Source organism: Mustelus asterias, chromosome 8 (assembly GCF_964213995.1).
Source record: "Mustelus asterias chromosome 8, sMusAst1.hap1.1, whole genome shotgun sequence".
Taxonomy (NCBI): Eukaryota; Metazoa; Chordata; class Chondrichthyes; order Carcharhiniformes; family Triakidae; genus Mustelus; species Mustelus asterias.
The window spans coordinates 63,307,764-63,368,711 of record NC_135808.1 but is presented as its reverse complement, the minus strand read 5'-3'; the positions used below and the strand labels follow the sequence as shown (position 1 = coordinate 63,368,711).

The 60,948-nt window shown below is 43.6% G+C and overlaps 1 protein-coding gene across 1 annotated transcript; it reads left to right on the top strand.

Annotated features, from left to right (window-relative positions):
* Positions 1 to 1,177: 1,177 nt before the first annotated feature.
* Positions 1,178 to 52,670, top strand: tsen15 (TSEN15 tRNA splicing endonuclease subunit). The gene is given in 5 exon segments (XM_078218064.1): positions 1,178 to 1,376; positions 1,378 to 1,393; positions 10,921 to 11,002; positions 18,625 to 18,760; positions 51,689 to 52,670. Coding segments are annotated over 5 exon segments (504 nt in total). The 5' UTR covers positions 1,178 to 1,296; the 3' UTR covers positions 51,879 to 52,670.
* The last annotated feature ends 8,278 nt before the right edge of the window (positions 52,671 to 60,948 follow it).

Sequence of the window (60,948 nt, the reverse complement as noted above, 5' to 3'; positions counted from 1 at the left end):
AACCTTATTGCCTGTGTGTGTGTGTGACATGCCTGGGCATGCCCCTGCCGGCCCTGCTTGAGACTCCTCCCCCCCCCGCCCGGTCCAGTTATAAAGGTGACTGCTCCCCACCCCCCTGCCTCAGTCTCTGGACCAGTTCATCAGCATGCATGTGCTCCAAATCTTTTGTGAATAAAAGCCTATTTGTTCTTGCATACAAACTAGTCTTTGCTTGATTGATAGTGCATCAAGATTCTCCCCAATGTCCTGCCAATTTAGATCAAACAAGATCAATGAAACAAGTTAAAACAGAATATGCTGGATAAACTCAACAGGTCTGGCAGCATCTGTGAAGAGAGCAATGCAGTTAATGCTTCAAGTCCTTATGACTTCTTCAAAATTGAAGTGGGGTAGAAATGTGATTGATTATGTAGTTGTAGAGAAGGGTGGAGCAGAATAGAAGGTCAGGTCAGGGCTAAGGAAAGATTGACAAAGATGTCATGGACACAAGACAAAGTGGGTGTTAATGGTGGCTCTGACCTATTTTGCTCCACCTTCTCCAACACCCCTCTCCCAACTATATAATCAATCACATTTCTACCCCTTGTCAGCTCTGAAGAACTCACAGATAGACTTGAAACATTGACTCTCTCTGCAGATGTTGCCAGACCTGCTGAGTTTCTCCAGCATTTTTTGTTTTTATTTCAGATTTCCAGCATTCGCAGTATTTTGCTTTTATTTCAATGAACGAATTGTCTGGTCATTCGTTTCATAATCTTGTTCTACATTGCAGTGAGCCAGCAAACTGCCGTGTTTCCTTCCTATTGCACCAACGTCTATACTTCCAAAGTACTTCAGAAGCTGCAGGATACTTTGGAATATCCTGAGATATATGCTCTAATTTACAGTCTCAGTTTGGGTGAAATAATTGAAGGTAATGTATCTCCTGATGAAAACCGCATAAGTTGTTGAAAGGGTTAATAATGTGACAATGTTCGGCTGTAACATTGAAACTCCATGTCCACACCTTGGTCTGGGGGAGTTTACAACTGAGATTAAGATTTAAGTGAATGTGAAAATTACCAGTGCCTTTCAGAATGGGAATAAAAGATAAATCTAACTCCAGATGTACCAGAGCTGCAGGAAGAAGCGACACTCAGCAGTGAGAGTGAGGAGAGTTCAGACACTGGAGGTGGATGTTTCACTCAGCAGCAACGGTGCTGAGCCCCCGGAACCAGAGCGAGGCGGCAGCAGCTTTCCTCGGCCGGCCGGGGTTTGATGTGACACCGGCGGAGTGAAGTCGGAGCTGCACCGGTGATGGAGGCGGTGGGAGAGCGCGGGGAATCGGCGGACTCGGAGGAGAGGGAGATCCGCGGGACAGCACCGGGAGGGGAGCGCGCTGCATCACCCCAAGGTAAGAGAAGGAGGGAGCAGGGGGCTCAGAGACCCGGGGGGGCGGGAAGAGGGGCTCAGAGACCCTTGGGGGGGGGGCGGGGAGAGGGGTTCAGAGACCCTTGGGGGGGGGGGGCGGGAGAGGGCTCAGAGACCCTTGGGGGGGGGGGCGGGGGAGGAGGGGTTCAGAGACCCTTGGGGGGGGCGGGGAGAGGGGCTCAGAGACCCTGGGGGGGGGGGGGGGGGGCGGGGAGAGGGGCTCAGAGACCCGGGGGGGGGGGGGCGGGGAGAGAGGGCTCAGAGACCCTGGGGGGGGGGGCGGGGAGAGGGGCTCAGAGACCCTGGGGGGGGGGCGGGGAGAGGGGCTCAGAGACCCTGGGGGGGGGGCGGGGGAGAGGGGCTCAGAGACCCTGGGGGGGGGCGGGGAGAGGGGCTCAGAGACCCTGGGGGGGGGCGGGGAGAGGGGCTCAGAGACCCTGGGGGGGGGGGGCGGGGAGAGGGGCTCAGAGACCCTGGGGGGGGGGGGGGGGGGCGGGAGAGGGGCTCAGAGACCCTGGGGGGGGGGGGGCGGGGGAAGGGCTCAGAGACCCTGGGGGGGGGGGGGGGCGGGGAGAGGGGCTCAGACCCTGGGGGGGGGGGCGGGGAGAGGGGCTCAGACCCTGGGGGGGGGGGGCGGGGAGAGGGGCTCAGAGACCCTGGGGGGGGGGCGGGGAGAGGGGCTCAGAGACCCTGGGGGGGGGGGGGGGGGCGGGGAGAGGGGCTCAGAGACCCTGGGGGGGGGGGGGGCGGGAGAGGGTCAGAGACCCTGGGGGGGGGGGGGGGCGGGGAGAGGGGTCAGAGACCCTGGGGGGGGGGGGGGCGGGGAGAGGGGTCAGAGACCCTGGGGGGGGGGGGGGCGGGGAGAGGGCTCAGAGACCCTGGGGGGGGGGGGCGGGAGAGGGGCTCAGAGACCTGGGGGGGGGGGCGGGGAGAGGGGCTCAGAGACCCTGGGGGGGGGGGGCGGGGAGAGGGGCTCAGAGACCCTGGGGGGGGGGGGCGGGGAGAGGGGCTCAGAGACCCTGGGGGGGGGGGCGGGGAGAGGGGCTCAGAGACCCTGGGGGGGGGGAGAGAGGGGCTCAGAGACCCTGGGGGGGGGGGGAGAGAGGGGGCTCAGAGACCCGGGGGGAGAGGGCTCAGAGACCCTGGGGGGGGGGGAGAGGGCTCAGAGACCCTGGGGGCGGGGGGGGGAGAGGGCTCAGAGACCCTGGGGGGGGAGGGGGGAGAGGGCTCAGAGACCCTGGGGGGAGGGGAGAGGGCTCAGAGACCCTGGGGGGGGGAGGGGGGAGAGGGCTCAGAGACCCTGGGAGGGGAGAGGGCTCAGAGACCCTGGGGGAGGGGAGAGGGCTCAGAGACCCTGGGGAGGGGAGAGGGCTCAGAGACCCTGGGGGGGGGGGGAAGGGGAGATGGCTCAGAGACCCTGGGGGGGAGGGGAGGAGGGCTCAGAGACCCTGGGGGGGGAGGGGGAGAGGGCTCAGAGACCCTGGGGGGGGAGGGGGAGAGGGCTCAGAGACCCTGGGGGGGAGGGGGAGAGGGCTCAGAGACCCTGGGGGAGGGGGAGAGGGCTCAGACCCTGGGGGGAGGGGGAGAGGGCTCAGAGACCCTGGGGAGGGGGAGAGGGCTCAGAGACCCTGGGGGGTGGGGGTGGGGGGGGGGGGGGGGGAAGGGCTCAGAGACCCTGGGGGGGGGGGGGCGGAGGGGCTCAGAGACCCTGGGGGGGGGGGGGAGGGGGCTCAGAGACCCTGGGGGAGGGAGAGAGGGCTCAGAGACCCTGGGGTGGGGGGGGGAAAGGGGGCTCAGAGACCCTGGGGGGGGGGGGGAGGGGGCTCAGAGACCCTGGGGGGGGGGGGGGAGGGGCTCAGAGACCCTGGGGGGGGGGGGGGGGGCAAGGGGGCTCAGAGACCCTGGGGGGGGGGGGGGAAGGGGGCTCAGAGACCCTGGGGGAGGGAGAGAGGGCTCAGAGACCCTGGGGGGGGGGGAGGGGGGCTCAGAGACCCTGGGGGGGGGAAGGGGGCTCAGAGACCCTGGGGGGGGGAAGGGGGCTCAGAGACCCTGGGGGGGGGGGGGGGAAGGGGGCTCAGAGACCCTGGGGGGGGGGGCAGGGGGGCTCAGAGACCCTGGGAGGGGGGGGCAGGGGGCTCAGGCCCCAGGGGAGAGGGGGCGGCAGGGGGCTCAGGCCCCCAGGGGAGAGGGAGCGGCGCTGGGCTCAGAGACCCTGGGGGGGGGGGGGCTCAGAGACCTGGGGGGGGGGGGGGGCTCAGAGACCTGGGGGGGAGGGGGCTCAGACCCTGGGGGGGGGGGGGGCAGGGGCTCAGGCCCCAGGGGAGAGGGGGTGGAGCTGGGGGCTCAGAGACCCCGGGGGAGTGGAGGAGGGAGGGGGGGGAAGTCAGGCGGCTCAGAGACCTGGGGGAGGGAGTGATTTTCATGACCCTTGGTCAAATGTGAGGACAAATTGTCGCAGGCAATGGTCTCACTTGGATCACCCGAACCTTTTCTGCGCTCCACTGAAAGCAAATATTTTGGAGAATTAACATTTAATGTTTCATTTTCAAATGTCTTACCCAACCCCGGCTGCCTGTGTTCACCCTTGACTTTTCTGACACTTCCTGCCGAATCAGTAACTGACCAAAATGTTGCTTGTGTTGCTCCTCATCTTGTGCAACCCAGTTCATGCTCTGTAAATTAATGGATAGTTTATTTATCATGGAAGAGCCGTTATTAAACAATGTATGCATTCTCCATGATATGTAGAAACCCCCAGGAGAAGGTAATATGACTCATTGTATCTTTGCTCACTGTTTTGAAGAGCTGTTAAGAGCTGGGCCAGCATTTTTTGCCCATTTCTAATTTCCCTTGAGAAAGTGCCATCTTAAAATAGTGCAGTCCATGTGGTGTAGGTACACCCGCACTGCAGTGCTGTTAGGAAGACCATCCAGGATTTTGATCCAGTGACAGTAAAGGAATGGTGATATATGTTGAGTGGCTTGGAGGGGAGAAGTTGCAGATGGTGGTGTTCCACTCATTTGCTGCCCTTTTTGGGTGAAGTCATGGCTTTGAAAGGCATTGCTAAAGGAGCCTTGATGCGTTACTACAGTAGATCTTGTAGAACTTACTATGCATCGATGGTGGAGGGAGTAGATGTTGGAGATGGTGGATGGCATACCAATCAAACAAGCTGTTTTTCTCCAGATGGTGTCAAGTTTCTCAAGTGTTGTTGAAGCTGCACTTATACAAGTGGAGAATATTCCATCACACTCCTGACTTGTACTTTGGAGGTGGTGGGCAGGTGAGGAGGTAAGGTACTCGCCACAGGATTCCTAGCCTTTGACCTGCTCTGGTAGCCACAGTATTTATATGGCTGGTATAATTCAGTTTCTGGTCAATGGTAACCCTCAAGATGTTAATCGTGGGGGATTCAGTGATGCCATACCACTCAATGTCAGGGGGAGATAGTTGAATTTTCTCTTGTTGGAGATAATCATTGCCTGGTACTTGTCTGGCACGAATGGTATTTACCACTTACCAGCTCAAGCCTGAATGTTGTCCAGGTCTTGCTGCATTTGGGGCCTGGACTTTTGAAGCGTCTGAGGAATTGTGCATGGTGCTGAACATGTACAATCATCAGCGAACAACCTCACTTCTGACCTTATGATGGAAGGAAGATCATTGATAAAGCAGCTGAAGGTGGTTGGATCTTAGACACGACCCTGAGGAACTCCTGCAGTGATGTCCTGGAGCTGTGATGATTGACTTCTAACAACCATCTTCCTTTGTGCCAGGTATAACTCCAACCAGTAGAGAAGCTGTAATCATTGAAGCCCTGCAATGCACAAGGAGACCATTCAGCCCATCAAGTCTGCACTGACTCTCCGACAGCATCTTACCTAGGCCTTCTTACACCAGATCTCCTCCCCCCAAATCCTCCACACCCTATCCTGTAGCCCCAGGCATTTTCCCCTCTAATCCCCCCGCAGTATGGAGCAATTTTAGAATGGCTAATCCACCCAACCTGCACATCATTGGTCTGTGGTAGAAAGCTGGAGCACCCGCAGGAAGCCCACGGAGGCATGGGGAGAACATGCAAACTCCACACAGCCACCCAAGACTGGAATTGAACTCGGGTCCCTGGCAATGAGGCAGCAGTGCTACCCACTGTGCCACCGTGCTGCCAAAAGGAGCTGAGTGGCCCTGGCAGAACCCAAACTCAGCATTAGTGAGTGGGTTATTGCTGAGTAAGTGGTGTTTGAGTGCAGTGTCGGTGATCCCTTTTGTCACTTTACTTATGATTAGGAGTAGACTGATCAGGCAGTAATTTGCTGAATTGAATTTGTCCTGCTTTTTGTGTGCAGGACATACCTGGGCAATTTTTACACATTGCTGGGTAGATGCCAGTGTACTAGCTGTACTGGAACAGCTTGGTTAAACACGCAGCTAGTTCAGGAGCACAAGTGGAATATTGTCAGAGCCCGTAGCCTTTGCAGTATCTTGTGTCTTCAGCCATTTCCTGATATTACCTGGAGCGAATCAAATTTGCTGAAGACTGGCATCTGTATTGCTGTGGAACTTGAGAGGAGGCTGAAATGGATCATCCACTCGTCCCTTTGAGTTGAAGGTTGTTGTAAATGCTTCAGTCTTATCTTTTGCACTGATGTGCTGGGCTTCCAATCATTGAGGATGGGGGTTTTTGTGGAGCCTCTTTTCCATTTGTTTCATTGTTCAACACCATTCACGTCTGGATGTGGCTGGACTGCTGATGTGTTGGTTGTGGGATTGCTTAGCTCTGCCGATTGCATGCTGCTTTCGAAGTTTGGAATGCAAGTAGTCCTGTGTTGTTTTACCAGGTTGACACTTAATGTTTACGTATGCCTGATGTTGTTCCTGACATGCTCTCCTGCACTCTTCATTGAACTTGGGTTGATCTCCCAGCTTGGTGGTAATGGTAGAATGGGGACATGCCAGGCCATGAGGTTACAGATTGTGATTGTATAAAATTCTGCTGCTGCCGATGGCCCACAACATCTCATGGACATTCAGTTTTGAGTTACTTGATCTGTTTGAAATCTATCCCATTTAGCACGGTGGCAATGCCAAACAACGCGATGAGAGTATCCTCAATGTGCAGACAGGACTTTGTCTCCACAGCCATTGTACAGTGCTCACTTCTAGCAATGCTGTTGTTGTGGGAAAAATCCACTAGTAGTCAGACTTCGAGATTCAGAAAATACAATTTATTAAACGGAGCTCCGTGGAGACAAGGCACATGTCTGTAGCAAACCTTCTCTCAATAGTATGTCGGGAGCGGTTCATTTTTATACCCTTTACACAATGGGTAAACCGGTGATTCGAACATTATCACATTGTTTAAGTGAGTACAAGTAGGTAACATTTTATGAATGGGTACATTTCCTCATGTTTACAAAAGTACAAACAGGTATAGACATTTAGCATTTTATGAATGGGTACATCTCCTTATGTCTGTATCTATCAATGGCTAGTTTCGTCTCGTTCAGGTGCTAATCGGTTCCCTCGCATTCATATTTCCCGCGTTCCTTTAACGTTAATCTAAGCTCTTTGTTGTGGGGTTTCCTTATCTTAAAAGATGTTTGACCCTTGGCTTTGGCTTCCTGAGGTGTTTGTTTGCTATGAGTCACTGTCTGTAATTTGGAAATGGCTTGTCTGTTAGGTTTTGACTTGACGTGATTTCTGAACAGCGGGAGCCTGTGTCTGCTTTTCTGGCTTCTTTCCCAGTTAACCCTTTATGTGCCAGGCAGCCATTTTAGAGTGTGCTTTCTTGTATTGCCATTTTAAAGTGTGCTCCCTTGTATTTTTCCCCTTACACTGTCATGAACGGAAGCATCTGCGGCAGGTAGATTGGTGAGGATGAGATCAACTGGGCTTTTCTCTCTTTCCTCACCCAAACCCAGGCTCGCAGCTATGTCCTTTAGGACTTGATTAGCAATGGTGCTACCAAGTCACTCTTGGTTATGGACACCACGCAGAGTACATTCTGCACCCCTGCCACCCTCACTGCTTCCTCCAAGTGGTGTTCAACATGGAGGAGTACTGACTGATTCATTAGCTGAGGAAGGGCGGTAGGTGGTATCAAAAGGTGGATTTATTGCCCATGTTTGACCTGATGCCGTGTGGCTTCATGGAGTCCAGAGTCATACTTAATATTTTACAGCACAGCAAGGGACCATTCTACTAAAGGGAAACATTTATTCATATCAACCCTTTCTAATTTTGTGCACCTCAGTCAGGACCTCTTCAGCTTTCTCTGTCTCTGCTTAAAGGTAAACAACCCCAGCCTGGCTGAGCCTCTCTTCATAGCTGAAATGCTCCAGCCCAGACGACATCCTGGTGAATCTCCTCTGCACCCCCTCCAGTGAAATCACATCCATCCTATAATGTGGCGACCAGAATTGCACACAGTACTCTGGCCATGGCTGAAAGAATATTTTATACAGCCCCATCATAACCCCCCGCTCTTGTGTTCTATGCCTTGGTTAATAAAGGCAAGTATCCCATATGCCTATTAAACCACTTTATTTACCTGTCCTGCTGCCTTCGGGGATCTTTGGGCTTGCACCCCAAGTTCCCTCTGGTCCTGTGTACTTCCTGGCGTCCTATTGTTCATTGTGAATTCCCTCCCAAAATGCATCACCATAGACTTTTCAGGGTTATTTGCCGCTGTTCTGCACATCCACCCACCTCTAATGCCCTGTAATTTTTCTCCCCTCTCCGCCAATTTTTGTCATCTGCAGATTTACTGATCATACCTCCCACATTGTTGTCCAGATCATTAATGTCCATGTTGAGCTCTGTCTTGACTGCATACCACTGTGCCGCCAACTTTGGTGGGTCTCTCCAAGGATGGTGATGGTGTCTGGGGCATTTTCTGTAAGGTATGACTATGTCAGGCTGTTACTGACTTGATGGCTTTCCAAATTCTGGCACAACCTCTAGATGTTAGTAAGGAGGACTTTGCAGGGTCAGCAGGGCTGGGTTTGCTATCTGATCCTTCTGGTTTCATTCCTTTTTGTAGACTTTGTAGTGGTTTTGATACAACTGAGTGACTTGTTAGGCCATTTAAAAGTCCACCACATTGCTGTGGGTCTCAAGTCATGAATAGGCCAGATCAGGTAAGTATAGCAGATTTCCTTCTCTAAAAGACATCAGATGAACTAGATGGATTTTTATGATAATTGACTAACTTTTCAACCCCAAATTTATTAACTGAATTTGAATTCCACCAGCTGTCGTGGTGGGATTCGAACCTGTGTCCTCAGAGCATTAGTCTGGGCCCCTCGATTTCTAGTCCAGTATTTATCCAATTTCCGTTAGAAAGTTACTATTAAACCTGCTTCCGCCATCCTTACAGGCAGTGCGTTCTGGATCATAACTCACTGCTTAATAACAAAAATAATTTTCCTCATCCCCCTTCGGGTTCCTTCCACCTATCACCTTTAAATCTGTCTTTTTGATGCATTGTACAGCTTTGAAAACTATCTAACTCCCTTTCTATGTGTGCTGTAGATGGACTGGCTAGACAGGGGTAGTCCCAAAAACTCCAGTCAGCCATCAAAAAGAGCAATAATCTGGCCCATGTTCACAGCCAATCTGATGTCTTCACCTCAGATAAAGTTGTCAATCAATGATTCATGATCTCGGGGTAGTTTGATACTTGGACATGTGCCAGCTGTTTTGAACACTATGTCAGAGCAAAAGAAAACATTCCCCCTCTGTTCCTTCACTCAGCTGTCATTCATAATCAGTTACAGAGGAAATCTGTCCCCAGTTTAAAAATAACTGTAATAATTGGAAAGCCAACAAAGATATACTAAAACAGGTGCAGCCCTGGGTCTCTGCACTTGATTAGTATTAGCATATTAAAACCATCTTTTATTTCAATAGGATCCAATCACAGATGTTAGAATGGGATCTCTTGTGAGAATTGTATATCCATGAAAGGAAACCTGTCTGGGTTGCATTAGACAGGCTGGCCATTTTTTGTCTGAATACAGTGTTATTCATCCCTCGTTCTGTAACTAGCAGTAAGGAATTTAAATGAATACTACAGGCACTAATGTCGGGATTGTAGAAGTGCCAATGGTGTACCATACATGCAAACTAGGACCAGGAGTAGGCCACTGCTCCGTCATTCAACAAGATCGTGACTGATCTAATTGTAACCTTCACTCCACAAACCCGCCTACCTTCGATAACCTTTCACCCACTGTTAATGAAGAATCTATCTCGCTATGTCTAAAAATATTTAAAGACTCTGCTTCCACTGCCTTTTGAGAGTTCCAGAGACTCTAAATCCTCTGAGAGGAAACAATTTCTCCTCTTAAGTGAAATCTAAGCATAGTATGTTCACTGGTTCCCCTTTATCCACAACACATGTGACTCCTTCAAAGAACTCTAATAAATTGGTTAAACATGATTTTCTTGACTTTTTTTCCATGTCAGCCTGGCTGAATTGGCAGCACACTTGTGGTTTTGTCAAATTGTGATGGGTTTGATCTAAAAATATGTAGGTTAACACTCCACTGCATCGTGGATGGAGTGTTGTGTTAGAGCTGGTGCTCTGTCCAGTTATATAGAGGTCCAATACAGGCTCAGCCAAGAACTGCCAAAATTGTCCCTGTTCTTTGGGCATCTAATTGTCAGGATAGGATGTTGGAACTACTTTTGTTACCGAAGTACAAACTTTGATGGGATATGATTGAGTTGTTTAAAACGAAGGAGAGTGAGTCTTTCCAGTTAGATGATTTATTTGAGATGAATAGGGATTGTTGGATTGTGACTTGGTGTCAAATTTTGTATAATTATTGAGGTTAGTTTTCGGGAGATATATCTTTTCACAGAGAACAGTCATTCCCCAGAACAGTTCGCCATGGTGCCTTTCAGCAGGGAGCTAGACAATTTCTTGAAGAAAATGCAAACTTCCAATTGTATTGGGTAGGATTTGAAGGATCCATGCGTTGCCTTGGAGATTTGCAGGAGTGCCTTCAGCAATTACGAAATGAATTTCAGGTTTTTCCAAGATCGACTGTAGGTTTTTCTACTTTATCTTTTTTCATGTTCCCCATTCCAGGAGATTATGTGACTTAAGGATGGATCCCTGGTGCATGTAGCTCAGGTCTGGTTAGGGCATGCTTGATGCATCTGAGCTTTGTGCTCCTTTTACATGTTTATGCTTCTGTTCTCTTTTTTTATCAATACTATAAAGAAAAGTGATGATGCTAGCTGGATTTGAATGCTATAATTTTCATTGTAAGAAGTCTCACAACACCAGGTTAAAGTCTAACAGGTTTAGTTGGAATCACAATCTTTTAGAGTGCTGCTCCTTCATCGGGGTTCACCTAACGAAGGAGCAGTGCTCCGAAAGCTCGTGATTCCAACTAAACCTGTTGGCTTTAAACTGGTGTTGTGAGACTTCTTACTGTGCCCACCCCAGTCCAACACTGGCTTCTCCATCTCATAATTCTCTCATATTTTTATTTTCAGTACACTGAGATGATGGCTTTGGACATTGCAGATAGTGCACAAGTATACACAGCATTTCTGGTATTCCTTGATCTTTTGGAAGGTAAGATAATGTATCTGGAATTTCTTGTCACTTTTCAGGTAGTTTTCAAGGTAATTAGTATGCGATTAATTATCTGTCTTTGCACTTATTTTCTCCCTTTCTTTTATCTTCCTCCTATCCTGAGAGCGCTGAATCTTCCTGACTTGCTCTTCAAGCATGGCTGGCTGCTGACAAGCCATTCTTGACATGAGGGTTGGCAGGGCGTATGGCTACGTCATTTGACCATGGGGAGCATAACGTTTTCAGAGCAACACTAACCACAAAGATAACAACGAAGTGGAGACTGGAGTTGAAGGACCAATTATCTGTTGGCTAACCAGCTTTTTTTACTGTATCCAGTCTGGGAATGTAGAAGTGATAAACTTTCTGTGGAGAGAGAACAGAGTTAACGTTTTGAGTCTGGATGACTCTTTGTCTGAGTTAATAGCTTACTCAATTACTCTGAGGTTCAGGATGAAACTTTCTGTCCTCCTGCTCTCAACAATGCATATAATCCTACCTTCGGAAGGGTATCTATCATTTTTATTTTCCTTTCACACATCAGCTACGAGTGTTATTCTTAATTACTCCCTAATTGTTGCCCAGTTCTATGCTGTTGACGTGTCATCATTGGGAAGATGGTGATATGGCCCACTCTCATTTCACTGGAAACCTTATATCTGAGAGACCGGGACCTTGTTCCATTGGTTTGGAGCTCCTGGTGATGAGGTATTATTCTGACTCTGAGCCACAAATAAATAGTTTGGGGAACAGGAAAACCCAGCAAGGTAGCTGACAGGCCGCCTCCTGCTTCTCCCATTGACACAACACTTCAAAAAATTCCACCTATGATCAGCCACACAGGAAATATTAGAAGGGGTGGCCAAAAGCTTGGTCAGTCAGGTGGAATTTAAGAAGGGTCTTGAAGGAAGCGAAGGAATAGCAATGTGAAGAATTTCAGAAAAGCATTCCAGAGCATTGGACCTAGATGGCTGCATGCACAGGGTGGGAGGACTGTATATAAAAATCCATAATTTTAAATTTGTAAATGTTGTGCTATGGAATAATATTTAATAACATTCTGCAAACCATCTGCTGATGGTTAGCAATCCATAATTGGAGAGGTTGGTAAGTCTCAGTGATGTTTTTTAAATTCCCTTTATGGGATGTGAACATTGCTGGCAAGGCCAGCATTTATTACCCATTTCTAATTTCCCTTGAGAGGAAGTGGTGAACTGCCTTCTTGAACTGTTGCAGTCCATGCGATGTAGATGTGTAGATCCACCCACAGTGCTGTTGGGTAGGGGGGCGGGGGGAGCAGTTCCAGGATTTTGACCCAATGAAGGAATGGTGATATATTTCCAAGTCAGGACGGTGCGTGGCTTGGAGGGGAACTTTTAGATAATGGTGTTCCCATGTGTCTACTGCCCTTGTTCACCTAGATGGTTGTCTTTGTGGGTTTGGAAGGTGCTGTCTAAGGAAACTTGGCAAGTTCCTGCAGTACGTTTTGTAGACGGTACACACTGCTGTCATTGTTTGATGGTGGTAGGATTGATTGGCACCCCTTCCACAAACAATCAAGTGGGCTGCTTTTTCCTCGATAGTGTTGAGCTTCTTGAATGTTGTTGGAGCTGCACTCATTCAAGCAAGTGGTGAGTATTCCATCACACTCCTGGCTTGTGTCTTGTAGATGGTGGACAGATTTTGGAGAGTCAGGAAGTGAATTACTTGCCACAAGATTCTTAGTCTCTGTCCTGCTATTATAGCCACAGTATTTAAATGGCTAGTCAAGTTCAGTTTCTGGTCAATGAAACCCTCAGGATGTTGTTAGTGGAGGATTCAGTGATGATAAAGTCACTGGGTGATGGTTAGGTTCTCTTGTTGGCGATGGCCTGGACCTTGTGTGTTGCAAATGATACTTGCTACATGCCAGCCCAAGCATGGATATTGTCTGTGTTTTGCTGCATTTGGAAACGGACTGCCTCAGTATCTAAGGAGTTATGAATGGTGCTGAATAATGTTGATGAAGCAATCAAAGCGGCTGGGCCGAGAACACTAACCTGAGGAACTCCTGCAGTGATGCCCTGGAACTGAGATGATGGACCTCCAATCATCAGAACCATTTTCCTTTGTGCCAGGTATGACTCCAACCAGTGGAGAATTTTCCCTCTGATTTCCACTGATTCCAGTTCTGTACCCACTCAAATGCTGCCTTGATGTCAAGGGCCTCCACTCTTGCCTCACTACTACAAATTCTAGCTAAACAGGATAGTTTTTCTGTTCACAAATTACTTTATAAAATGTTTTCAGATCTGTTTGAGTAACAGATTTGACAAAATGTGGCAGCTATCCATATTTGGCTCAACATCAGAGATGAACAAAATGCAAAGTTTTGCAAACCTGAAACAGTAGTAGGAAATGCTGGAAATATTCAACAGGTTAGTCAGCAGTAGCGATGAGAGGAATAGTGGATGTTTCAAATGTGCACACTTTATCACAACTGGACGAATTGCTAATAAATTGAACAAAGGAAGAAGAGAACATGCATCAATGTACACAGGAGAAAAAAATAGATCGGCCTGTAATATGCATGTCTGACAAAGGGATAATGATTAAATTACAGAAATTATATTAACTTGAGATAATAGGCACAATAAAATAAATCAAAGACATTTAGAGGGCAGAGAATGTGGGCAGATGAGGCAAGTGGTTTTGGAAGCAATAAAAATGGCAATTTGGGAAAAGCTTTATTGGGAGAAGGAAAGAAAAGCAAGCTGGCACCAAGGGCACTGACCAGCATTATATTCCAATGGAGGGTCCCTACCCAAAGCACCAACCCATCCTGCCAATCACCACCCTCCACCCCCGCCACTGCCACGCCTGCTTGAATTCAGAAACACTGACACATCCAACTGCTGAAGTGAAAGTGGTCGTCATTGTTGAGGTCTGAATATTAAGATTAGAGGGTTGCAAATTGAAAGATCAGGCATAGTTCCTTGATCTTGCAGCAGCTTCATTGAAGCAATTTAATGGTCATAGTGGGAGTGAGATGAGGAGTTGAAATGGTTAGTGACAGGGAGGGAGTTCCGGTTATTCAGGTCATTGCATGTGCGAGCTGTGAATTGGGTATGCTGACCTCCTATCCTGAATTCTCCATACACCTTCCTCTTGCATGAAGCTACACCCTTCAAATATGAAATTGTAACTATTTATGTTATTTCATACCTTGTCTACCACTACCCAGCCCCACCCCCCAATGCTCCAAATTCAAGACCGGGGATCTTGAGGCCAATTGTAACAGTCCTCCTGAGATTGGGCTAGATCATAGAACTAGAATGGAAATGAGGATTTGCTGGCCAGTTTAGTCTTATAACTAAATTGCCAGTAGCATGGAGATGAGATTGAGCAGCATTTTTCATTTATTGCGAGCATAATAGGGCATTACAAGAGTAAAATAATTTTCTAAAGGCTGGGAGGAGCTATGCGAGGATGCTGCATAGAACTCTTTGTTTTGTGATCGGTCTGCAAATGTTTTGAGGATAGAATGAAGTTATACAGGGCAGCAGCATTCTTGGAGCATGCTAGATATCCATACTTCAGCATTCATCCCGCTGAAAGTCAGATATGATCTTTGTCTTTGAACCTTTCCATGCTGAGTTTTGCATATCTAAACTGTTGAAATGCAAATGCTGGTCTGTATGAAAGATCTGTTGAGTGGAGATTGCCTTGTATGTCTAACTTTACTCTTTTGAAGCCATTTGCACTGAACCACGTCAGCGCATTTAACACGTATGCACAAAATGTGTAACGTACTTCTTAAATTCCGCGCAGAAGCTTTGCTGAAATGATCTGGTTGAAAGAGACCCAAAGCACTGATACACTTAAAGTACAATATAAAAATAAAAGTTTATTATATTTGCACCACTTAAAGTCGGCAGAAAATTAAACTACCTAGTGGAGTACAAGTGAGAGAACATCGCGGTCAGACTGCAGTGCTCTTGTCAGACATCGCGTTTATGGAGACATAAGAGCACTGAAGTGCAGAGATCAGCCACAAGGCCTTTTCTAACTTTCCAGCATTGACATTGTAAGCGGTACTGAGGTGGTGCTGCACTGTCAGTGGTGCTTAGTTTCGAATGAGGTGATAAACTAGGACACTGTCATCCCGCTCGGGTGGAAGTAAAGGATCTTATGACACTATTCAAAGAAAAACAAGGTGTCCCGACCAGTATTTATCCCTCAACCACTATCGTTGAAATAGGTGACCCAATCATTTCTTTCATTGTTGTTTTCCGAGCATGATTTCAAATTGGGTGTTTTGTTTCCTACACAACTAAAGTATTTCATTGGTTATGAAGTGCTTTGAGCTGTCCTACAGTTGTCAGGCATCCTAGTCATTTTCTTTTTTATGCGGCAGACTGGGCTTTTATCAGCCTGCACAGGAATTATTTGAGAGCTGATTTTATGGAGCTATATAATATTGTTCATCTGGAACTTTCTTCCACAATAAACCAGGGGAGAAAGCCAAGGATTCAAATTTTAGGAACCAGTATCATGAAGTTCTTGACAAGAAGAGTGATCAATACTTGGAATGGGCTTCTGTGCAGAGCGACAGACCTCTGGGATTATTTAACCAACGTGAATGAGGGAAAGGTGGGATGGTATTGGATGAATGAATTAAGATGGGCCGATGACCTTCCTCATCTGTAAGTCTGTTGTGATCTTTTTGCAGAAGCATCCAGCAAATATTTGTTGTGGTGTAACTATCCATCTCAGCGCCTTAGGTGGAAATGTCTGACAGTTTACCTCCCCATTCAACTGAAGGAGAAATCGCATCTGTTAACCCTTGTTAAGTTTACCTTAGGAGGTGGGAGCGGAGGCGATGTGACTTTATTCTATCTAATTGAATTCCGATGATTTCAACATAATTATGTATTGGCATTTTAAGTTGAGTGTTTGTCACCTGCAACACATGGCACCCTGGCATAGCTCAGGTAATCAGGAAAAATGAGCAAACAACTTTAAGAATTGATTTTGATGCTGAATCGGTTCAGAATCATTTGCATTGCTGTCTTTTCACAACTATTAGACTGAAAAAGCAAGGTTCTAGTGATCACAGTTGTGTGACATTCTTCTGTTGGAAGCAGAGAGCATTTAACACTGCACGGTTTTTGAGTGATGAGAAACATTTTGACAGCCATATTATTATCTCGTTTGGTATTTTCATGACACCGTAATCCTCCTTTTCTCCTGTACATTAGAACCTGCTCTATCTTGAATGCTCTTTGCAAAGTACTGAAATTGTCAATTTTTCTAACGAACGCAACCTTCATGGAAAATGTTTGAATGTAACATGAAGCCTTAAGAAAATAAAGTGTGCTTGTCTGGGCTTTGTCACAGCAAGAACCACTTTTGCCTGGGGTGACTAAAATAGAAGGCCTAACACCACCTGATAACGCTTATGTCCTTAGTTCCAAAATGACTGTTACGAATTTGATGTTTTTTACATTTAGCATTGCTTGCTGTGTGCGAACCCAATGAAAAAGTGTTGTGAGCAGGAGCACCAAAATCCGTGTGTGTTTCTTGTAAAGACTGTAATGGTGTAGCATCAAAATGTTCCCCCTCAAGTCTTCTCATAATCAAATTGCTGAATAAATCCTGAAAGTAGCGAGAAATAGACAATGAAGATGCAAATTGGCAATATTTAGAAGGACAAATTAAGGGGCGGGCTGGTTAAACTTGGATTGCGAGGCCCCTTAAGTTGGGCGGGAGAAGGGAGGTTACGGAGCGGGTGGGTGATCTGAGCGAGGTTTTTAAAATGTTAAGATTTAATTGGGTAAATACAGGGAAACAGTTTGCTCTGGTGGGGTGGAGGGAGAGGAATGGAAAATAGAATGAGGGACATGATCTTAAAAATAGAGCCAGTCAGTTTCGGAGGGAAATCAGGAAACAATTTATCACGCAGAGGGTACTGGAAATTTTCCCCCAATGTGCTATGGATGCTGGGTTAGTTGAAGCTTGCAGGACTGAGCTTAATAGGTTCCTGGGTGTAAGTATCGGGGGATACGAAGGTAAGGAGTGTAAATGGAACTGATGTGCAAATCAGCCATGATTTAATTGAATTGGGGAGCAGGTTCACAATCACAGAATTGTTCCAGTGCAGAAGGAGGCCATTTGGCCCACAATAGTGTACCAGATATCAGAGTAAGCAGTTCACCTAGTGCCATTTTCCTGCCTCTCCCCATAACCCTGCACATTCTTCCTTTTCGGATAAGTCTAATTCCTTGTTTTGAATGCTTCAATCGAACCTGTCTTCCAGACTTCAATCACTTGCTGTGCTTTTTGAGCAGAGTTTTAAATGTATATTGTTGTAACAAAACTTCCTACTCTTGTACTCTTAGCAATGAAGGCTAACAGAGCAATTGTCATCTTTATTGTTTTTCTATAAGTGCATGCTAACCTTATGTGGTTTGTGTACGAGGATGCCTGAAGTTCCACTGAATCCCAACAATTACCAGCCTCACGCCCTTTCTAAAACAAAAATGCTTCTCCGTTTTCCTACCAAAGTGGATAATTTTACACTTCCCTATGTTATATCCATATGCCAACTATTTGGTCAGTCCCTTAACATGTCTATAATCACTTCGCCATCTCTTTGCATCCTTTTCACTATTTACTTTTTCCACCTAGTTTTGTATCGCCAGCAGACTTCGATAAGGATAGAGTGTAATATTTCCAAGTCATGGATATAAATTGTAAATACCTCTAGCCCAACACTAAACCCTGCACTAGTTATACCCAGTAATCTTGAAAGTGTCCTGTTTAATTCCTATTTTGTGTTCTGTCAACCAGTCCTCAATCTGTGTTAATATATTGCACCAATCTCATAAGCTTTAAGCTAATGCTATACTGCGTTAAGTTGCTTTCCATACAATTCCTACAGTGCAGAAAAAGGCCATTCGGCCCATCAAACCTGCAATGATGACAATCCCACCCAGCTCCTATTCCGTAACCCCACGTAATTTTCCTCGCCCTAACACTAAGGAGGAATCTAGCATGGCCAATCAACCTAACTTGCACGTTTTTGGACTTTGGGAGGAAAGCGGAGCATCCAGAGGAAACCCACTCAGATACAGGGAGAATGTGAAAACTCTCACAAACAGTGACCCCAGGCTAGAATTGAACCCGGGTTGCTGGCGCTGTGAGGCAACAGTGCTAACCAGTGTGTCACCGTGCCACCTCAAATGTGATTTTCAAAATCTGAATCTTGTAACCACTTAATATTTGAATTTTTCTCCTGACCAATATTCTTTTCCCTTTGATCCAATTGTTGATGAGAACAGAATTGTCAAACTTAGCACAAAACTGATGTTCTTGTTTGGAGATGCAGTGGCAATAGTTGTTTGAAATGGAAAAGGTGTAAGTAGCAAATTAAACTTGAGGTTTTTCCAAGGTTGAACTTGATCACCACATTAAAGGAAAATAGAATGAAATACATCTTGCAGCTGGCTTTGATGCTGGCATTGCTTACCAAACGTAGAAAATTATTGTTCTCGTATTTCCCTTATGAAAAGGTTTTATTCTGAGGAACAGGTGATTCCTGTCTTTGTTTTTAAGCTAACCCATCTCTTGTGTTTTTGAAGCCAGGAACTGGAAAGATGTGACGTACAAGGGATCAGAGGAGCTTCAGTTGATCTATCTACAGGGTTGCCCAGGAGAGCAGGAGGAAATGGAAGTGGTAGTGCCAATGCCAGTTCATATGACATTGAGTCATGAAAGGTGAGGAGTTGCTCTGAAACTAGGGCTACTGATGAATTTCTCTCCAAATTTGCGAGTGTGACAGGGTGGCAGACCGCACGTTGCATTAGTGGATGGTCACTTGCTCGTTTTGTATGTATTGTACAAATGTCTGCGCCAGGTAACTTATTTATAATGTGAGACGAACAAACTGTTGGGCGTACTTGCTCGTGCCACAAAAAGCTGGACACAAGACCGCAAACTGCAGAGAGTAGATAGTCCTAGGAACTGGAGAATAGAGGATGTCTCAAGACCGTGAAGTCAAAGAAACAAAGGATAAGACGTTGAACAAGGTGTTGTTCAGTGAAGTTAAAACGAGCTGCAGCGAAAGAGTTATGAATTAAAAAGACAGTTGCAGGAGCCAGCATTAAAGTTGAACATATGAGACTGAGGTCATATTCAAAGTGATCAAAAGGTTGGTGCCTTTAATAGAGCCTGTGAAGCAGTGGTGTTCTGTTGCCATGCCTGGGTACCTGAAGGATTGTACAGGAAGCTTGAATGCATGTGGTGATCTTGGGCAGAGGTATACTGAAAGGAGAAGTTGAAATCCTGGAGATGGATCCTTTGTGAAGGCATCTAAGAGAAAGCATTGCTTTGGAGACGATTCCAAGGCATGTTCTTGGAGTGCAGAGATAAGAAACCCTCATGTGGAAGAAGGAACTCCAGTGAGCCCAGTTTGCTCACAGTGCGACAAGCTTTAAGAGGGTATTGATGAGAAATCCACATAAGTTGTATTCATAGAAATCCTACAGTGCAGAAGGAGGCCATTCCGCCCATCGAGTTTGCACCGACAACAATCCCACCCAGGCCCTATCCTCATAACTCCACATATTTACCTTAGTAATCCCTCTAACCTATGCATGCCAGGACATTAGGGAGCAATTTAGCATGGCCAATCAACCTAACCCGCGCACATCTTTTGGATTATGGGAGGAAACCCATGCAGACACGAGGAGAATGTGCCAACTCCACACAGTGACTCGAGGCCGGAATTGAACCCGTGTCCCTGGTGCTGTGAGTCAGCAGTGCTAACCACTGTACCACCGTGCCACCTTCAGATATGCTTTGTAGTGGTGTTGCTACAAAATACTTACTGACTTCCCAGACATTTCTTCAAAATGAGCCAGTTGGGAATCTCTTTATTGGGTGGCATCTGTCATTTGGTTTCAGGTAGTGTGCCTGACCACACTTCATCTATTTCACATGGACTGTGTACTTAGAACATTATAAAATTGATATTGTAACTTGTGTTATCCTTACACATCTATTATCTGCAAAGATATAGCTGGGATGAAGGAGTAGTGTATTATTAATAATCTTGTTTAATGTTTTATTGTTAACAATTCACTGGCAATGCTGTGACTGCTCATTTACGTATCTAAACATAAAAAAAGTTAAAATCTATCAGGCTGGATTCCATCCTGGAATCTGACTTGCCCAGTAATAACATCAGCTGGGGATCGTAACACTGGGCTGTGAGTTCTTACAATTCTATAGCATTAATTCTTAATTTTGCGCACACAACTACCGATTTTGTTAAATTAAATTTGGGAAAGGGCCTCTGAATTTTCTGGATGTGATGGGGGTACAAATATCTTTCAGCCTCTCATCATTTTTGCCTCGTTGCCATGTAGAAAATTCTTGATGTACCCATAGGACATGATGTCCTGAGAGAACTTGTGCAACACTAAGAAATAACACCTGGTGTTGAAGAGAAATGCAAGCTAGCAGTTTTCACCGGACAAAACCGATTTCTGAAAGGTTTGGCTTTGATTGCTGAGGTTTTATGTTTATGAATTTAATTGACTGTAACATTTCCACTGAGAAGTTAAGTACGAGTCCTAAAAGTGAACAGAAGTTCACAGTGGTTAGAAAAATACCCGGTGACAAAACATAGATTTTAAAAATTCTAATTCCAAATACTTCCTACTCTGTGAATGTCTTGAAGTTTCAGCACTATCTTCCGAACTGTGCAATCCAATTCAATATTATACTGAGGGTATAATTGCCTATTCTGGTTTTAGTCTAGGCAGTGAGGATCTCAGATATGCTTTGTAATGGAGTTGTTATAATGTACTTACTGACCTACCAGGCAGTCCTTCAAAATCAGCCAGTTGGAAATCCTTTTATCATTTGTAAATTTGATTATTTTTAGATTAACTGGAATATTTTGTTCATGTTAGAATAGATTATGAAGTAATATTGTGGAAGTTTGATTTATTTAGTTAAAATAAAAAGAAAACATTTAAAAAAAAAAAAAAAACATTTTCCCATATATACTAAAAAGGTCTACTGTTGGGGCAGGTTCTACTTGAGATCGATATTCTATATTGTGGGAAGATAGCTTTGTTCGTATCACTTTTTTGTCATCATTCTTCACGGTGCTGCATATTTCACAGGAACAATGATGGGTTTTTCTCCTTCCCTGAGATTGGATACTCTGTGCAGCGCTCTAACCAGTCTGGTTGGGAGCTAGGTCAACTGAGTGGGATGTGAAGTCTGGTCCTCTTCTGATCACATGCTTTGTGTCATCTTGAAATCTGGTTTCATGCTGTATCTGGTGTAGATTTGCAAGCTACCAATTACTGCAAGGCTTGAGGAATTCACTGTTCTGTGTGGTTTATTACGTTTATAAACGGTGGAATATCGAACTCAGCAGTGTATCCGTTTATATGAAGTAATGACAGGAGAAAAGAGGCATGGGGAAAGTGTTCACTTGGAATTGAAAGCTGGATTCATTCAGGCTAACCATTGAATACACATCATTTGCTAATGTGGGGAAACTTAATGCCTTCTATAGTGTATTTGTATATGCATTAACCTTGATAAAGAGAATGCTCCCTCATCATTATTTGCTTTCAAATAATCAGTCCATTGAGGCGCAAACAACAACTTCAGAAGGAATCCTATTTTGGTCATTTGAGAAGTCTGTACATGCAATGAATTCTTTCCCAGATCTCAGTAAATGGACATTTCTTCTCCTTCAAAGAATGAAAAGGTTAGTATTTTAAACTGGATAGGTGCCTACATTTAGATGCCTAGATGTGCAAAATTCATTTAAATAGTAATATGTGTGGAGCAGCCGCTTTGACTTAGTGATAACAGTATTTTCAATTATCAACCAGTTTTGCAGTAATTTATAATGAAATGCGCCTGTCAAATAGGTGCATTCTTGAAGGAATCTGTAACCTGTTTCAAGAGTCTGGCAATGCAAGGCTGGCACCAGAAAGCTATCTTTATTTAGGATAGTTTTTCTAGGAAAATAAATGCAGCATTCCTCAGTTTGATAGTATGCAAGGCAACATTGTGCTTCTTCTGAACTCCTTTCCCGTATAAACTGTCCTGTAGGTATTTTATTGGTTCTAATGGCTCGATTAGTTAGACTACGATGGAAGTATATTTTTGTACCATACATAAAAGATAGTATGTTGATATTCTGTGGGAGCCAAGCCATGTCCAGTGCCTGGGCCAAACAGGTTAGAAGGCGGTAGGATGGGTGAGGGGAGAGGCAGATGAGAAAAGGAGTGGGACAGGGCAGGAGAAGATATAGCAACAGAAGGTAGTGAAGGACTGAACCAGGCTCCATTCCTTCAAGGGCAGTGGAGGGGTGGATTTTGAAGGGGTGGTAGTGAGCTTGGGCCAGTTTTCCTTTTGGAAAAGGAAAGCTGTTCTGGGTTAGATTTGAGTAGTGTGTATGTATGGGTGTGCATGCGTGTGTCCCCGCTTCCCCAGTGGATGGAGGCCAATTACTGGGCATGGTTAGGGATAGGCATAGTGGCAAAGTTCAGTTTGGGCATGGGGGGTGGGATGGTTGTCTTGGGTAGGAAAGGAAAAGATCACATTTATTCAGGGAAGAGCAATATGTAGGGGGTAAACTGAACGGTTACTGTCTTTGATGGAATGGGAGGAGGCTGAGCCACATTATTTAGTATTTGGAGCGAGACGTTGGAGCAAGACAAGAATGTCTTTGTTTCTGGAAATGTGTTAGTAGACCAGCTTTGTCCTCTGGAGATTGCAGGTTCTCGCTAAATGGCCAGAGTGCTTAGATTACTATGGAAGGATGTATTTATACTATATTTGTACAATATAATACATCCATTGGAAGCAATACAAATGGTGAAGAGAACTGAATTTGTCTTCAGTGGATAAGGGAATGTTCAAATTTCTCATTAAGTGGGGTGAAGGATGAGTTACTTTTAGGATTTCTCTACCATGAGGTTTAGACGTGGACAGGGCGTGGTGGCTGCTTGATATTATGGTTGGTTTGGGGGAGAGTGGGACTTTACGTATTGGCTCGAGGGCTTTGGATTTTTCTCTTCATCGGGGTGACGCTTCTGTTTGTGCATTGATTTCCTTTCAAGGAGAAGTCCATTATTCTGCTCAAATACCCGCAGTGTGGAGAGTGGCGAAGTTATGGAGGAGGCATACGTACTCATGGAAGTTGGATAAAGTCTGTTTCAGTGTCTAGACCAGCATTCAATAAGTGTCATAAGTTATTTAAATCTCCAACCCTTTTAAAAACAAAAAAACCCCACATGCTGTAGGCTGCAAGATTCCTAACTGAAACTACCCCTAGTAATTGACTCTTCCACCCTTGGAAAAAGCTTCTGACTATCCACTCTGTCCATGCCTCTCATAATCTTGTAGACTTCTATCAGGTCTCCCCTCAACCTCCGTCTTTCTGTACCCTCTCCAAAGCCTCCACATTCTTCTGGTAGTGTGGCAATCCAGAATTAAACACTATATTCCAAGTGCGGCCTCACTAAGGTTCTATAAAGCGTCAACATGACTTGCCAATTTTTAAACTCCGTACCCCGGCCGATGAAGACAAGCATGCCGTATGCCTTCTTGACTACCTTCTCCACCTGCACTGCCACTTTCAGTGACCTGTGTACCTGTACACCCAGATCCCTTTGCCCAGCAATACTCCTAAGGGTTCTGCCATTTACTGTATATTTCCTATCTGTATTAGACCTTCCAAAATGCATTACCTCACATTTGTCTGGATTAAACTCCATCTGCCATCTCTCCGCTCAAGTCTCCAACTGATCTATATCCTGCTGTATTCCCTGATGGTCCTCATTGCTATCTGCAAATCCACCAACCTTTGTGTCATCCGCAAACTTACGAATCAATCCAGTTACATTTTCCTCCAGATCATTTATATATATATATATAATATATACAAACAGCAAAGGTCCCAGCACTGATCCCTGAGGAACACCACTTGTCACAGCCCTCCATTCAGAAATGCACCCTTCCACTGCTACCCTCTGTCTTCCTTGACCGAGTCAGTTTTGTATCCACCTTGCCAGCTCACCTCTGATCCCATGCGACTTCACCTTCTGCACCAGTCTGCCATGAGGGACCTTGTCAAAGGCCTTACTGAAGTCCATGCCATATCCAGTGAAAACTAAATAAGTCCATCTATTAGCGACATGCACTCCGGGTAGCAGCAGGTATCATATTCTCAGCATTCTGAGGAAATTCACACAGTCAACCTCCTGTACTCTAGCAGTACGTGCAGGGGCCATTCCCTTGGAGGGTCTGCCTCCTCAGGACTTTTCCAGACTTGAGCTTTTCTCATCTCCATAACTAAGATCTGGCTCACAATGTAAGTTGAGGCACCCCTGGCAATATGCATCTTAAATTTTTTTTAACTTATTGAGCTCACTAACTCTCCAAGGTGGTTTCTCTGAAGTTATTGCCAATAAACCTCTAAACAAGCTATTTAATCAAAGCTCCTTTTGGAATTTTATGAGGTACTGATAGCCAGGGTGCTTATTTAGAATGTAAATGAGTTTGTTCTATTATGTAATGCTACTTTATATGGATTTAGACAGGGGCAGCACATTTGTTTTGGTTTAGGAACGTTTTAGTCTGCACAAAGTTTGGTAACCTGCCTTTGTGACTTGTGATTTTAGTCATGTGCCTTTTAAGTTTCAAGAACTGTTTAGTTTGACCATTTTTACCATTTGAGGGAATGGGAATATTCTGAATTGGGTAAGTTTTTAATGTTATTTTAGCGTCTTCCTGGGGTCTGTGGTAAATCGAACTGCTGAATGCAACCCCTTGTGACGTGCCACTGCTGGACTAATCATTGGCACCGTAGCCTCAAGTCTTTCCTCAGTAATATGCAGTGCAGTTTTTAAGATGGATTATATGTATCCTGTGTATCGTATGCTCGAGAGATATTTTGCAATAGCTCTTAAGATCTTATGCCTTCAGCCCTCAGGCTTCATTTTTAGTGCAAGTATTTTAAAGACAAATGTAGAACTGCCCATAGATGGGGTTGGAGGGTGTGTTAAATTGAGACAGTGCACTCACTCTAGTACCTGAGAGTCTGGCTTAGAAAGTGTAATCATTTTATCCTGCGCACATTCTTCCACTCATAAGCTTGAAATTATAGAATATTCCCACAGTTTGCGAGTAACTTTGCAAGTATATGTTTTTTTTAACATCTTATTCTGAATCATAATTGCTCCAATATTAGTCATCTCGGCCTCAAGCTCTGGAATTCACTCCCTACACCCTTCTATCTTGCCTGCTTCCTTTAAAACACTTTTTAAACCTTTGACCAGGTTTTGGTAATCTGATCTAATATCTCCTTGTGGCTCGGTGTCATACTTTGTTTTATAATATTCCCATGAAGCGTAATGGGACATTTCATTACATTAAAAATGCTACTTATTCTTTCACGGGATGTTGGTGTCTAGGCCAACATTTACTGCCCATTGCCAATTGCCCTACAGAAGGTGGTGGTGAGCCACTGTCTTGAGCCGCTGCAGTCAGTGTGGTGTAAATATTCTCTCAGTGCTCCCTGGAAGAGAGCGCCAAGATTTTGACTGAATGATAATGAAGGAATAACGATATAGTTCCAAGTCAGGATGGTAAATGGCTTTGAGGGGAATTTGCAGGTTATGGTGTTCTCATGCATCTGATGCCCTTGTCCTTCTAAGTGGTAGAGGTTGAGAGTTTGTATGGTGTTATTGAAGGAGCCTTGGTGAGTTGCTGAAATGCATCCTGCAGATGGTACTGCTGTCATTGTGGAGGTTGTAAATGGTGAATGTAATGCCAATCAAGCGAGCTGCTTTGTCCTGGATGGTGTCACGGATAATGGATGGCAATACATTTCCAAGTCAGGATGGTGAGTGACTTGGAGGGGAACTTCCAGATGGTGGTGTTTCCATGTACCTTGTCCTTTTAGATGGTAGTGGTCATGAGTTAATGCTGCCCAAGGAGCCTTGGTGTGTTGCTGCAGTGCATCTTGTAGAAGCTGCTGCCACTGCATCAGTGGAGGAGGGAATGAATATTTGTGAATGGGGTGCCAATTGAATGAGCTGATTTGTCCTGTGTGGTGTCAAGCTTCTTGAATGTTTTTGGAGCTGCACTTTTCCACGCAAGTGGAGAGTATTCCATCATGTTCCTGACTCATGCCTTGTAGATGGTTGACAGACCATTGGAGAATTAGGAGGTGAGTTACTTGCTGCACTATTCCTAGCCTCTGACCTGTTTTTGTAGACACATTATTTATATGACTACAGTTTATTTCTTGGTCAACACTAATCCTCAATGTTGATGTTGGCGAATTCAGCGATGGTAATGCGCTTTTACTGCTCACACATTTTTGGTGGTACTTTGAATAATGGTGTTCTGTTTACCTAACAGCACTATATTTTCCTGTCCCAAGAGAGCACAAATTTGGTGAAATCCGTTTTATTTACTCCATTTGAAAAAATCAATTAGATCACTCCTGTTCAAATTTGAGCTGTGAAGAAGGCCTATAGTGTGTTAGTTTTTATTAACAGGGGGTTGGAGTTTAAGAGCCGTGGGGTTATGCTGCAACTGTACAGGACCTTGGTGAGACCACATTTGGAATATTGTGTGCAGTTCTGGTCACCTCACTATAAGAAGGATATGGAAGCGCTGGAAGGAGTGCAAAGGAGATTTACCAGGATGCTGCCTGGTTTGGAGGGTAGGTCTTATGAGGAGAGGTTGAGGGAGCTGGGGCTGTTCTCTCTGGAGCGGAGGAGGTTGAGGGGAGACTTAATAGAGGTTTATAAAATGATGAAGGGGATAGATAGAGTGAACGTTCAAAGACTATTTCCTCGGGTGGATGGAGCTATTACAAGGGGGCATAACTATAGGGTTCATGGTGGGAAATATAGGAAGGATGTCCGAGGTAGGTTCTTTACGCAGAGAGTGGTTGGGGTGTGGAATGGACTGCGTGCAGTGATAGTGGAGTCAGACACTTTAGGAACACTTAAGCGGTTATTGGATAGGCACATGGAGCACACCAGGATGATAGGGAGTCGGATAACTTGATCTTGGTTTCAGATAAAGCTTGGCACAACATCGTGGGCCGAAGGGCCTGTTCTGTGCTGTACTGTTCTATGTTCTATGTAATATTAGGCTTATACAATAACTTAACCACATCTGTTTCTACGGATTTGGTTTGTTTAATGCAGTGTGGCCTTGCAATTAATATGCAACGGTCTGAGCTGGACAATTTCCTGAATTGTTGGAATAAGCTATGACCTGCATTCAGTATGAATTCAGTTTGGACATGTTCTGTTACCCCTGCCGATACCACCCCCTCTTTGCTTGCACTTGCCTGAATTTATAAAAAGCAAGAAAGAGTACAATGCAGCCATAGAGAGAGAGAAGTGGAAGGGGAGTTCCACATTTAACTTAATGTTAACAACTCTAATACCCAATTGGAGGGCTTTAGCTCAGTGGGTTAGATGGGTAGAGGTGGATCAGTATTACGGGGTTCAATTCCTATTCTAGCTGAAGTAGACTTGAGGTCTGCCTTGTGAGATAGTCATAACATAAGCTGCATTTCAGCAGCTCTCAAATAATCTGAAGAAGAAGAATGAAGGATACTGAGCTATTCACCTTGTTTGCTGAATTGGTTAGCAAAATAACCAATTACTTTGATTATTTGGATTCTCTAAGTTGAGTAATCCGATTATTTTACCACTTTGGAATTTGGAAGAAAATTCTTAATTAGAATCCTGCTTTTTGAAATCATTAATGCAAGCTTCCAAGTAAGTATTTTTCTTTTTACATAATAGTTATTTGGCTAATACTAGCTAAGTATGAGTGTGCAATATTTAGAAGGGTATTAAATTGAACCATTCCTGCTTCAATATTTGACACGGTGAATACAGGACTTATGAGAACTTGGAGCACAAGAGTTGGTTGTAGAACATAGAACATTACAGCGCAGAACAGGCCCTTCGGCCCACGATGTTGCACCGACCAGTTAAAAAAAAAAAACAGTGACCCTCCAACCTAAACCAATTTCTTTTCGTCCATGAACCTATCTACGGATCTCTTAAACGCCCCCAAACTAGGCGCATTTACTACTGATGCTGGCAGGGCATTCCAATCCCTCACCACCCTCTGGGTAAAGAACCTACCCCTGACATCGGTTCTATAACTACCCCCCCTCAATTTAAAGCCATGCCCCCTCGTGCTGGATTTCTCCATCAGAGGAAAAAGGCTATCACTATCCACCCTATCTAAACCTCTAATCATCTTATATGTTTCAATAAGATCCCCTCTTAGCCGCCGCCTTTCCAGCGAAAACAATCCCAAATCCCTCAGCCTCTCCTCATAGGATCTCCCCTCCATACCAGGCAACATCCTGGTAAACCTCCTCTGCACCCTCTCCAAAGCCTCCACATCCTTCCTGTAATGTGGGGACCAGAACTGCACACAGTACTCCAAGTGCGGCCGCACCAGAGTTGTGTACAGTTGCAACATAACGCTACGACTCCTAAATTCAATCCCCCTACCAATAAACGCCAAGACACCATATGCCTTCTTAACAACCTTATCTACTTGATTCCCAACTTTCAGGGATCTATGCACACATACACCTAGATCCCTCTGCTCCTCCACACTATTCAAAGTCCTCCCGTTAGCCCTATACTCAACACAACTGTTATTCCTACCAAAGTGAATTACCTCACACTTCTCCGCATTAAACTCCATCCGCCACCTCTCGGCCCAACTTTGCAACCTGTCTAAGTCTTCCTGCAAACTACGACACCCTTCCTCACTGTCTACCACACCACCGACTTTGGTGTCATCAGCAAATTTGCTAATCCACCCAACTATACCCTCATCCAGATCATTAATAAATATTACAAACAGCAGTGGCCCCAAAACAGATCCCTGAGGTACACCACTTGTAACCGCACTCCATGATGAATATTTACTATCAACCACCACCCTCTGTTTCCTATCCGCTAGCCAATTCCTGATCCAATTTCCTATATCACCCCCAATCCCATACATCTGCATTTTCTGCAGAAGCCTACCATGGTGAACCTTATCAAACGCCTTACTAAAATCCATATATACCACGTCCACTGCCTTGCCCCCATCCACCTCCTTGGTCACTTTCTCAAAAAACTCAATAAGGTTAGTAAGGCACGACCTACCTGCCACAAAACCATGCTGACTATCACCTATCAATTCATTACTCTCCAAATAACTATAAATCCTATCCCTTATAATTTTTTCCAACATCTTGCCGACAACAGAAGTGAGACTCACCGGTCTATAATTCCCGGGGAAGTCTCTGTTCCCCTTCTTAAACAATGGGACAACATTCGCTAACCTCCAATCTTCTGGTACTATACCAATACCAATGTATTCACTTGGGGAATAGCTGGCATTCAGTTTTACTCGTCAGATACTGGGTATGTATTGTTGGAATGTGACCCATAATGTTTTTATATTCAGCAAGCTTCTTCTCAGGATTGTGCTGAACCGGTGGTTGAACAAGGTTGAAAAGGTGCTTCAGGCACTGCACAAGGAGGAAGAGCAGCAGCAAGGTTAATCTCTTAGCTTTTCATTTGCGTTAGAAATACTTCGCAAACACTGTACAAACTTTACATAGCAGATGATGTGTGCGATTTTTGCACTCCATCAATTATTTAATTTTGCAGTTAAATGAGACATTCTGTGGTATTTGAAAAATGCACCAAACCATAAATGATTGCAGCTGACCAGTTAATTGCTGTCCAATTAATCTTGTGTACATATTCTTTCTCCCTACCCCCCACCAACTACCACATGTGGATAGAAATGTAATGCTGGGCCAATGTTAGAAATAAGTCCTTGTGAACAAGTTCTTGTGGAGCACCAATGAAACAAACCTGGGAAAAGATGCTTCATCCTCCTTTTGAAGTAGGACTTGGTTTGCAGAAATGAAGGTGACTTTTTAAAAGAATGTCTCCATGTATGCAAGTACATTAATTATGATAATCCACCGTGGAATGGAATTTTCACATTGTACTGCTGTGTATCCTTTTTCTTCAAATGTTAACCAGAGCAACTGAATTCTAAAAGGCAGTAACATTGCTAGGCTATTGATAGGAGCTGGAAGTTGATAATTGGGACAGGGAGAGCTGTAACCAGCCACACAGCTCACTGAAAGAAAGCTAAATTATATGATTGGTGAATAGATTAGTACTTGCTTACAAACCAGCAAGATGTTTTTCTTTCACCTTTCATTTGATTCATTCAGAAATAAAATATCTGAAATTACTCATTGGAAAAATGTATATGCTGGAGTTCCAGCAGCAAAACAAATATAAGGCATTGGGGAGTATCAGCACACAGCTTCTGTCCCATTTGCACGTGCTATCTGTGCAGTGTCATAGTGGGCCGAATGGCCTCTTTCTCTGTTGTATCATTCCTGCGTCATGTTTGGTTGCATATTCAGCGCAACCTCCTTGCTCTTATTGGCCTTGGAGCTTTAGTCCACAGAAGGTCCAGTAGCAAGGAATGCAGTATGTTAAGCATAAGTTATAGCACTTCAGTATTGAATGGACACCAGAAGTTATGTTGCAGATTTCCACTTTGCCAATTTTATTATCTATTTCCTTCTATATATCTGATGCAATTAACAGATTATGTAGCAGGATGAACAGGTCATGGCATTGTTATAGTGTTGATTTAATTCAGCATAGACTGCAGCATAAATGGGAATAAAAGCATCATAAGTGCAATTTATTCATTATGCATTTCAAAGCACAGCAGCATAAATCAAGTCAAATATAATGTCAGCAGTGTTTTGGAACACTGTATTTTTTAAAAGAAAGACCAATATCATACAAGACACTAGTTAGATCGCAGCTGGAATATTGTGTACAGTTCTAGGTGCCACACTATAGGAAGGATTGGAGAGAGTGCAGAAGAGATTCACAAGAATGGTTCCAGGAATTAGGAAAGATTGGAGAGGTTGGGACTGTTTTCCTCGGAGAAAAGGTGAAGAGAGGAGATTTGATAGAGATATTCAAAATCATGTTGGAGCTGACAGAGTAGACAAACTGTTTCTGCTTGTAAAAGGAGAGTGAGAGGGCACAGAGTTAAAGTGACTGGCAAAAGAAGCAAATGTGATACAAGAAAAAAACTTTCTGACACAGGGTAGTTTGGGGTCTGGAATGCACTGCCTGAGAGTGTGGTGGAGGCAGGTTCCATCAAGGCATTCGAGAGGGCATTAGGTGATTACTTGAACAGAAACAACGTGCAAGGGTACGAGGAAAAGGCAGGAGAATGGCACAAAATCATAATGCTTATTTGGAGAGTCAGCGCAGACAAGATGAGTCGAATGGCCTCCTGCGCCATAATGATTGTGTGATGCTCTAGCCTTCAATCTTTCTATCTGTTTTAATAGGTGGAAAATGTTATATTTACATTGGTAAATGAATTGAACATCTTCCCCGGAATGGAACACTCACCGTGTATTTTAAAACCCAGACCAATTTTCCAATGGACGGGGGAGTATTGTTTCAGAAAAAAACCTTAATCTTCTCCTTGGCAGCTATGTATCACATCAATTGATTCAAAGTGATGTTTTGTGAAAAAACTGTTCAAAACAAATTTTGTGACGACCTTTGTCCCCTGAAGCAGAACAGTAAGGATAATCTTTAAAATGTCTGTGGAATCTGTACTTGTTTTTAAGAATTTTTGAAAAAGACTTTTAACTGTACAGGACCTTGGTGAGACCACATTTGGAATATTGTGTGCAGTTCCGGTCACCTCACTACAAGAAGGATGTGGAGACACTGGAAAGAGTGCAAAGGAGATTTACCAGGATGCTGTCTGGTTTGGACGGTAGGTCTTATGAGGAAAGGTTGAGGGAACTTGGGCTTTTCTCTTTGGAGCGGAGGAGGTTGAGAGGAGACTTGATAGAGGTTTATAAGATGATGAGGGGGATAGATAGAGTGAACGTTCAAAGACTATTTCCTCGGGTGAATGGAGTGGTAACTAGGGGGCATAACTATAGGGTTCATGGTGGGAGATATAGGAAGGATGTCCGAGATAGGTTTTTTACTCAGAGAGTGGTTGGGGTGTGGAATGGACTGCCTGCAGGGATAGTGGAGTCAGAAACTTTAGGAACATTTAAGAAGCTATTGGATAGGCACATGGAGCACTTTGGGATGATAGGGAGGAAATAGCTTGATCTGGGTTTCAGACAAAGCGCGGCACAACAACGTGGGCCGAAGGGCCTGTTCTGTGCTGTACTGTTCTATGTTCTATGTTTAAGAGTATTACCTGTGAAATCCTCTATGCAAACACTTTTGACCATTTTAATACTCAAAAACATGTTTACCAGGTGCTCTTACTTTGAGACAAAGGACTGTAGCTCAAACTTATTAAAACACTCACAGGTTAAGGAAACAACTGTTAGACAATAAATTAAGTTAACTTTTCCCCAAACTAGGCTGACCGCCTGAAAAACACATATACCACCCGTTCTGATGAAGTTGTTGGATTAGATTCACTGAACTCGCGCCAATGGATGAACTCTGTGTTTTCTTGGTACGAAGGTGGATCTCCTATGCCCTCTTCCATTATCATGGGTCGCATCTGGCCGGTTGAGTCTTCACTGGGGTTTGTCTCAAGATGTCCAGTTCAGTCCCCTCTCTCAGCCCTTCTGGCATTTCTCTGGCTTTCAGCCAATAGGGTCACAGCACCCAATGAGGTTTGGCCAGGTCATCCTGGGTACACGTATCCCCTTTCACGATGTGGTTAATAACAGGGAACTTGGCTGAAACTGGAGAATACGCGAGCAAAATACTGTGGCTGTTGGAATCTGAAACAAAAATAGAAAATGCTGAAAAATCTTAGCAGGTCTGACAGCATCTATGGAGATAGAGTAGAGCCAACATTTTGAGTCGAGATGACCCTTCATCAGAGCTGGTGAAGGGTTCTGATGAAGGGTCATCTAGACTCGAAACGTTGGCTCTATTCTCTCCCCACAGTTGCTGAATACACAAATATATTGTCTTTTTCTACTGGCTGAGTACGTCTTGATGGGTTTGGGTCATAATGATTCCCCCATTATTAAGCTTGAGCATCTATGTTCAATATGTAAGACAGGTCTGGGTGGACCCCTATTGGCTTTTGACCTGTGGTGACCTTGTCCACATTCCATTAGGCCTTTTTGCTTGCTGAAGCTGTTTAGCTGTGGATTAATTTAAAGTGTCCAACTTTATGTTGGGCTGAATTGCTTAGCCTGTTGGCCACTTGGCCACAAGAGTTTGCACAAATTGTCATGGGATCAATTGCAGTTTTCTTGGGTAATAAATAATGGTCCATGTGACCTGGCAATCTTTGACCGAGGAGCAAGACCAACTGGAAGAAAGTTATGACCAGAAGCCATGTGACTCGTATGCAAAGGAGTGCAACAAGCAGAAAGAGCTGGTGGATGAAGGCTATCAGTTCACAGATGCAGACACAAAGAGAAAGCCGACAGATAGAAAGGACAACACACAACTTCTGAGGAGAAGCAGCAAATCACTCTTAGAAAGAGGTCAGAAAAGGCAGCAGGTCATATTAGGGGCACTGTGCGAGCTGGTTAAAATAGCCTAAATCCTGGAAAGTTGTGTGAGCATTCAGGTATGTCAGAGCTGGGTGTTTTCCCAGAAGCGGCTAAACTTCGAACCAGCTTATTATTGGTTGGTCAATAGAAAATTAACTCTGGAAAGCTGCACCTACAGGACTGTCATAACCAGAAGTAGAGAGCGTCGTAGAAGTGTATCTTACTGATGATCGTACTCCTGAAACTAAAAGGTGAAAGCTGTGTCACATAGAAACCCTACAGTGCAGAAGGAGGCCATTCGGCCCATCGAGTTTGCACCGACCACAATCCCACCCAGGCCCTACCCCCACATATTTACCCGCTAATCCCTCTAACTACACATCTCAAGGACAATTTTTAACCTGGCCAATCAACCTAACCCGCACATCTTTGGACTGTGGGAGGAAACTGGAGCACCCGGAGGAAACCCACGCAGACACGAGGAGAATGTGCAAACTCCATTAGGAGTCAGATAAGACTTCTCTCTTGCCCTGCGTGAATAAAGAACAGCCTATTGTGGAACTGTGTAGCTATATAGTGCCACATTTGTGCAAACGAAAGCTTGTGGTCAGATGTATCTTTTGTTGTATTAAGTACTTAAATTAAAATTTATCTCAAGGTATCATTTGCCTGTTAATGCCATGAGAAATTTTTATTGGCTTCGGTTTGTGTTGATGTAAAAGCTACAAAAAGTGAAATCTTGTTGGAGATTTGTTCTTTGAGGTCAATCAGTAAATTTGGTTATTTTGGTTTACGGGTTCCCCATGGGGATTGTAACAATCTTTAGATCTCTGAAGATCCAATTACTAGTCCATTAAAGTAATCTGAACTTAGCATATACAATTGGAGTATAAGAGGTTTGTTCTCCTAATGTGCCTGCTCACCCATGCAGAGGGAAATTGGACACTGGGTATGCACTTATAATGCAGGTTTAATTTGTTGGAATCTGTGCCTTTGGATTTTTGCCATTGCTGATTCATCAGTACCTAGTAAAGGTTATATTTTTAATTCTAAGCTCCCTACTATAAGTACCTTGTATAGTACTAACTGCTTGTTGGTTGCACTGGCCTTTGTGTCTAAGTGTGGAGATGCTGGCGTTGGACTGGGGTAAACACAGTAAGAAGTTTAACAACACCAGGTTAAAGTCCAACAGGTTTATTTGGTAGCAAAAGCCACACAAGCTTTCGGAGCTCCAAGCCCCTTCAGGTGAGTGGGAATTCTGTTCACAAACAGGGCATATAAAGACAGAGACTCAATTTACATGAATAATGGTTGGAATGCGAATACTTACAGCTAATCAAGTCTTTAAGAAACAAAACAACGTGAGTGGAGAGAGCATCAAGACAGGCTAAAAAGATGTGTATTGTCTCCAGACAAGACAGCCAGTGAAACTCGGCAGGTCCAGGCAACTGTGGGGGTTACAGATAGTGTGACATGAACCCAATATCCCGGTTGAGGCTGTCCTCGTGTGTGCGGAACTTGGCTATCAGTTTCAGTTTAACTTGGTTATCACTGGTCGTCTTGTCTGGAGACAATACACATCTTTTTAGCTTGTCTTGATGCTCTCTCCACTCACATTGTTTTGTTTCTTAAAGACTTGATTAGTTGTAAGTATTCGCATTCCAACCATTATTCATGTAAATTGAATCTCTGTCTTTATATGCCCTGTTTGTGAACAGAATTCCCACTCACCTGAAGAAGGGGCTTGGAGCTCCGAAAGCTTGTGTGGCTTTTGCTACCAAATAAACCTGTTGGACTTTAACCTGGTGTTGTTAAACTACTTACTTTGTGTTTAAGCCAGTATTTCATTTGGAGAGAAGCTCGCAGTACTTTATTATTTTTGTGTCGGAGATCCGACTCTGGTTACAACAAAACTCATTGATTTTTGAATATTTCTGCTATAAAATCATTATCGTTAACATGGCTTGAACTATTTGTGAGGGTTATCAATCCTGATCAGTTATTAGCCTCACTTTTTGGGGGCTAAAAGCTATATAAGCATCTACTGGGTATTGAGTACTGCTGAATAATGGTTCAATCACATGCAACAGCTCTCTCTCCCCCAGAATGCAATGGTGGTAGGGTCACTGAATAGTTTTAAGGCTGACTTGGAAAGATTCTTGATTGATGAGAGTCCGAGGGTTTAGAGAGTAGGTAGGAAAGTAGAGTTGAGGCCTCAATCAGATGAGCTTATCAAATGTTGGAGGGGCTGAATGGCCTACTACTCCTGCTTATTTGTACGTTTGTGTTTATGTCCATTCTTCCCAGCCAAGTTTATTTATGGCTTACTAGACGATATGATTTGTGTACATACTAAATTCAGTGGAGGATGCTATTGTATATATCATGAAGCTTCACACATGTCCTTGCTGCCTGGTCAAGGAGCTGCTATTGCAAAAAATAACATGAATTTGCAAGGTATTTGCAGCACAAAAGCGGACCTTTCAGCCCAATAGATCCATAATGGAGATGCTGCTCCACACGGAGTCTCTTACCCTTTTTTATTCACGCTCAGCCAACATATCCTTCCATTCCTTTCTCCCTCCAGTGCTTCTCTAGCGTTTCCTTAAATAAAGCTATGCTATTTGCCTTAAAGGCATCCAGTGGTTGTGAAAAATGTAACAGAAATGCCAGTCTCTATCTCTCAATTACTCGTGGTGTAGAGCTCTTCTGGCTCAAAGTGACATGAAAATGTTGAAACTTTACAAGAGACTTCAGCATATTCTGTGTTTCTCGTTTCTCAGCATGGTTTATATTGTGAGGGGAGTCTAATTGATGCCGGGGGGGGGGAGGTTACAAAAATATTTTGTTTAAAATTAGACTAGATTTTGATGTTTGGAATTTCCAGCAATGTTGGGTAAAGATTAATTGAGTTAACAAAACAAACTGGGAGGCCAGGTTCACCCTTCTGTATTCCAGTGAATAAAATACTGTGGTGTTGAGCAAAGGGATCAAACATGAGTAGAGAAACCAAAGGTAATGAAGGCGAACAAAATTAAATAAGCGGCAAATGGAAATTCCATTGGAGGAAGAAATAGAACTTCAAGATGGGTATTCCTGGAAGAGATGTGACAGTGAATTAAACACCAAAACAGAAAGAAAACACTAGTAGATCCAAATAAGTTTTATATGGTGTAAATCCCCTTTGCTCTATTAGAATTAATGCCACCCTATTGTGTCTGATTATACAACTTTTTTTCCTTCACACCGTGCATTGAGGATGAATTTTGGTTGTGGTCAGGTACTGACATTCAATGGAAATGCTGCACAGTATATTTATATCATTGAGTGGAGCTGTACTTTTCTAAGGCTCAAGGGGCTGAATGGCCTACTCCTGTTCCGAATTGTTTATTCATATCTATGTCCATCCATAGTTAATAACTAAAACCCAGAACAAGATTTTTTTATTAGAAATGTTACACGATGTGACATTCTAATCAGTCTTCCCAGCTAGGTAGGGCCCTATTTTCCTCTCAAAATGTTTGATTTATGAGTGCAATTTAATTAATGGCGATGGAGATAAAATGACAGCTAATCATAATGCACCTCCAGTTTGATTCATTTAGTGCTTTGTGAGGAGCTAATGAGCTGTTTATAATTGATATAAACATCAAAATCTGTTAATACGGTGCCAGGTTTGGGAGAGCCTAACTTAAAGACATTTGAGAGAAGGACACTTTACCAGCCAGGTTATGAAAATGTGAGGAACTCTGCTAAGGAGATGAGGGAACAGATTTCTGTTCGGGGAGCATAGGCCCCAAGTATGCATAGGAGGCCACAAATATCAGGCGTTTTGCTCTCCTGCCACTACCTCTTTGGCCTCTCAGGCAATCAACAATCACTAATCTATTTGGGAGGTGGTGGGGCAGTGGTATTGTCACAGGATTAAGGTGATTAATGCTCTGGGGACCCAGATTCAATTCCCAGCTAAATTTCAATTCAGTGAGGAAAACAAAAATGTCTGGTTGGGTGGCATGATGGGTTCATGCTGTTGCCTCGCAGTGCCTGGGATCTGGGTTCGATTCCAGCTTTGGGTGACTGTGTGGAGTTAGCGTGTTCTCCCACTGTCTGCATGGGTTTCCTCCGGGTGCTTCGGTTTCCTCCCACTGTCCAAATATGTGCAGGTTAGGTGGATAAGCCATGTCAAATGTGTGGGGTTACGGGGATATGGCGGAGGGGAGGGCATGGTGGGATGCTGTTTTGGAGAGTCGGTATAGTCTTGATGGGTCTGATGGCCTCTTTCTGCACTGTAGGAATGCTGTAGTTCTATAGTTTTAATCGACTTTTGACGTTGCCTTCAAAATGTCCATTCACTTGTGAACAAGGCTCTTGACATTTTATCTCTGGCTGAAACTTGTGGGCCTCCACATCTCTCTCTTCCTTTAAGGTCCTCCTTAAAACTCTTTGATCAGGCTTTTGACCAACTTTCTAATATTTCTTTTTGTGCCTCAGTATCATATGATGTTTGATCATTCTCCTGTAACGGGCCTTGGGAATTTTTACTATATTGAAGATATATAAATATGAGTTGTTAATGAACCCTCTCCGCCTGCCTACACTTCCACTACCTGCTCTGCTGAAACCGCCATTCTAGTGACGTGGACTGTATTCCCAAGTCGCTTATTGATCTCTTCCCTCCTCTTCTCCAGCCTCCAAGATTTCGCAAGATTTCCTCTCTCAGCTTCAGCACTAGTTCCAAACTCTAACTCAGCCTGCTTTGTCTTGCTCTGTATTATTACTATCTCGTAGAGATCAATAATGTTTAAAAGGATATGTGAACTTCCAGTTATTAGCTGCAAAATATGACTATTTCACAGTTTAAATTTTTGCTGTAGCAAATGATTAAAAACACCATTAACTAAATGCTACTTTTGTTTGCAACTTGTACTTTAAATCACAAAAAGGAATGTTCTTTTATATTTATCTCCATGGAATTACTATCCTTACGGCAATCAGTCCATAATCACTTCCAGCTTCCTATGGTTCATGTTCCTGGACTCACCGATTAGAAACTTTGAGTGACTGTCTCCAGGTGCAACATCTTCCATAGCTTGTGCACCATTCTGTTGGAAGACCACATGTAAGCCTGCCAGCTGTATGCATGGAAAGGCTGTGAATGGACACTATCCTAACCTCATTCAGCCCAACCACTTTTTATTTGTGCCCATCTCATTAATAAGTAATTTTGCTGTTGCATTCTTAAATGAGGTCTTGTGGTGCAGTGGATAGTGTCCCTGCCTCTGAGCCAGAAGCTCTGGGTTCCCTGATGGACTTGATGGCCAAGGAACATGTGTTCATAACGTGGTCAAACAGGTTGAGTGTGTCAACCTGAAAAAGCCTTCCAACATGCCAGTAGCTGGTGGTAAGAGCGGGAGAGACTCCTGGTCAGGTACGCTTGATATGGAGTGGGGCTCCTCAAGCTATAAGCCCCTGGCAACTGCCTAGCGACCTGCTCCAGGAATTACTATGGACACAGATGAAAATCTGCCTTAGTGCACTACTATGTGTGGGGAGAGAAATGGAATGGAATTCTTAAATGAAACATCTCTTTTTCCCTCCAACTTTATGTTTGCTATGCTTTCATTCCAGAACGTGTCCCACTCAGTTCTGTCTAAACATGATTTATTTCTACAATTTTTTAAAGTCCACAGTAATTTGAAAGCAATCGCTTTTGTCAAACATTTTCGGTTGGAAGCAGTAAGACATAGCATGCTTTTGTCAAATATTTGCAGCTGGAAGCATAAAGACATAGTGTAACAGAAGAAGATTCATGTAATATTTCACTAAGAAGTTTACGATCAGGCGATATCCTATTTAACTGCACAGTGAGCATGCCACTTCAAGCTACTGGTTTTAATTTCAGTCGAAGGTAGCTGCTCCACAGAATATATTCACAATTGGACATTGTGCTTTGTAGAGCACAGTGAGGCTTTGCGTTCCTTTAAGTGTCCTGTTTCCAGATAGGCCACTGCGTCCTGCATTCTTAATTGATGTTTAAATCCGTTCTTTGATACAGGATCCGATCAATTCAGGAAGAAATCTTAAAGCCACTCATTCTTTAACTTTTATGAAGCTTCCCGGTGAATCACTACTGCGTATGAGGTTTTTTTTCCCTTTTTGAAGTTCCTAAATTATGTGCTGTTTGCTTGCTCTTTATGGTTGTGACCTTTGTTTTTTTTTTTCTCCCACCCCCTGAGTTTCTTTGTAAAATGCTCTTCCCAATTCCCAGAACTTCCTGACTATCTGGAGACTCAGTCCATTGTATTGCACGCAGCAGGTGTCATGGAACCGGGAACCTCTCTGATTATTAAGAGTCGTGTGGCCTCTGATTTTTATTTCACAGGGTCAGGTTTGTTCCGTTCACAGGTTCAAGTTGAAGTAAACCTCCTTCCACTCCTTTTTTAAAAAAAAAATTATGTGCAATATACACTTCTCCCTGAGTTAGACCTACATCAGACGGTTTTGATTTTAAACCTCTTTCTTGGTGTTCTCTTAAGTGAGACAGATTCTGCCATGGTAGATCTGAAGGTGTCTGCCATTAGATTGGCCCTTGCATTTTAAAGTCTAAGCTTTTAGTAAGGCATGTTTCTGAAAGCGTAAGCTATTAATGTCATAGTGACAGTACCTGGGACTCGCTTGAAGAGGGAAAGCAACTGCGTATCATAATGAATCACATTGGAGGATTGTGACAGGAACAGTGCAAGGACTAAAAAGGAAGTATATTGTAGAGTAAGGGAATTCAATGTCAAATTAGATACAAATAGTGAGGGGGAAAACAAGATTGGTTGATGAGAGAAGTAAAAAAAATCATGTTTGTTTTCCAAACTTCAATGGCAATTAATGCCTAAAGAAATTTCCTAATGAACACACATCACATTTTTAAAAAGGTATTTATATTCAAATGGACAGACCAACTTTTATACTTACCACACAAATACAGTAACTTCATGCCATTCAGTGCATGGCAGTGATAAACCAAACAGTGAGATGCCATTTTGTGAAGCTAATGGAGTGGTGCAGCTCAGACAGCAGCTATTGGATATTTTAACCTCCCATCTGCTGCTGCTCCTGCCTCGAGTTCTGCGCACCATTAACCACAATGTTGCCTTTGACGGGAACATCTGGACCAATGATTCACCTGATGTCCACTGAAATGCATTAAATTGGCCGGGGAACACAGTAAAAACTTTGGAAGGTTGTGATTTCACTGTCAACTTTTACTGTCATTTTATACAAATGTATTTAAAATTCTGTGCCAGGCAGCTTGAATTTTTTTGAAAATTCAACTCTGAAATTGGAAGGAAAGGCACTCCTTGCACTGGTATTAAATCATTACAGTACTGTCCCTTGTTGACGATATTCCGAGGAAAGAAAAAGCTTACTCTGGCACCTGACCAGCCGGCTAGCTCCTTTCACTTTGTGCCAATGTTAATACCTAGGCCTTAGCCATAAAGGAGGAAATTATACTATTAAGGCAACGGCAGAATTGTATTCCACCTCAATCTGTAACCTCATAGTCTGGCAAATCCCTCATTCTACCTTTACGATCAAGAAAGTGGTCCAAACCTTGTTCAATGAGGAGTGTTCAGAGCATGCCTTGAGCAATACAAGACGCATTTAAAAATTAGGTGCCAACCTGGTGAAATTAGTGGCAGCAGCATGATTTAGACTGAGCTAAGCGATACCCTCAACCAGTGGGTCAGATAAAGCTCTGCAATCCTACCATATCCAGTCGTGAATGATGATGGAGCATTGAACAATCAATGAGAGGAGGTGGCTCAGTGATGATGGTTCAGCATGTTAGTGCAAAAGATTAGGTTGAAGCATTTGCAGCCATCCTCAACTAGTAATGTCAAGTGAATGATTCATACCAGAGGTGACATTTAAGGCATAATTTAACCAACTGTAGCATCTGTGATGTTGGACTCTGGAAGAGGCCAAAATGGATAGTCAATTAATTGATTGTCCACCACCATTTGTGACAGTATGTCGCAGGGCGACAGAGCTTTGATCTAATTTGTTCGTTGTGGGATTGTATAGCTTTGTCTCCTGCATGCTGCTTCAGCTGTAGTATGCATGTAGCCCTGTGTTGTAGCCTCATCAGGTTGGCATCTCATGTTTAGGTACGCCTGGTGCTGCTCCTTGCATATGCTCCTGCACTCCTCATTGAACCAGGGATGGTCTCCTGGCTTATAGTAATGGTAGAGTGAGGGATGTGCCACATCATGAGGTTACAGATTGTGGTTAAATATGATTCTGCTGCTGGTGATGGCCCACAGCAGCTTGTGGATGTCCATTTTGAGCTGCTGGATCTGTTTAAGTCTATCCCATTTAACGTGGTGGTAGTGCCCCACAACATGATGGAGGGTACCCTCGATGTGAAGTTGGGACTTTGTCTCCATAAGGACTGCACGGTGGTTGCTCCTACCGATACGGTCATGGACAGATACATCTGCGGCAGGCAGATTAGTGAGGGTGAATTCAAGTATCTTTTTCCCTCTGGTTGGTTCCCTCACCACCTGCTGCAGACCCAGTCTGACAGGTATGTTTTTCAAGGCTTGGTCAATAATCATACAACTGAACCACTCTTGAGGATGAACATTTGAAGTCCTCCACCCAGAGTACATTCTGTTCCCTTCCTACTTTCCAAATTGTGTTCAAGGAATGTATGGAATGGAGGAATGTATGCGATAAATGTTCCAATAAGGTAAACAGAAAGATTAGCTTCAAAATTTGATACCAATCCATGCAAAGATATGAGGTGACCAAAAGCTTGATAGATTTTAAACATAGAAAATAGATGCAGGAGTAGGCCATTCGGCCCTTCGAGCCTGCACCACCATTCAATATGATCATGGTTGATCATGCACTTTTAGTATCCCACTTTCTCTCCATATCCCTTGATCCCTTTAGCCACAAGGGCCACATCCAGCTCCCTCTTGAACATAACTAACGAACTGTCCCAACAGCTTTCGTTGGTAGAGAATTCCACAGGTTTACAACTGAGTGAAGAAGTTCGTCCTCATCTCAGTCCTGAATGGCTTACCCCTTATTCTTAGACTGTGACCCTTAGTTCTGCACTTCCCCAATATCAGGAACATTCCTGCATCTAGCCTGTCCAATCCCATCAGGATTTTATGTTTCTATGGGATTCCCCCCTCCATTCTTCTAAATTCCAGTGAGTGCAAGCCCAGTCTCTCCTCTTGTGTCAGTCCTGCCATTCCAGGAATCAGTCTGGTGTACCTTTGCTGGACTCCCTCAATAGCAAGAATGTCCTTCCTCAGACTAGTAAACCAAAATGGCACACAATACTCAACATATGGCCTCACCAAGACCCTATATAACTGCAGCAAGGCATGCTTACTCCTATACTCAAATCCTCTTGCTATGAAGGCCAGCATGCCATTGGCTTTCCTCACTGCTTGGTGTACCTGCATGCCAATCTTCAGCGACTGTTCCACCATGAAACCTAGGTCACGTTGCACTTCCTTTTTTCCTAAACTGCCACCATTCAGATCATCTTGTTTTTGCCATTAAAGTGGACAACCTCACATTTATCCACATTATATTGCATATAAATTCTCATCTTTCCACTGACTATAAGGCTTAGAAAGGTGGATTTAATTTTATAGTGAATATAGTTCCATAGATCAAAACCACCTATAAATGTAGCACCAAAGCAAAACACTGTATAGATATTGGAAATCTGAAATAAAAGATAAATGCTGGAAATAATCAGGTCAAACAGTATCAACATTTCAGGTCAATCACCTTCCATTGATGCTGGAAGATGCAGGAGATGAATATCTGCCAGAGAAAGGGGATAGGAAAGGACAAAAGGCAAAGGTTTGTATGATAGTGAATGTAATAATGTGCCACATTTGGTAGAATTGGAAATTTCACTCAGGCCATGTAGGAGTTGTCTTGAATTTGGATGGACACACTATTAGTGGAGACGAAGAGAAGGCTTTGCTCAAATTTAACCTGCGTTATATCTGACCTGGGAATACTTGACAAAACAACTATCCATTGTCCAACAATTAAGCCTTCATCTTGGTCATTGCATAGACTCATTATTTTAATATAAATATATAACAATGCCAAAGATTGGAGCCCCATTCTCTTTTTGAAACATCTGCTTCATCTGGATTATATTTGGATTTCCAAAGCACTTTTGATAAAGTATCGCACTGTAGACCCATGAGTAAGGCCAGCGTGATAAGAGGCCTTTAATATTACAAAGGTGGTTGATAGGACAGAGATCAAGAAACTGTTTCGATTTGTGTAGAGAATGAAACGAAGGGCCATAAATATTCATAGAAACATAGAAAAACTACAGCACAAACAGGCCCTTCGGCCCACAAGTTGTGTCGAACACATCCCTACCTTCTAGACCTACCTATAACCCTCCATCCTATTAAGCTCCATGTACTCATCCAGGAGTCTCTTAAAAGACCCTATTGAGTTTGCCTCCACCACCACTGACGGCAGCCGATTCCACTCGCCCACCACCCTCTGTGTGAAAAACTTCCCCCTAACATCTCCCCTGTACCTACCCCCAGCACCCTAAACCTGTGTCCTCTCGTAGCAGACATTTCCACCCTGGGAAAAAGCTTCTGAGAGTCCACCCAATCTATGCCTCTCAACATCTTGTACACCTCTATTAGGTCTCCCCTCATCTTTCGTCTCTCCAAGGAGAAAAGACCGAGCTCCCTCAGCCTATCCTCACAAGGCATGCCACTCAATCCAGGCAACATCCTTGTAAATCTCCTCTGCACCCTTTCAATCTTTTCGTTAAGGAATTCAGGAGAAACTTACTTACCCAGAGAGTGATTAGGATATGGAATTCATATTTGAGGTGAATAGCATTCCTGTGTTTAAGCACATGAAGTAGAAAAATAGAAGGTTATGCTGTTAGAATGAGATGAAGAGGGTTAAAAAGGAGGGTTGTATGGAGCATGGACCAGTCAGGCTGAATGGCCTACTTGTGTTGTAAACACCAAATAATTGTATAAAATTTCAAAGCTTTGTGCTGGTCTAGTTTTGGGCCAATGCCAAGCACAGCAGATGGATATTTACATGTCAAAAGAAGTTGATGTTTGATATCAAATTGGATGATACATTTCATAACTGAGCAGACATCTGGTTCTTGTGAAATGCATATTAATGGCAGGCAATCTGCTCTGTAGTAAACCCAGTGCACTGGGACGTGCCCATCACTCTGGTACTAACCTTTAATTAAGTTTGATTCCAAGTATTGTACCTGCAGAGCACTTTTAAACCAGGCTTGTCAAACTTTTCCATGGGAGGGGGTGCGAGAAACGATCAAAGTTCAATATTTCTTCTCACGCGAGACTGATGAGCAAATTTCAGGAAGATAAGGTTTGGCATATTAAACATGAACTTAAAAAAAAGCCAAAGCAATAAGTTCATTTAAAAAAGAGTAATTTAATAAAACTGACTATTTCAAAAGTGCCAAGCACCCAAGCTAACCACTAAAACCATTTTTTGCCTTTTAGCTTAAGAAGAAGAGCTAGAAAGACAGACTAGGTCCCAAGTCCTGGTCACCAGGGATGAAGCGGAGAGTTGGGTTTAACTAACACTGACCTTGGTGGCACACATTCTGAGCTAGCCTCGGTGGAATTCGTATGAAAATGGGGATCAGAAGTGGATTGTCTTTCAGTTTGGCTTTTCCTCCTCACCCGGCCTGCTTTGTGGATACGTTAATAAGAGGGAGCAGGAGGAGAAGAGGGTTTGTGTGTGTGTCAAGCTCACTCCCAGTTTCTGGGTTCTCGCTCTCGCCCACCCACTTACCCAGACACACACACTTGCACAGCCTCACTCACTCCTCACCCGGGTCCGGGAAGTTTGGACATCTTCCTGCCAAAGATGAATTTGAATACTGAGAGGAGTCAAGCTTTCTCAACCAGAGCATCCGCCCTGTCTGGGACTCCAGCTGCCCTAGACAGGGCGGATGCTCTTGCTCCTAGCTTCCCCAGCCCGGTCTGCCATCTTTACTGCTGTGCTCTTTTCTGGAGCTGGTGCTTGCACAGGAGGATGTGCCATTGAGAGAGCATATGTTCTGGAAACATATAAGCCATGTATCCTCTCTCCGCTCCTCCAATCAAAGCTGTTTTACTCCTGTGTGTCGATCAGCAGCAAAAGTGGGAAAGAACCGGACTTTGATTAGAGTCGTAGAGATTTACAGCATGGAAGCAGGCCCTTTGGCCCAACTTGTCCATGCCGCCCTTTTTTTTTTAAAACCCCTAAGCTAGTCCCAATTGCCCGCATTTGGCCCATATCCCTCAATACCCATCTTACCCATGTGTCTAAACGCTTTTTAAAAGACAAAATTGTACCCGCCTCTACTACGACGTCTGGCAGCTTGTTCCAGACACTCACCACCCTCTGTGAAAAAATTGCCCCTCTGGACCCTTTTGTATCTCTCCCCTCTCACCTTAAACCCATTCCCTCTCGTTTTAGACTCCCCTACCTTTTGGGAAAAGATATTGACTAGCTGATCTATGCCCCTCATTATTTTGTAGACCTCTATAAGATCATTCCTCAGCCTCCTACGCTCCAGAGAAAAAAGTCCCAGTCTCTCCTTATAATTCAAGCCATCAAGTCCCAGTAGCATCCTAGTAAATCTCTTCTGCATTCTTTCTGGTTTAATAATATCCTTTCTATAATAGAGTGACCAGAACTGTACATAGTATTCCAAGTGTGGCCTTACCAATGTCTTGGACAAATTCAACAAGACGTCCCAACTCCTGTATTCAGTGTTCTGACCAATGAAACCAAGCATGCCGAATGCCTTCTTCACCACTCTGTCCACCTGTGACTCCACTTTCAAGGAGCTATGAGCCTGTACCCCTAGATCTCTTTGTTCTGTAACTCTCCCCAATGCCCTACCATTAACTGAGTAAGTCCTGCCCTGGTTCGATCTACCAAAATGCATCACCTCGCATTTATCTAAAATTAAACTCCATCTGCCATTTGTCAGCCCAATTGATCAAGATCCTGTAGCAATCTGAGAACTTTCTTCACTGTCCGCAATGCCACCAATCTTGGTGTCATCTGCAAACTTACTAACCATGTCTCCTAAATTCTCATCCAAATCATTAATACAAATGGCAAGCAACAGTAGACCCAGCACCGATCCCTGAGGCACACCACTGGTCACAGGCCTCCAGTTTGAAAAACAACGCTCTACAACCACCTTCTGGCTTCTGTCATCAAGCCAATTTTGTATCCATTTAGCTACCTCACCCTGGATCCCGTGAAATTTAACCTTATGCAACAACCTACCAGGCGATACCTTGTCAAAGGCCTTACTAAAGTCCATGTAGACAATATCAACTGCACTGCCCTCATCTACCACCTTGGTTACCCAGTCAAATTTGAGAGACATGATTTTCCACACTCAAAGCCATGCTGACTGTCCCTAATCAGTCCTTGCGTCTCTAAATGCCGGTAGATTCTGTCTCTCAAAGTACCTTCCAACAACTTACTCACAACAGATGTGAGGCTCACTGGCCTGTAGTCCCCAGGCTTTTCCCTGCAGCCCTTTTTAAATAAAGGCACAACATTTGCCACCCTCCAATCTTCAGGCACCTCACTTGTGACTATCGATGATTCAAATATCTCTGCTGGAGGACACGCAGTTTCCTCCTTGGCCTCCTACAATGTTCTGGGATACACTTCAGGTCCCAGGGATTTATCTACCTTGATGCGCTTTAAGACTTCCAGCACCACCACCTCTGTAATATGTACACTCCTCAAGACATCACTATTTCCCCAAGTTCCCTAACATCCATGCTTTTCTCAACAGTGATGAGAAATATTCATTGAGGATCTCGCTCATCTCTTTTGGATCCGCACATAGATGACCTTGTTGATCCTTAAGAGGCCCTACTCGCTTCCTAGTTACTCTTTTGGCTTTTATGTATTTGTAGAAGCTCTTTGGATTCTCCTTTGCCTTATCTGCCAAAACAATCTCATGTCCCCTTTTTACCCTCCTGATTTTTCTCTTAACTACTACTACACCCCCATGCTCTTCAAGGGATTCACTTGATCCCAGCTGCCTATGCATGTTATTTGCCTCCTCCTTTTTGACCAAGACCTCAATATCCTGAATCATCCAGAGTTCCCTACTTCTACCAGCCTTGCCCTTCACTCTTAAGAGGAATGTGCTTACCCTGAACCCTGGTTAATACACTTTTGAAAGCCTTCCACTTACCAGTCGTCCCTTTGCCTTCCCACAGACTCCCCCAATTAACTTTTGAAAGCTCCTGCCTGATACCATCAAAATTGGCCTTGCCCCAATTTAGAATTTTAACTTTTGAGCCAGACCTATCATTCTCCATAACTATCTTAAAACTAATAGAATTATGGTCACTGGTCCCAAAGTGATCCCTCACTAACACCTCTGTCACCTACCCTTTCTTATTTCTCAAGAGAAGGTCAAGTTTTGCCCCCTCTCTAGTCGGGCCATCCACATACTGAATGAGAAATTCCTCCTGAATACACTCAACAAATTTGTCTCCATCCAAATCTCTACTACTTTGGCAGTCCCAATCAATTTTGGGAAAGTTAAAATCTCCAACTATTACCACCCTATTTTTCTTGGAGCTACCCGTAATCTCCTTTCATATTTGCTCCTCAATTTCCCGGTGACTATTGGGGGCCTATAGTACAACCCTATTGGATGAGTAACTTTTTGCAGAATCTTTTATTGAACCTATCTGTAGTTTGAACATGGGCTGGATACAAAGGCTTCAGGAGCCGACTTGAGGCCTGTAGGCCATGGGTTAGACAAGCCTGTTTTAAACTAACAACATTTGAAAGCAGCAAACCTATTGAGGGTTGTAGGAAGAGGAATACACTGCAAAATGAGAAGCAAGTTAACCTTTTTCAGTTTCTAAAAAGATAGTCAACCTGTTTTTGGAATGCAATAATCGATGCATGTTACCTAATTTGGGGGAAAAACACTGAAAACATGCATCAAACAAGGATGGTCAAAACCTTCATCAAAGAGGTAGGTTTTGAAGCGGTTATTTTGTAAAAAAAGGTGGAGCTGTCCAAAGAGGGAATTCCAGAGCAAGTGCCGAGACTTTTTGTTGTCAAGCTGCAATGCTTCCAGATGTTTGCATATTTTACCAAGTAGAGAACTTGGATTGATTTATATTGTGTTGATATAAAATTAACTATGGTTTGCAAAGCAGCTAACGTTGAGAAAACATGATGAGCAGAAATTTATAGGAGGAATTAATCAGAATACAGGAAGAATAAGTCCTCTGAATCGTATATACTCACACATTAAATCAATTTGATCCAGTGGGGGTTGTCCAACATAATACTTGCAGCTTTAATGTCTGAATACTTTTAATTCATGGGGGTTAGCAGGGGGCCAAGTTAACAATAGCTGCCTTAGCTTCCACATTCAAGATGGTGCCAGAGCGAGGTGACTTCTTGTGAGCTGTCCCTAGCATACCCCCAATTCTATCTTTTACTCGCGTTCTATGCTCTTAAAACTGAACTCTAACTACTGTAACACTACATTCTGCACCCTCCTTTCCTTCTCCCCTATCTACTCAACGAACGGTATGTTTTGTCTTTGTAGTGCAAGAAAAAATACTTTTCACTGTAACCCAATACATGTGACAAATCAAAACACAAAATGGATGTTTTTTATTTTGTGTAGTATTTGATTGACAGCTCGGTGAGGCAATCGTAATGCAGGGAGCTGTGGAGAGTCAGTTAATTATTTTACTTTGTATTTTTGCCTCTTTCAATCTATCTCTCAATTTCTGTATGGGAAAAGGCAGACTTAGATAGTTTTTTTGAATTTGGAATGGTCAGAATGAGAGGCCGATTGTCTCTAAAGTTAAGAACATAAGAACTAGGAGCAGGAGTAGGCCAAGTGGCTCCCTGAGCCTGCTCCGCCATTCAATAAGATCATGGCTGATCTTTTTGTGGACTCAGCTTCACTTGCCCACCTGCTCACCATAACCCTTAATTCCTTTACTGTTCAAAAATTTATTAATCCTTGCTTTAAAATCATTCAATGAGGTAGCCTCAACTGCTTCACTGGGCAGGGAATTCCACAGATTCACAATCCTTTGTGTGAAGAAGTTCCTCCTCAACTCAGTCCTAAATCTGCTTCCCCTTATTTTGAGGCTAGTTCTAGTTTCACCCGCCAGTGGAAATAACTTCCCTGCTTCGATCTTATCTATTCCCTTCGTAATATGTTTCTGTAAGTTCCCCCCTCCATTCTTCTGAATTCCAATGAGTATAGCCCCAGTCTACTCAGTCTCTCTTCATAAGCCAACCCTCTCAACTCCGGAATCAACCTTGTGAATCTCCTCTGCACTCCTTCCGGTGCCAGTATATGCTTGCTCAAGGAGACCAAAACTGTACACAGCACCCTATACTGCTGCAATATAACCTCACTGTTTTTAAACTCCATCCCTCTAGCAATGAAGGACAAAATTCCATTTGCCGCCTTAATTACCTGCTTCACCTTCAAATCAACTTGTGATTCTTGCACAAGAACACCCAGGTCCCTCTGCACAGCAGCATGCTGCAATTTTTTATCATTTAAATAATAGTCCATTTTGCTGTTATTCCTACCAAAATGGATGACCCCACATTTACCAACATTGTACTCCATCTGCCAGACCCTTGCCCACTCACTTAGACTATCTATATCCCTTTGCACACTTTCAGCGTCCTCTGCATACTTTGCCCTGCCACTCATCTTGGTGTCATTTGCAAATTTTGACACACTACACTTGGTCCTCAACTCCAAATCATCTACGTAAATCGTAAACATTTGAGGTCCCAACACTGATCCCTGAGGCACACCACTCGTCACTGATCGCCAACCAGAAAAACATGCTGGCCTGTTTAGATTGTTCCCTTGTGAAATCGGGTAGATTCATATTAAAATGCAAAGTTTAGATCTTAAACTGTATTCTGTTCACTTGTGTACAATAAATGGGTTTATTTTTATAACTGACATCTCATTGGTATGTTTTCCCTTCTCCTTCCTGAACAATAAAAGAAGACACTTGACGATGCAGGCGAGATCAGAGAGTCAAAACACGAGAGACCGTATTGTTAATTATGGAATTTCAATTTCTCACATCTGTCATTCTTATGATCTATCTCTTGTGAATGCTTTTGTAAACATCTGTCACCAGTAAATTCTGTCAGTCAGAGGAGTCAGTGCCAGCGAGCTCATTTCTACAGTTTTTTTTTCTAATGCCCGATACCTTTAATGCAGTGTCTGTACCCTTCCAGTATAAGTGCTGCACTGTCAGTCCTTTGTAAGGAATACAAATGGCTTTGTCTTTTCGGAAATCAATGAAAGATTCTACAACCTGTGCAGAACTTTCTCTTTTTAAATGGAATTATCAATATCAGAAATGTTTTTTAATTCTAGTTTATCAAATAATCCACTGCTTATAGTTTAGGAAAGATATATCAATCCAGATGGCTGTTTTTTGAGGAACGAACACTGAATTACTTTTTTTTCTCATCATCCTTTAGCCATGTCCCACTAATGATTTAAAAAAAAAAGATTTAAAAAAAAACCTGAGCTTGGTTAATTTGAAGATTACTGTCTTCTGAGCTTTTCTCCCACTGGGGTGTGTTAGAGGTTTGTCACCATTTATTTGGGTCAAGAAAGAGGGTCTCAGGTTTTTGAAGCTCAACATGTCAGAACATCATGAAAGCATCTTAATGGATGCTTTCCTGACCACCCTAGTGCTTTTCGTATGATTATAAAAACGCAAAAAGGGGTGGCATGGTGGCACAGTGGTCAGGGGCGCTAGCTAGGATAAAATGCATGGGATTATGGGGATAGGGCCTGGGTGGGATTGTGGTCGGTGAGACTTGATGGATTGCATGGCCGCCTTCTGCAATGTAGGATTCTATGACAACTATGTTTTAATTTCTTGCATGGACTAAGCAACCAGGAAAACACAGTGTATCTTAACATTTGTTGATTTTGTTTTTAGGATTAGAAGAATCATGGAGTGTGTCTGTGACCAAAGTGCAAAGGAACTCACCCTGGCCATTGTTGACTCGGACTCGACTGTGGTGTATTATCAACTTACCAATGGGTTTGTTGCACCAGAGCCACCAGACGTTGTCGAGGAGGTGGACAGTAAACAATGTAGAAAGAGGCGGAGGAAATTTCAGCGATGAGCCCAGTTTGTTTTGCCAGCTTATTCTGGTGGAGGTTATTTTTCCGAAAGAGAGAAATGTGTTGAATCTCTGCAAAAACAAAACGCCATTGCATTGTCTCAGGGGATATGTCTTGTATTTAAAGGTGTCTCATGGTCTTGCCTGTTGCTTTCATTTATGAAGGCGAAGATCTATAATGGCTGATTCAGTGTTAATCTTAGTTGGATTCATCAACTTCAATATAAAACAATGGCTCGTGTGTGACTGAAAAGATTTTAAGAAGGTCCATCTACATTCAGGTCCATTATGCTGTACAAACTTTTGACTGTTTAAAATATATTTATATATTCAATTATATTTGAGCAATTTATATTTATTTTTGTTATTGTTTGGGTTATCGGTTTCCTTTTCTCTGTCAAGAGAAATTGCCTGGGCCAATGTTAGAAGCACTTTCTGCATTTTAATTCCACTGTTGGTTTCCTATCTCGCAGGTTGCTATTCAGTGAGGCTGGATGTTACAACATGAATCGGCAGTATTAGAAGAAACAGACCTGCCAAAAGGAAATATTTTCCCTTTAACGGTTCCAGACAAAAGGACAACATAGGCAGTTCTGATTTTAAAAAATCTGAGTTTTACTGTTATGATCTGATGTCCTCTGAATGTCTTTGAGTCACTGCCTTGTCATGCACTGTTAACCACACCTTGTCAACCATCCACTACGCCTTATGAATAGCAAGGATAAACAATGTGGAGATACTTTCAACCTGTACTGCTATAATCTATCACAACATTAAAAGAGTGTCTTAAGCAGATTGATTCAAGCACAAGTGGTGATTGACTTCCATTAAAACTAGCTGGGATTTTGTGCATGAAGATGAGATGCTAATCTATAAACCAGTCAAAGAAAAATAGGGTTGAGCCTATTTGTGATTGGATTGATTGATATTGAAAGAAGCTGTCTTGCCAGTCATCCTTGTGTGGGATAACTGGTGTGTGAAACAAGGAGAGTAAAGGATAAATAATAAAATACCAATTTAAAAGCACACTGCAAAGTCCACTGTATAAGTTACAATGACATATGGCATTTTAATGCCTTCTAAAATGTTGGGGCTTGATGTACTTTTTAAAAATGAGTAGGTGTGGTTATAACACCAGGGCAATATTTTAAAATGGGTGTTGTAGCCCATAATTAGTAATTTTTTCATTTTCCAGAGATGTTACAAGAATTTGTAGAAATATATTTTTGACATCTGTAGAACCCTAATGAAGGAATCTCATTGTTGTGGACATGAGATTGTCATATTCCACAGTATTTTGCAATTCACAGAATCGTTACAGTGCAAAAGGAGGCTATTTAGCCCATTATGTCTGCTCTAGAATGAGCATTATTATTTCATGCCCTTCTGCAACGTTGCACATTGTTTCTCTTCAAATAATCATCTAATGCCATCTGAAATGCCTCATTGAACCTGCCTCTGCCACAATTCCAGATCCAAAATACTTGCTGTGTGAAAAAGTTTTTTCTCACATAACATTTGTTTCTTTTGCGAATCACTTTAACTTTGTGCCTTCTCGTCTTAGATCCTTTTTTGAATATCCAGCCCTCTCATGATTTTGAACATCTCTTTCACATCTCTTCCCCTGCTCTCCAAGGAGAATAGTCCCAACCTCTCCACTCTATCCTCATAACTGAAGTTTCTCATTCCTGGAGCCATTCTTGTAAACCTCTTCTGCAATTCTCCAATGCATTCACATCCATCCTTCCTATAGTGTGGCGTCCAGAACTGTAGACAGTATTCTAGCTGAGGTCTAACTAGTGTCTTCTAGAAGTTCAGTTTAACCTCCTTGCACTTGTGTTCTGTGCCCTTATTAATAAAGCCCAGGATACCCTATGCATTATTTACTGCTCTTTTAACCTACTCTGCCACATTCAATGGCTAATGCATATATACAACCTGGCCACTCTGCTCCTGTATACTATTTAGAGTATACTATTTATACTATTTTTCTATGTTCCTCCTACCAAAATGAATTGAACTTCATCTGCCACTTATCTGCCCATTCCACCAACTTGTCTATGCCCTTTGAAGTTCTACACTCTCTTCCCCAGTTTACATTGGGTGGAATCGTTCCAAAATTTGTCAGTGTGTCAGTTTCGGGCTGAAAACTGGCATTTATCTCTCTGACAGCACAGCTGAGTTTTCACTCCAGATTCTCTGACACTCATTGCACAGAGAACCTGGAGACATGGTTTGTGCAGGCAGTCTGGCAGGGCAGGGCCTGATCGAACCGGCCACAGGGTGCCATCTTTTAAGGGCACCTTAATCTGTGCTGAAATGTCAACTTCTCTCTCCTCCCCCCCCCCCCCCCCCCCCCCCCAAACATCATGGACACAGAGGACCCCTCCTACCCTCATGAGCATTGGGGCAATCCTTTCACCCCCCCCCCCCCCCCAATATAAAATCCTGCCCATTAACTCTATTTTTCTCTCCACAAATGTTGCCAGACCACTGAGTTTTTCCAAAATTTTCTGTTTTTGTTATCATAATCAGTCTTTTCTGCAGCATCCCTATGATCATTCCAAGCCTGACATAAAGATATATTGTGTTCCAACTAATAATATATGCAACCTTATCCTGGTAACTATGGATAAGTATGACTATCCCTGCCATTGTACCCTATGCTCTATGAAATGTTGAGATACTAAATGTTTTTTTCAGCTTTATATTATTGTCCCCTTTAAAGATTTATTTGTGTGAACACTTCAGAGTCCCTGTTTCTCTAATCCGTTAAGTTTTGCCATTTATTATTGCTTCCAAAGTTGATCGTCTCTCATGTCTCCACATTAAACCTGATTTTGATCTACCAATCATTGTGCATCCTTCCTGAGATGTTTACTCTTCTGCCTCAATCACTTTCCCCAGTTTTGTTCTGTCTGCTGATTCTGCATTATAATGTCCAGAGCGCGCACAATGAGAGCAATGATCGTAACACTGTTTATGATCCTGCGGGCTGAAAAAAATGTCCTTTAACCTCTAATGTTTAACATCAAGTGCTTCACGTTTATCAACAAACTTCCTTTGTGGTATCAAATGCCTTTTGAAAATCAATATTCACAACATCAACTGCATGCATATTTTCTAAATTCAGTCTCGAACCCAGGGACCCGGGTTCGATTCTCGGCTTGGGTCACTGTCTGTGTGGAGTTTGCACATTCTCCTCGTGTCTGCGTGGGTTTCCTCCGGGTGCTCCGGTTTCCTCCCACAGTCCAAAGATGTGTGGGTTAGGTTGATTGGCCATGCTAAAATTGCCCCTTAGTGTCCTGGGATGCGTAGATTAGAGGGATTAGCGGGTAAAATATGTAGGGATATGGGGGTAGGGCCTGGGTGGGATTGTGGTCGGTGCAGACTCGATGGGCCGAATGGCCTCTTTCTGTACTGTAGGGTTTCTATGTTTCTAGTTGAATTTTGCTGATGTGAATTGTCTTTCACAGAATTTCTCGGTTGTCTTTGATTAATCCATGCCATTCTAAGTGAAGATTAATTTTCTTTTTCCCATGACTTCTGGAAGCTTTTCCACTACCAACCATCGGCTTACTGGTATAAAATTCCCTTTCTTCCATCGTGGGCAGAGAAGCTCTGTTGGTAATTGTCCTTTCCGATATTGGAAATGAATGCACTGTCCCCCCCCCCCCCCCCCCCCCCGCCCAACCCCTTTTCTTCCTCTTTCAGATATTGTCAGTTAGATCACAAACCCAACATTTGAGTCCTTCGCTAGCACATCTATTGGTTCTAAAAGACTTTCTCTTATTTAAATGGAATTATCAATATCAGAAATGTTTTTTAAATTCTAGTTTATCAAATAATCCACTGCTTATAGTTTAGGAAAATTATATCAATCTAGATGGTCGTATTTTGAACTCACCTAAGAATAGATATACTTGCCACAGGGAGTGTAGCAAAAGTTCACCAGACTGGTTCCTGGGATGGGAGGATTATCTATGTTGACTGCCATTCTTGGCATCCTTGCCAGTCTTACTTTCCTCTTCACCTCTCCTCTCAACCTATTGTACTTGACCTGGTTCTCACTTGATGAATTCACCTGACATGCATTTTTATGTTCTTCATAATCTCAATCCCCCTTGTCATCCAAAGAGCCATGTTTTTCCTTCTCCTACCCTTCACTTTTGTTGCAATGTGCCCAACTTGTACCTGAAGTATGTCTTTGTTGAAGATCACACATTGTTCCGTTACAGTTTATCATGTCAATCCTTTATTCCATTTTACCCTGGTCAATGCATTCCCAATGCATTGAAATTAGCTGTTTTCCAATCCAGAAGTATTGTTCCTTGCTTTTCTCTTTTACTAATCTAAACTTTATGATATACTGATCACTCTTACCCAGGTGCTCCCCCACAGTCAGTTGGTCCACTTGGCCCACCTCCTGTCCCAGTACCAGATGCAATAATGCCTCCTTTTTAGGTGGGCTGAGAAACCCACTGATAAAGCAAGTTCTCTCCCTCTCCTTATCCTTTCCTTTAACATTTTTACAACTAACATTTGGGTAATTTAAGTCCCCCAGTATCACCACTCTATAGTTCTTGCTCATCTCTGTAGATTTGCTCCTTTGTCTGCAATTTCTTTTCAGGTGATTATCCAATTCCCTGAAACTTAATCAATGGTTGAATTTGCCTTCATCTTACTCTAAGGCAATGCATTCCAGATCGTAACCATTCATTATATAATAGAATCCCTAAAGTGCAAAAGAAGAGAGTGGTTGTAGATGGGTCTTTTTCTGAATGGAGGTCGGTCACCAGTGGAGTGCCCCAGGGATCTGTTCTGGGACCCTTGCTGTTTGTCATTTTCATAAATGACCTGGATGAGGAAGTGGAGGAATGGGTTGGTAAGTTTGCCGACGACACGAAGGTTGGTGGTGTTGTGGATAGTTTGGAGGGATGTCAGAAGCTGCAGCGTGACATAGATAGGATGCAAGACTGGGTGGAGAAGTGACAGATGGACTTCAACCCGGATAAATGTGTAGTGGTCCATTTTGGCAGGTCAAATGGGATGAAGGAGTATAATATCATGGGTAAGACTCTTAGCAGTGTAGAGGATCAGAAGGACCTTGGGGTCCGGGTCCATAGGACTTTTAAATTGGCCTCGCAGGTAGAGGTGGTTGTTAAGAAGGCGTATGGTGTGCTGGTCTTCATCAATCGAGGGATTGAGTTTAGGAGTCGGGAGATAATGATGCAGCTTTATAAGACCCTCGTCAGACCGCACTTGGAGTACTGTGCTCCGTTCTGGTCGCCTCATTACAGGAGGGATGTGGAAATGATTGAAAGGGTGCAAAGAAGATTTACAAGGATGTTGCCTGGATTGGTTGGCGTGCCTTAACAGGATAGGCTTTTCTCCTTGGAGAGACGAAGGATGAGAGGTGACCTGGTAGAGGTGTACAAGATGTTGAGAGGTATAGATCGGGTGGATTCTCGGAGGCTTTTTCCCAGGGCTGAAATGGCTGCTACGAGAGGACACAGGTTTAAGGTGCTGGGGAGTAGGTACAGAGGAGATGTTAGGGGTAAGTTTTTCACTCAGAGGGTGGTGGGTGAGTGGAATCGGCTGCCGTCAGTGGTGGTGGAGGCAAACTCGATAGGGTCTTTTAAGAGACTTCTGGATGAGTACATGGGACAAAAGGATTGAGGGTTATAGATAAGCCTATATATAAGCCTAGGTAGGTAGGGACATGACCGGCGCAACTTGTGGGCCGAAGGGCCTGTTTGTTGCTGTTTTTTTCTATGTTCTAAGGTCATTCAGTCCATCAGATCTGCACTGACTTTCTGACATCTTACCCAGTCCCCCACCCCCTTCCTTTCCCTGTAACCCTGCACATATATCATCCATCTAATCTACACATTTTGGGACACTAGGGGACAACAGTCTGCATATCTTTGGAGTGTGGGAGGAAACCAGGGCAACTGGAGGAAGCACACACAGGCACAGGGCGAATGTGCAAACTCCACACAGTCACCCAAGGCCGAAATTGAACCCAGGTCACTGGAGCTGTGAAAACCACTGTGCCACCCCCTTAACGAAAAGTTACTATAATCCCAGATGACTATAGGCTGACTGGTGATTTTAACCTGAGGATCACCACACCAAAGATATTCAGGTTAGGTGGATTGGCCATAGTAAATCATCCCATAGTGTCCCAAGAGGTATAGGTTAGGGATATTAGCCAGGTAAATACATGGGGTTACAGGGATAGTGTCTGCGTAGGATGCTTTTTCGGAGAGTTGGTGTAGACTTGATGGACCAAGTGGTCTTCTGCATTGTAGGGATTTTATGTTTCTACCTCAGGCGAAGGGCAAGGTTGAGAAGGCAGGGCCTTCATGAATGACCTCACCCAGTACAGGGATCGAGCGCATGCTGTTGGTGTTGCTCTGCATCACAAACTAGCCATCCAGCCAACTGAGCTAACCGATTCCAGACTCGCTGCATGAAAGAATTTTCCTCATCACCATTGCTTATTTACCAGTCACCTTAAATTGGTGTCCTCTCATTTTTTTGCTCCTTTCTCCACTCGGGGCAGTTTCTCTCCATCTATTCTGACTGGACCCTCATGATTTTGAGCACCTTTATCAAATCTCCTGAATCTTCCCTTACGCTGAGAAGAACAACTCCAGTTTATCCCGAATCCATCCTTTGCATTGAAGTCTCTCATCTCCAGAAACATTTTTGTAAATCTTGCCTGTACCCTCTCAGGTGTCTTTCTACGATGTGATTCCTGGAATTGAACACAATGCTCTAGTTGAGACTGAACTAGTGTTTTAAAGGTTCACTATAACTTTCTTGCTTTTGTACTCTATGCCTCTATTTATAAAGCCCAGGATTCGGATTCCTTAAGGAAGAGAGAAGGTGGCATAGTGGTAATTTCGGCAAACTAATAATCCAGCAACCCAACTAATTCTGTAGGGACATTGGTTCAAATGGTGGAATTTAAATTCCATTAACAAATCTGGAATCTAAAGCTCATCTCAGTAATGATGACCATGGTAGCTATTATCAGTTGTTGTGTTTATTATTATCAATTGTTGTAAAAATCCATCTGGATCACTAATTTCCTTTAGGAAAGGGAATCTGCTATCCTTGCCCGGTCTGGCCTACATGTGACTCCAGACACATAGTAACGTGGTTGACTCTTAAATGTCCCCTAAAATAGCCTAGCAAACCTTTCAGTTCAAAGGTAATTAGAGATTTTGCAACAAATGTTGGGCTTGCCTGTGATGGACTCATCCCATGTAAGAACAAAGAACAAAATGCCTTATTAGCCATTTTCCTGCCATCTTTAATTATGTGTGCACCTATACCTCCAGGTCCCTCTGTTTCTGCACTCCCTTTAGCATTGTACCTTTTATTTTGCCTTTATTCCCACCAAAGTGGATTGCTTCACACTCCATTAGACAACACAGAAAAATCTGAAGGAAGCTTAGGAACAAATCTTCCGCCATACGGTTGCAGAGGGTGGGGGATAGCAGACGGATGGTGACAACCATGCAAGCAAACCTGCAGCAGGAGGCAAAAGAGTCTATTTGAGACAATATATTGGATGCACTGGGCTACACAACCACTTCACAAATTCACTCCTGGAGGAGCTGTGGTCAGAAAAGCACACCTACGCATATTCTGGTTAACACCAGAGCTTACAAAAACCACAATTCTCAATTCCTGCAGCACTAGGCACATGCTGGTGCTTTCAAAACTGCCCAGTGATGAGGGGACCCCCTCATAAGCAGTTGAGCAGTCACTGCTAGCCATACAAAGATGCCTTCTTCCTTCCTTGTCCCTACCCCTAACACAACCTTCCCCATAACACAAATATGTGATATACTTGTGGCAGGCGGGTTATGTGTAGATAGTTTTGATTCCTTTCCTAGAAATCCATACTCAATGCAGACATTCCCACCTATAGGACTAGAAGCTTCATGGGTACATAGCAACAGGAGTAGGTCACTCAGCCTCTGTGCCACTCAAAAAGCTTGTGGTTCTTAGAGCATTAATTTGATCTGCCTGACTTTGCTGAATGGCCATTAATACTTTTCTCCAATAGAGGTTGGTCAACCTCAAAGATTGGGTTCACTGGGAATGTGGTCACAAATGATCAGTGATTCTTTGGAAGGGTCATTTGGACCTGAAACTCTGGACTCTGGAGCAAAAAAATGAGAGGGCACCGATTTGGACTCTGTTTCTCCTCACAGATGCTGCCAGACTTGCTTTGTTTATCCACTATTTTCTGTTTTTATTTTCTGTCAATGAGCAGTACTGAGAAATAAGAAGGGGGATTGTTCTACAGGCCCCCAATATGTAAGGAGATTACAGATAGCTCCAAGAAAAATAGGGTGGTGATAGGGGATTTTAACTTTCCCAACATTGATTGGGACAGCCATAGTAGTAGGGGCTTGGATGAAGAGAAATTTGTTGAGGGGATTCAGGAGGATTTTCTCATTCAGTATGTGGATGGCAAAACTAGAGAGGGGCAGAACTTGACCTCTTGGGAAATAAGGAAGGGCAGGTGACAGAAGTGTTAGTGAGGGATCACTTTGGGACCAGTGACCATAATTCCATTCGTTTTAAGAAAGCTATGGAGAATAATGTGTCTGGCCCAAAAGTTAAAATTCTAAATTGGGGCAAGGCCGATTTTGATGGTATTATACAGGAACTTTCAAAAGTTCATTGGGGGAGTCTGTTGGCAGGCAAAGAGACAGCTGGTAAATGGGAGACTTTCAAAAGTGTGTTAACAGGGTTCAGGGTAAGCACATTCCTTCTTAGAGTGAAGGGCAAGGCTGGTAGAAGTAGGGAACCCTGGATGACTCGGGATATTGAGGCCCTGGTCAAAAAGAAGATGGAGGCACATGACATGCATAGGCAGCTGGGATCAAGTGGATCCCTTGAAGAGTATAGAGGTAAGAATATAGTTAATAGAGAAATCAGGAGGGGAAAAAGAGGACATGAGATTGCTTTGGCAGATCACGTAAAGGAGAATCCAAAGAACTTCTACAAATACATAAAGGGCAAAAGAGTGACTAGGGAGAGAGTA